This window comes from Anas platyrhynchos, chromosome 8, assembly GCF_047663525.1.
Source record: "Anas platyrhynchos isolate ZD024472 breed Pekin duck chromosome 8, IASCAAS_PekinDuck_T2T, whole genome shotgun sequence".
Classification (NCBI taxonomy): domain Eukaryota; kingdom Metazoa; phylum Chordata; class Aves; order Anseriformes; family Anatidae; genus Anas; species Anas platyrhynchos.
Genome location: NC_092594.1, coordinates 40,076,055 through 40,147,913, shown reverse-complemented (window position 1 = coordinate 40,147,913; position 71,859 = coordinate 40,076,055). Strand labels below are relative to the sequence as shown.

The following is a 71,859-nucleotide window of genomic DNA, read 5'->3' as shown; positions in this document are numbered from 1 at the left end:
AACACAAAACATTAGGACGCTCAACACCGTAACCCAAAAAATTAGGACGCTCGAAACTCTAACCCTGGAGAACCTAACCTGAAAAAAAAAAAAAAAAAAAAGGATCTTAACACACTAAGCCTAAATAACTGACCAAAAATAAAACCCTAGGACCCTAACCCTAAAAAACATAGCAACACTCCATCCCACACAAAACTCTAAAACCCTAACACGCTAACCCTGAAACCCTTAAAACCCTGTTAAAACTCCAACCCAGTTATACACCAGTTACCTCCCTTAAAGGATATAGAGGAGCTCTCTCAGATACGGCCGTCCTACTTCTCATGAACGCAGCCGGAGGTCGGTCTCATTCTGGTGCTCATGGTGGTGGAAGCAGGGGCAACGGTGGTACTGCTGGAGATACCACAGCCACCTGTGGTGGTTTTACCATGCTGGGCAGCTAAACCCCACAACCGCTCTCTCACTCCTCCTCCTTTAGATGAGGAGGGGGAGAAGTAAAGCAAAGAACAACTCACGGGTTGAGATAAGGATAATTTAATTAAAGGGAAATAATTATAATAGTTAAATTGTTTAGTTCATGGTAGTCTTTATTTAATTAAGGGGAAATAAAAAGGGAAAGGGGAAAAGGGAGGGGAAAAGGGAAAATAAAAAGAAGGGAGGAAAACAAACAAAATAAATGAAAGCTCTATGGAAGTGCAGAGGAAAGAAATTGCTCTCTACTTCCCACAAATGAGCGATGATTGACCACGTCCTTGATGCAAGGCCTCAACGCACGCAGCCGGTGTTCGAGAGGAGGGCCGACGTCTTCTCAACGAGAGCCCACCCCTCCCCTCTTCTTCCTGTTTCCACCTTTTATTGCTGAGTGTGACATCCCATGGTATGGAATATCCCTTTGATTGGTTTAGGTCAGCTGCCCTGGTGATGTTTCTCTCCTCACTTTTTGCCCATCCCCTAGGAGGGTTAGAGAAAGGCCCAATGCTGTGCCACTGCTGCTCAGCAGTAGACACAACACTGGTGTGATAACACTGCTGTTCCAGCTACAACTGCAGAGTACGGCACTGTATGGGCTGCTGCGGGGAAAGTTAACATTCCAGCCAGACCCAGTACACCACCGGAGGTGGACTGTTAGGATATGGAGATGGTAGGTTATCCAACGGCTCCCGTTTATTATCTTTTTATTTTTCCTGTTCTTCTTCTTCTTCAAAATTTCTTACCTGCTTTTAGTGTAAATATTAAGGCCGTAAAAGGACATGAAGTCCTCCTGATCGATAATCCTGCATAATCACTTTCTTCCCGGCAAAAAGGTTCCTTCGAATTAACATGTGTATTTAAGGCCTGACAAATACAGTCTTCAAAGGATCCAAAAACGGGCCCAAAGACATACGGTCTTAAAGGCTCCTTTGGCCATTCTATCACACAATACTGGACCATTTTTTATTTACTTTTTACGTTTCTGGGGCCTCTCTCGGTCCAGTTTCTAACCGTTATTCCTAATGGACTTTCTGGTGGTATGTCTGGTAATTTGCTCTCTTTCTTCTGGTCCCTGGTCTTTGGTTTTGTCTCACCCATCTAGGAATGTTACTGTGGCAATTCCCACAGCCCTTGGTTACCTTAATAAGAGTGCCTTAAAGAGGATTTAAGATCTATCACCCACCCACAAATCCTATAGGAATCCCTTCGGTCCTTCACCGGCCAAGTCCCTCGCGGAACACTGGAACAGTGGTAAAGAAGACCTCCACAATCGCTTCGGAACTAAATTCCATCTCAGTCACACTCTTACACACACAGGCAACCGAAACCCATCCAACAGAACAGTATAGGCTTTAAACACTTACGACTCCGTTGTCTTCATTCAGATCTTCACACGCAGAATTACGGGCAAAATATAGTGCTGCAGCCAGCAAGGGAGCTGAAAAAAAATCAAAACCTTAGCTTACCTTTATTCAGGTTCAAGATGCCATTAGTCCGGACCAGACTCGAACAGCAGCCACCAAATGCTGGGGCGCCTCTCCTAGATCAAATAAGAACTCAGGAACCAAAGCCCTCCCGGACATGCCCCCTGGTGTCATATACGACTGGGTGCCAAATTGGATTGCAATTAAATTTCACAATTTATTATATGAATAGAGGTAAACGAGCAGTTGCTCGCAAACAGATATACTGTGCCAGATGCCCTTCAGCAAGTGTCCAGAGGCAGACCAGATGTCTTCGCCAACACAGTCCAAACAATATATTAGTACACCTATGACCTGCCACGTTACCTGTCATCACTAACTGCCAGGCAGGACAGCTCCAGACCAAACACGTACACACACAGGCACGCCACAAACACTACAAACAACACACACAACACAAGGCACAAGAAAAAGTGACCCCCAGAGGAAAGCCCTATGGCAACAGCAAGTCAGATACAGGTGCTCTGCACCAGACCCTACGAGAGACTCAAATGTCACGACACGTGACTGGAAGCAACTGCCAGAACTGGGATGATGGAGGCCTAAAAAGCCTGCCTTCAAAACAAAAGACCAGAAGGATGGGGAGTAAAAACCCCATAAGACGACACTTAGGAATTCAATTCCCAAGCAAGAGCTCCTGATGCGGCCCAGATGACTTCTGCAAGAGTGAGGATGGAAACAGATGCAATCTCAAACCGAATATGATGCACAAGACCTGAAACAGATCTGTAGTTCAAGCAGCGACTGCAAGACAAGAAGTGCTTGGATCAGAATCATGATGACAAAACAAGCATTGAGGCCCTTCAGCACCACTACCAAGTCGCCTGCCTGGTCAGTCCGGTCTAAAAAGCCAGAAGGATATCAAGACCCAAGAAGCACAGAACAGACACTGCAGAAGCAACACCACAAGACAGACAAACTGAAGGAAACTGTCCCGCCTGGTGCACGCACTCACACTACAAAATAATCCTGCTGCTCCTATTAGCCTGGTGACCCAGCCACAAGCAGCTTGAACGTGACCCAGCCTCAACCACCCTCACAGTGGCATCAACTCTATTCAGCCAGCAGGCACCATGCTGCTCTGGCTCCCAGCTCCCATTAGCCACCCCACATATGCAAATACCAGGCGCCCCCCAACTTAGCTCTCATGTTGTTGGATGGTAAATTCCTTCCACCTCAAGAAATGCACAGGCACTGATTGTCATCTTAGTCAATTGCCAGGCTCATCAGCTGCAAAAACAGAGAAACAGCATTCACTAGGACGCCAGCCCCATTGCTCACCTTCTCCACAATGCTGACTACTACTGATGCAACATACGATTGTGCTCACGTGTTCCTCTCCGAGTCCAAGCTCCAACAGTGCAGCCAGTATCATCCACACCACCCGGGAAAACAAAGGGATTAAATGATCATTGCGTTCACAACAAGTCAGCCAACTGTGGTTTTGTTTTTTTGTTTGTTTCTTTGTTTTTTTTGTGTTTGTTTCCTGTAATTTTTTTAAATCAGTTTTACCTAAACAACATGCAGAGAGCAGACAAGAGACCTGGGTGTTTCTAGAAGCAACAATCCCCATGCTTTTGCTGCAGCTTTTAACATTGAAAGGACAACACGACCAGGCCAGTAACTGGAACTTTTTCAAATGGAATTACGTCAAACAGGTTCACCATCACTTGCAAAAACAGAGAACCAGCATTCACTAGCACGCCAGCCCTGACACCCACCTCTTGGACAACGCTCACTACTACTGATGCAACATGCTACTGTGCAATACCTCTCTGTTCCCAGCTCCTTCACCTCAGCTGCTCAGTAGCTCCACAGGACAAATGGGCCCGGGCGGCGCTGCGCCGAAATGGGCCCGGGCGGACTTATTCTGCAGAGAAGAAGGTGAGCCTGCTCACTCTCGAGGCACTACTGCACTTATGCGGTCAAGAGACATTACCCCACTGTTTCCCAAAAACAACTACCTGGAAACACCTAATAAACATACTTCTAATATGTCAATTCAAGGACATCAAGACTAGAAGGTTGCAAGGTCTAAACACTCGACAGACAGAAAACACACAGGCAAAAGCTCCAGAAATATAACAAACTGTCCCTAAACCTGAAAGAGACTACCCCTTACATGCCCACTGCTGCCATTTTCAGATACACGCTCACACAGGGAGCCTCCATCATACATTTCAACTAAACCCTGCTGCTTCACTTTGACAGCAAGGTTATGACTTTGATAAGATTTGACATAGATTTAAAGGCTCACAGAAAGCCCCGTAATTCTGCAAAAATCAGAAGGGACCCAGAACCACAAAGCAAACACACAAAGTAACATCACCATACTACCCGTTAAACTGCTATAACAACTACTCACCTGAGGAAGAGCTGCGTGCAATACAGGCACCTACTACTAGATTGCTTTACAGTGACAGATCCTACCAGTTACCAACTCAAAAAGATATGCGTACCGGTTTCTACTGGAAAACGCATCAGTCCATAGACTCTGACCCACCTAAAGAACCCTCCAAAAGACTGAAGGAAAAACAAAGCACTTACCCAAAAGTGCAGCCCAGGCAGAAGGAGCTCTCTGATGGCATACCTGCAACTCAGTTACCACTAGGTCTCACCTGAAACCTGAAGCCAATCACCTGGGAAAGTGCAGGGGGAAAGCATAAAAAAGCTGAAAGAGGAGCAGCAGCAGCTGTGATTTTATTAACTTCCTTATATGGCTTAGCCCCACAGCATTGAGAGTGCAGACAGGAGAACTGGGGTGTTTCTAGAAGCAATAATCCCCATGCTTCTGCTGCAGCTTTGAATACTGAAAGGACAATACTACCACGCAAGTAAATGAAGCTTTTTCAGCCGGATTTAGCTCAGACTTGTATTTACGCAGGAAGAAAACTCTAGGAGCAGAACAGATTATGCGCCAAAGAGGAATTCAATTCCATTCCACTCACAGGAAAAATCACTTACTTAAGTAGGCTAAATGAGAACCAAAAGGCTATGCTCACGGGTCAAAACACACTACAGGACACGGGGGCCAGGCCCTCTGCTGCATCCACTTAAAACCCATCCCTACACTCACCAAGGTGCAACCCCAACACAAAAAAAAACAGACACAGCATTTCAGCACCTGCTTTGTTCCGATTCTAAAGACTAACACCACAGCCCACGTTGCCTGGGACACCTGATAAACAGAAGAGAAAGCAGCCATACCCTTTTCAAGCCATCCCTGCACGTGTCGCTCCTTGATCACCTGCAACCTCTTCTCCAATCCTCAACCACTTCTCTAGAGAGCCTGCCATGGCACCTGCAAAGCAAGATGGATACCCTTCGCACTCACCTCGTGCTACTTGGCAGTTCTGCTCCAATCCAGCTCACAAACAGCCCGCCCTTCTCGTGCTGCTCTTCAGAGTGCAGCTTGGCCCCACTCAGCCTGTGTGAGACAAATGTGAAACAAAAAAGTATAGGCTGAAGCAGCATCCAAAGACACGGCACAGCTGGGACAGTTACTCTCAGCTGCTCCCTTACCTCAGCCCCCTCACCTGCCCTCAAGGAAGATGATTCCATCTGCTCTCTTAGGCCAGCTACAACACACCTCTGAAATATAAACAGGATTTTTACTGTATTTTGTGTAGTTAAGTAACTGCAGTGACAACTGCACCCCTGAAGTATCTGCTACATCTGTTCATCGCTCACCTTGCCAAAAGCAGCCCTGGTCATCAAGTCCCGTGTTGTACACTGTGTTTCACCTTAAACAAATTAAACAAAAGTTGCTTACCAAGTGCTGAACAGTTCCAGAAGGAACTCTTTCCTGTGACAGGTTCTTCCTAGGGTTTACACTCTAATGAGGACAGGAAAGAAATAAAAATAAACGTTTCAAAACCCCATATCTGTAAGCTTTCAAGATTCAACAGACCTCCTCAAGCACACCGTTCAAGCACTATGCACACAGCTGCTCACAAGCAGATATACTCTCCCAAATCCACAGCTGCCAACCACCAGACACGACTGTGCCAGCTGCCCTTCAGTACGTGCCCAGAGGCAGACCGGATGTCTTCGCCAACACAGTCCCATCAATGTATTAGTACACCCATGCACTGCCACATTAATCACTAACTGCCAGGCAGGACAGCTCCACACCAAACACGTACACACACAGGCATGCCACAAACACTACAAACAAAACACACAACACTAGGCACAAGAAACATTGACCCCCAAAAGGAAAGCCCTATGGCAACAGCAAGTCAGATACAGGTGCTCTGCACCAGACCCCAGGAGAGACTCAAATGTCACGACACGCGACTGGAAGCAATTGCCAGAACTGGGATGATGAAGGCCTAAAAAGCCTGCCTTCAAGACAAGAGACCAGAGGGATGGGGAGTGAAAACCCCCTAAGAAGACACTTAGGAAATCAGTTCCCAAGCAAGAGCTCCTGATGTGGCCCAGATGACTTCTGCAAGAGTGAGGATGGAAAGAGATGTGCATCATATTCGGTTTGAGATCGCAAGACCTCAAACAGATCGGCACTTCAAGCAGCGACTGCAAGACAAGAAGTGCTCGGATCAGAGCCATGAGGACAAAACAAGCATTGAGGCCCTTCAGCACCACTACCAAGTCGCCTGCCTGGTCAGTCCGGTCTAAAAAGCCAGAAGGATATCAAGACCCGAGACGCACAGAACAGACACTGCAGAAGCAACACCACAAGACAGACAAACTGAAGGAAACTGTCCCGCCTGGTGCACGCACTCACGCTACAAAATAATCCTGCCTCTTCTATTAGCCTGCTGACCCAGCCACAAGCAGCCTGAACGTGACCCAGCCTCAACAACCCTCACAGTAGCACCAAGTATATTCAGCCAGCTGGCTCCATGCTGCTCTGGCTCCCAGCTCCCATTAGCCACCCCACATATGCAAATACCAGGTGCCCCCCAACTTAGCTCTCAAGTTGCTGGATGGCAAAGTCCCACCGCCTCAAGAAATGCACGGGCACTGATTGTCATCTTAGTCAATTGCCAGGCTCATCATCAGCTGCAAAAACAGAGAAACAGCATTCACTAGGACGCCAGCCCCATTGCTCACCTTCTCCACAATGCTGACTACTACTGATGCAACATACGATTGTGCTCATGTGTTCCTCTCCGAGTCCAAGCTCCAACAGTGCAGCCAGTATCATCCACGCCACCTGGGAAAACAAAGGGATTAAATGATCATTGCGTTCACAACAAGTCAGCCAACTGCGGTTTTTTTGTTTGTTTGTTTGTTTTTTGTCTGTGTGTGTTTCCTGTATTTTTTTTAAATCAGTTTTACCTAAACAACGTGCAGAGAGCAGACAAGAGACCTGGGGTGTTTCTAGAAGCAACAATCCCTATGCTTTTGCTGCAGCTTTTAATATTGAAAGAACAGCACAACCATTCAAGAAACTGAAACTTTTTCAAATGGAATTATGTCAAACAGGTTCACCATCACTTGCAAAAACAGAGAACCAGCATTCACTAGCATGCCAGCCCTGATAGCTACCTCTTGGACAACGCTCACTGCTACTGATGCAAAATACAGTTGAGCAATACCCCTCTGTTACCAGCTCCTTTACCTCAGCTGCTCAGTAGCTCCACATGACAAATGGGCCCGGGCGGCGCCGCGCCGAAATGGGCCCGGGCGGCGCCGCGCCGAAATGGGCCCGGGCGGCGCCGCGCCGAAATGGGCCCGGGCGGCGCCGCGCCGAAATGGGCCCGGGCGGCGCCGCGCCGAAATGGGCCCGGGCGGCGCCGCGCCGAAATGGGCCCGGGCGGACTTATTCTGCAGAGAAGGTGAGCCTGCTCACTCTCTAGGCACTGCTGCACTTATGTGGTCAAGAAACTCTACGCCACAGTTTTCCAAAAATAATGTACCTTTTCTTTTTCTCCAGATCTTTTAATTACGTAGAAAGAAAAATCTAACAGCAGAACTGATTACACACCAAAAAAAAAACTAAATAAATTCCATACCACTCACAGGAAAAATCACTTACTTAAGTAGGTTACCTGAGAACCAAAAGGCTATGCTGATGGGTCAAAACACACTACAGGACACTGGGGCCAGGCCCTCCGCTGCACTGAATTAAAACCCATCCCGACACTCACCAAGGTGCAACCCCAACACAAAAAAACAGACACAGCATTTCAGCTTCAACACAGTTTTGGGAACTGATGGAAAGCATGCTTCATACTCAGCGAGGAGTGCTCAGGCTACACAAGACAGGGCTTCGAGCACCTCTTTGCCTACCAAAGAAGACGTCCATCAGCACCTGCTTTGTTCCGATACTAAACACTAACATCACAGCCCACGTTGCCTGGGACACCTGATAAACAGAAGAGGAAGCAGCCATACCCTTTTCAAGTCATCCCTGCACGTGTCGCTCCTTGATCATCTGCAACCTCTTCTCAAATCCTCAACCGCTTCTGTGGAGAGCCTGCCATGGCACCTGCAAAGCAAGATGGATACCCTTCGCACTCACCTCGTGCTACTTGGCAGTTCTGCTCCAATCCAGCTCACAACCAGCCCACCCTTCTCGTGCTGCTCCTCAGAGTGCAGCTTGGCCCCACTCAGCCTGTGCGACACACCTGCAAAAGAGAAACAAAAGCATAGGCTGAAGCAGCACCCAAAGCCACAGCACAGCTGGGACAGTTACTCTCAGCTGCTCCCTTACCTCGGCCCCCTCACCTACCCTCAAGGAAAATGCTTCCATCTGCTCTCTTAGGCCAGCTACAACACCTCTAAAATATAAACAGGATTTTTACTGTACTTTGTGTAGTTAAGTAACTGCATTGACAACTGCACCCCTAAAGTACCTGCTACATCTGTTCATCGCTCACCTTGCCAAAAGCAGCTATGGTCAAGTCCCGTGTTGTACACTGTGTTTCACCTTAAACAAATTAAACAAAAGTTGCTTACCAAGTGCTGAACAGTTCCAGAAGGAACTCTTTCCTGTGACAGGTTCTTCCTAGGGTTTACACTCTAATGAGGACAGGAAAGAAATAAAAATAAACGTTTCAAAACCCCATATCTGTAAGCTTTCAAGATTCAACAGACCTCCTCAAGCACACCGTTCAAGCACTATGCACACAGCTGCTCACAAGCAGATATACTCTCCCAAATCCACAGCTGCCAACCACCAGACACGACTGTGCCAGCTGCCTTTCAGTACGTGCCCAGAGGCAGACCGGATGTCTTCGCCAACACAGTCCCATCAATGTATTAGTACACCCATGCACTGCCACATTAATCACTAACTGCCAGGCAGGACAGCTCCACACCAAACACGTACACACACAGGCATGCCACAAACACTACAAACAAAACACACAACACTAGGCACAAGAAACATTGACCCCCAAAAGGAAAGCCCTATGGCAACAGCAAGTCAGATACAGGTGCTCTGCACCAGACCCCAGGAGAGACTCAAATGTCACGACACGCGACTGGAAGCAATTGCCAGAACTGGGATGATGAAGGCCTAAAAAGCCTGCCTTCAAGACAAGAGACCAGAGGGATGGGGAGTGAAAACCCCCTAAGAAGACACTTAGGAAATCAGTTCCCAAGCAAGAGCTCCTGATGTGGCCCAGATGACTTCTGCAAGAGTGAGGATGGAAAGAGATGTGCATCATATTCGGTTTGAGATCGCAAGACCTCAAACAGATCGGCACTTCAAGCAGCGACTGCAAGACAAGAAGTGCTCGGATCAGAGCCATGAGGACAAAACAAGCATTGAGGCCCTTCTGCACAGCTACCAAGTCGCCTGCCTGGTCAGTCCGGTCTAAAAAGCCAGGAGGATATCAAGACCCGAGAAGCACAGAACAGACACTGCAGAAGCAACACCACAAGACAGACAAACTGAAGGAAACTGTCCCGCCTGGTGCACGCACTCACGCTATAAAATAATCCTGCCTCTTCTATTAGCCTGCTGACCCAGCCACAAGCAGCCTGAACGTGACCCAGCCTCAACAACCCTCACAGTAGCACCAAGTATATTCAGCCAGCTGGCTCCATGCTGCTCTGGCTCCCAGCTCCCATTAACCACCCCACATATGCAAATACCAGGTGCCCCCCAACTTAGCTCTCAAGTTGCTGGATGGCAAAGTCCCACCGCCTCAAGAAATGCACGGGCACTGATTGTCATCTTAGTCAATTGCCAGGCTCATCATCAGCTGCAAAAACAGAGAAACAGCATTCACTAGGACGCCAGCCCCATTGCTCACCTTCTCCACAATGCTGACTACTACTGATGCAACATACGATTGTGCTCATGTGTTCCTCTCCGAGTCCAAGCTCCAACAGTGCAGCCAGTATCATCCACACCACCTGGGAAAACAAAGGGATTAAATGATCATTGCGTTCACAACAAGTCAGCCAACTGCGGTTTTTTTGTTTGTTTGTTTGTTTTTTGTCTGTGTGTGTTTCCTGTATTTTTTTTAAATCAGTTTTACCTAAACAACGTGCAGAGAGCAGACAAGAGACCTGGGGTGTTTCTAGAAGCAACAATCCCTATGCTTTTGCTGCAGCTTTTAATATTGAAAGAACAGCACAACCATTCAAGAAACTGAAACTTTTTCAAATGGAATTATGTCAAACAGGTTCACCATCACTTGCAAAAACAGAGAACCAGCATTCACTAGCATGCCAGCCCTGATAGCTACCTCTTGGACAACGCTCACTGCTACTGATGCAAAATACAGTTGAGCAATACCCCTCTGTTACCAGCTCCTTTACCTCAGCTGCTCAGTAGCTCCACATGACAAATGGGCCCGGGCGGCGCCGCGCCGAAATGGGCCCGGGCGGCGCCGCGCCGAAATGGGCCCGGGCGGCGCCGCGCCGAAATGGGCCCGGGCGGCGCCGCGCCGAAATGGGCCCGGGCGGCGCCGCGCCGAAATGGGCCCGGGCGGCGCCGCGCCGAAATGGGCCCGGGCGGACTTATTCTGCAGAGAAGGTGAGCCTGCTCACTCTCTAGGCACTGCTGCACTTATGTGGTCAAGAAACTCTACGCCACAGTTTTCCAAAAATAATGTACCTTTTCTTTTTCTCCAGATCTTTTAATTACGTAGAAAGAAAAATCTAACAGCAGAACTGATTACACACCAAAAAAAAAACTAAATAAATTCCATACCACTCACAGGAAAAATCACTTACTTAAGTAGGTTACCTGAGAACCAAAAGGCTATGCTGATGGGTCAAAACACACTACAGGACACTGGGGCCAGGCCCTCCGCTGCACTGAATTAAAACCCATCCCGACACTCACCAAGGTGCAACCCCAACACAAAAAAACAGACACAGCATTTCAGCTTCAACACAGTTTTGGGAACTGATGGAAAGCATGCTTCATACTCAGCGAGGAGTGCTCAGGCTACACAAGACAGGGCTTCGAGCACCTCTTTGCCTACCAAAGAAGACGTCCATCAGCACCTGCTTTGTTCCGATACTAAACACTAACATCACAGCCCACGTTGCCTGGGACACCTGATAAACAGAAGAGGAAGCAGCCATACCCTTTTCAAGTCATCCCTGCACGTGTCGCTCCTTGATCATCTGCAACCTCTTCTCAAATCCTCAACCGCTTCTGTGGAGAGCCTGCCATGGCACCTGCAAAGCAAGATGGATACCCTTCGCACTCACCTCGTGCTACTTGGCAGTTCTGCTCCAATCCAGCTCACAACCAGCCCACCCTTCTCGTGCTGCTCCTCAGAGTGCAGCTTGGCCCCACTCAGCCTGTGCGACACACCTGCAAAAGAGAAACAAAAGCATAGGCTGAAGCAGCACCCAAAGCCACAGCACAGCTGGGACAGTTACTCTCAGCTGCTCCCTTACCTCGGCCCCCTCACCTACCCTCAAGGAAGATGCTTCCATCTGCTCTCTTAGGCCAGCTACAACACCTCTAAAATATAAATAGGATTTTTACTGTACTTTGTGTAGTTAAGTAACTGCATTGACAACTGCACCCCTAAAGTACCTGCTACATCTGTTCATCGCTCACCTTGCCAAAAGCAGCTATGGTCAAGTCCCGTGTTGTACACTGTGTTTCACCTTAAACAAATTAAACAAAAGTTGCTTACCAAGTGCTGAACAGTTCCAGAAGGAACTCTTTCCTGTGACAGGTTCTTCCTAGGGTTTACACTCTAATGAGGACAGGAAAGAAATAAAAATAAACGTTTCAAAACCCCATATCTGTAAGCTTTCAAGATTCAACAGACCTCCTCAAGCACACCGTTCAAGCACTATGCACACAGCTGCTCACAAGCAGATATACTCTCCCAAATCCACAGCTGCCAACCACCAGACACGACTGTGCCAGCTGCCCTTCAGTACGTGCCCAGAGGCAGACCGGATGTCTTCGCCAACACAGTCCCATCAATGTATTAGTACACCCATGCACTGCCACATTAATCACTAACTGCCAGGCAGGACAGCTCCACACCAAACACGTACACACACAGGCACGCCACAAACACTACAAACGAAACACACAACACTAGGCGCAAGAAAAAGTGACCCCCAAAAGGAAAGCTCTAGGGCAACAGCAAGTCAGAACAGGTGCTCTGCACCAGACCCCAGGAGAGACTCAAATGTCACCACACGCGACTGGAAGCAACTGCCAGAACTGGGATGATGGAGGCCTAAAAAGCCTGCCTTCAAGACAAGAGACCAGAAGGATGGGGACTGAAAACCCCCTAAGAAGACGCTTAGGAAATCAATTCCCAAGCAAGAGCTCCTGATGCGGCCCAGATGACTTCTGCAAGAGTGAGGATGGAAACAGACGCGATCTCAAACCGAATATGATGCACAAGACCTGAAACAGATCTGCACTTTCGAGCACTTCTTGTCTTGCAGTCACTGCTTGATCAGAGCCATGAGGACAAAACAAGCATTGAGGCCCTTCTGCACAACTACCAAGTCGCCTGCCTGGTCAGTCCGGTCTAAAAAGCCAGGAGGATATCAAGACCCGAGAAGCACAGAACAGACACTGCAGAAGCAACACCACAAGACAGACAAACTGAAGGAAACTGTCCTGCCTGGCGCACGCACTCACGCTACAAAATAATCCCGCTTCTTCTATTAGCCTGGTGACCCAGCCACAAGCAGCTTGAACGTGACCCAGCCTCAACCACCCTCACAGTGACACCAAGTCTATTCAGCCAGCTGGCTCCATGCTGCTCTGGCTCCCAGCTCCCATTAGCCACCCCACATATGCAAATACCAGGTGCCCCCCAACTTAGCTCTCAGGTTGCTGGATGGCAAAGTCCCACCGCCTCAAGAAATGCACGGGCACTGATTGTCATCTTAGTCAATTGCCAGGCTCATCATCAGCTGCAAAAAACAGAGTACCAGCATTCACTAGCACGCCGGCCATGATGCCCACCTCCTCCACAATGCTGACTACTGCTGATGCAACATACGGTTCTGCTCACCTCTTCCTCTCCGAATCCAAGCTCCAACAGTGCAACCAGTATCATCCACACCACCTGTGAAAACAAAGGGATTAAATGATCGTTGCGTTCACAACAAGTCAGCCAATGGTGTTGGGTTTTTTTGTTATTATTTTGTGTGTGTGTGTGTGTGTGTGTGTGTTTCCTGTATTTATTTTTTAGTCTGCTTTAGCTCAACAGCATGCAGACTGCAGATAAGAAAACTGGGGTGTTTCTAGAAGCAATAATCCCCATGCTTTTGCTGCAGCTTTGAATATTAAAAAGACAACACGACCCAGCAAGTAACTGGAACTTTCTTAACTGGAATTAGCTCAAACTTTTATTCACATTGAAAGAAAAATCTAGGTGCAGAACACATTATACACCAACAAAATTAATTCCATTTCGTCCCCAGACAAAAATCACATACTCTCATCCCCTCCTGTACCTCAGCCGCCTGCCTACCCCACGTGGCACATGCTTCCATCTGTTCTCTTCACCCACTTATAGCGCCTCTAAAAGGCAAACTGGGATTTTACTCTATTGGATGTAGGAAAATAACTGCAGTGACAATCGCGCCCCAAAAACAACAGTTACCTCTGCTCATCACGCACCAGAGTCACTGCAGAGGCAGCTTGGGTCGAGAGGTCCTGCACTGCACACTGCATTTCAGCCTTAACACGGGAAAAACACAGGCAGAAGATAAACATTCAGCTGCCAGCAGTACCACCCATCCCTCAACAACATAAGCGACCCCAGCTTTACTTTTATCCTTTCAAAACAGCAGGCCACTTGCCTCTGGACCTGCAAATTAGGTCCAAGCTTGAAAGGAGCGGCCAGCATCATCCACACCACCGGGGAACACAAAAGGACAAAATGACCACTGTGCTTGCAAGCACCCACCTGCCACACTGCTCCTCTATCCCAAACAGTCTCACCTCGGACCCTCTGAGGGAAACACCTGAGAGTCTTCCCTTCGCTTCAGATAAGGGATGACCAGGCTGACAACACTCACCTTCCCGCAGAGCTTCGTGACATGAGGATTTCCTTTCCCTCTCCACAACTGCACAAAGCACCTGCAGAGGCAAGAGAAAAGCACACTCTAAAGCACCTCACAGCCACAGCGTACCTGCTGCAAGACCTCTCTCTTCCCGGCTCCGGTACTTCAGCTGCTCACCAGCTCTAACTCAGATTCTACGCTCACAGCGCCACAGCAAACTCTGCCCAGGCCACACAACACACACTACACAAGCTACATTGCCTAAGACACACAAAAGCTGGAACGTTCCCGCCCAACAATCAGTCGCATCGCACAGGAAGGATGCTGCACACTCCTAGAAACCAAACCTACCAGTCCTGAGCAGCTCCCCACTTCCTCCTGCCAACCACGCTCAGCACACACACTATTCACCCCTCAAAAAAAAAATAAAGTTAGAACATACACACACACACACACAAAAAAAAACCAACCAAGCTCCACAAATGCCAAAAAGACATGCGCACACAGCAGCCCTGGCAGGGGTAATCACAGACTTACCCTTTGCAGATGAAAAGGTGACTCTGATACAACTCTGCTCAGTCTCTTGGTAATGCTGCATCTACGCTGTCAAGCCACATGTAGCCGGTAATCAAGCTGGTTTTAGTCCTCTGCAGAATAAAACGAGTGGGTTTATACATCTAGAGATTAAAGTGCAGCTCAAAAACAGAGGAGTATCGCACCATCCTAAAAAACAATAAGCCACAAACCTCTACTAAACATTCCTCTATTAAGTAAATTCCAAGCACTTAAAAATTCTAGCAATCTATAGACTCCAGCCTGCCTAGAGAACCCTGCAACTGACTAAAGGAAAAACAAAGCACCTACCCCAAGGAGCAGCCCATGCAGAAGGAGCTCTCTAATGCCATGCCTGGGGCTCATATACCATTTGGCCCCGCCCAGCACCCAAACCCAATCACCTGGAAAAAGGGAGGGGCAAAGCACAAGGAAGTAGAAAGAAAGCAGGAGCAGAAGCAGCTGCTTTTTATTTTTTATTTTTTATTTTTTTTTAAGATCTGCTTTACTTGAAAAACATGCAGAGAGCAGACAGGTGACCTGTGGTGTTTCTAGAAGCAACAATCCCCATGCTTTTGCTGCAGCTTTTAACATTGAAAGGACAACACGACCAGGCCAGTAACTGGAACTTTTTCAAATGGAATTACGTCAAACAGGTTCATCATCACTTGCAAAAACAGAGAACCAGCATTCACTAGCACGCCAGCCCTGACACCCACCTCCTCCGCAATGCTGACTACTACTGATGCAACATGCTACTGTGCAATACCTCTCTGTTCCCAGCTCCTTTACCTCATCTGCTCACTACATTTACCTGAGAAGTGTGCCCGAACAGACTTATTCTGCAGAGATGAAGAAGGTGGCCCTGCTCACTCTCTTGGCACTACTGCACTTACGCACTCAAGGAACCATACCCCACGGTTTCCCAAAAACAATGTACCTGGCAACCCCTCATAAATGTACTTCTAATACGTAAATTCAAGGACATAAAGCCTAGAAGGTTGCAAGGTCTGAACACTCGACAGACAGAAAACACACAGGCAAAAGCTCCAGAAATATAACAAACTGTCCCTAAACTTGAAACAGACTACCCCTTACGTGCCCACTGCTGCCATTTTCAGACACATGCTCACACAGGGAGCTTCCATGATACATTTCAACTAAACCCTGCTCCATCACTTTAACAGCAAGGTTTTGACTTTGATAATATTTGACATACAGGCAAAGAATCACAGAAAGCCCCGTAATTCTGCAAAAATCAGAAGGGACCCAGAACCACAAAGCAAACACACAAAGTAACATCACCATACTATCCGTAAAACTGCCATAACAACTACTCACCTGAGGAAGAGCTGCGTGCAATACAGGCACCTACTACTAGATTGCTTTACAGTGACAGATCCTACCAGTTACCAACTCAAAAAGATATGCGTACCGGTTTCTACTGGAAAACGCATCAGTCCATAGACTCTGACCCACCTAATGAACCCTCCAAACAACTGAAGGAAAAACAAAGCACTTACCCAAAAGTGCAGCCCAGGCAGAAGGAGCTCTCTGATGGCACACCTGCAACTCAGTTACCACTAGGTCTCACCTGGAACCTGAAGCCAACCACCTGGGAAAGTGCTTGGGGAAAGCACAAAAAAAACAAAAAGAGAAGGAGCAACAGCTGTGGTTTATTTACTTATTTATAAGGCTTAGCTCAACAGCATACAGAGTGCAGACAGGAGAGCTAGGGTGTTTCTAGAAACAAAAATCCCCATGCTTTTGCTGTAGCTTTGAATATTAAAAGGACAATACAACTAAGTAAGCAATTGATTTCTTTTTCCATCTGGAATTACCTCGATCTTTCATTTACATAGAAAGAACAATCTAGGAGCAGAACAGATTACACACCAAAATAATTCTATTCCATTCCACTCACAGGAAAAAATCACTTCAGTAGGATATCTGAGAACCAAATGGCTATGTTGATGGGTCAAAACACATTACAGGACACTGGGGCCAGGCCCTCCGCGGCACCCACTTAAAACCCGTCCCTACACTCACCAAGGTGCAACCCCAACACAAAAAAACAGACACAGCATTTCAGCTTCAACAGCTTTGGGAACTGCTGGAAAGCAAGCTTCATCCTCAGCAAGGCGTGCTCAGGCTACACAGGACAGGGCTTCAGGCACCTCTTTGCTTACCAAAGAAGACTGCCATCAGCACCTGCTTTGTTCCGATTCTCAAGAGCTAACATCACAGCCCACATTGCCTGGGACATCTGATAAACAGAAGAGAAAGCAGCCATACCCTTTTCAAGCCATCCCTGCACATCCCTTCAAGACAAGAGACCAGAAGGATGGGGACTGAAAACCCCCTAAGAAGACGCTTAGGAAATCAATTCCCAAGCAAGAGCTCCTGATGCGGCCCAGATGACTTCTGCAAGAGTGAGGATGGAAACAGACGCGATCTCAAACCGAATATGATGCACAAGACCTGAAACAGATCTGCACTTTCGAGCACTTCTTGTCTTGCAGTCACTGCTTGATCAGAGCCATGAGGACAAAACAAGCATTGAGGCCCTTCTGCACAACTACCAAGTCGCCTGCCTGGTCAGTCCGGTCTAAAAAGCCAGGAGGATATCAAGACCCGAGAAGCACAGAACAGACACTGCAGAAGCAACACCACAAGACAGACAAACTGAAGGAAACTGTCCCGCCTGGCGCACGCACTCACGCTACAAAATAATCCTGCCTCTTCTATTAGCCTGCTGACCCAGCCACAAGCACCCTGAACGTGACCCAGCCTCAACCACCCTCACAGTGACACCAAGTCTATTCAGCCAGCTGGCTCAATGCTGCTCTGGCTCCCAGCTCCCATTAGCCACCCCACATATGCAAATACCAGGTGCCCCCCAACTTAGCTCTCAGGTTGCTGCATGGTAAAGTTTCTCTGCCTCAAGAAATGCACAGGCACTGATTGTCATCTTAGTCAATTACCAGGCTCATCATCAGCTGCAAAAACAGAGAAACAGCATTCGCTAGGACGCCAGCCCCATTGCTCACCTTCTCCACAATGCTGACTACTACTGATGCAACATACAATTGTGCTCATGTGTTCCTCTCCGAGTCCAAGCTCCAACAGTGCAACCAGTATCATCCACACCACCTGGGAAAACAAAGGAATTAAATGATCGATGTGTTCACAACAAGTCAGCCAATGGTGTTTTTTGTTATTGTTGTTGTTTTTTGTGTGTGTTTCCTGTATTTTTATTTTTAATCTGCCTTAGCTCAACAGCATGCAGAGTGCAGATAAGAAAACTGGGGTGTTTCTAGAAGCAATAATCCCCATGCTTTTGCTGCAGCTTTGAATATTGAAAGGATAATACAACTAAGTAAGCAACTGATTTCTTTTTCCATCTGGAATTAGCTCGAACTTTTATTTACATAGAAAGAAAAATTTGGAGCAGAACTGATTACACGCGAAAAGTCAATTGCATTCCACTCACAGGAAAAATCACTTACTTAAGTAGGCTACCTGAGAACCAAAAGGCTATGCTGATGGGTCAAAACACACTACAGGACACTGGGGCCAGGCCCTCCGCTGCACTGAATTAAAACCCATCCCTACACTCACCAAGGTGCAACCCCAACACAAAAAAACAGACACAGCATTTCAGCTTCAACACAGTTTTGGGAACTGATGGAAAGCATGCTTCATACTCAGCGAGGAGTGCTCAGGCTACACAAGACAGGGCTTCGAGCACCTCTTTGCCTACCAAAGAAGACCACCATCAGCACCTGCTTTGTTCCGATTCTAAACACTAACATCACAGCCCACATTGCCTGGGACACCTGATAAACAGAAGAGAAAGCAGCCATACCCTTTTCAAGCCATCCCTGCACGTGTCGCTCCTTGATCATCTGCAACCTCTTCTCAAATCCTCAACCGCTTCTGTGGAGAGCCTGCCATGGCACCTGCAAAGCAAGATGGATACCCTTCGCACTCACCTCGTGCTACTTGGCAGTTCTGCTCCAATCCAGCTCACAACCAGCCCACCCTTCTCGTGCTGCTCCTCAGAGTGCAGCTTGGCCCCACTCAGCCTGTGCGACACACCTGCAAAAGAGAAACAAAAGCATAGGCTGAAGCAGCACCCAAAGCCACAGCACAGCTGGGACAGTTACTCTCAGCTGCTCCCTTACCTCGGCCCCCTCACCTACCCTCAAGGAAGATGCTTCCATCTGCTCTCTTAGGCCAGCTACAACACCTCTAAAATATAAATAGGATTTTTACTGTACTTTGTGTAGTTAAGTAACTGCATTGACAACTGCACCCCTAAAGTACCTGCTACATCTGTTCATCGCTCACCTTGCCAAAAGCAGCTATGGTCAAGTCCCGTGTTGTACACTGTGTTTCACCTTAAACAAATTAAACAAAAGTTGCTTACCAAGTGCTGAACAGTTCCAGAAGGAACTCTTTCCTGTGACAGGTTCTTCCTAGGGTTTACACTCTAATGAGGACAGGAAAGAAATAAAAATAAACGTTTCAAAACCCCATATCTGTAAGCTTTCAAGATTCAACAGACCTCCTCAAGCACACCGTTCAAGCACTATGCACACAGCTGCTCACAAGCAGATATACTCTCCCAAATCCACAGCTGCCAACCACCAGACACGACTGTGCCAGCTGCCCTTCAGTACGTGCCCAGAGGCAGACCGGATGTCTTCGCCAACACAGTCCCATCAATGTATTAGTACACCCATGCACTGCCACATTAATCACTAACTGCCAGGCAGGACAGCTCCACACCAAACACGTACACACACAGGCATGCCACAAACACTACAAAACACACAACACTAGGCACAAGAAACATTGACCCCCAAAAGGAAAGCCCTATGGCAACAGCAAGTCAGATACAGGTGCTCTGCACCAGACCCCAGGAGAGACTCAAATGTCACGACACGCGACTGGAAGCAATTGCCAGAACTGGGATGATGAAGGCCTAAAAAGCCTGCCTTCAAGACAAGAGACCAGAGGGATGGGGAGTGAAAACCCCCTAAGAAGACACTTAGGAAATCAGTTCCCAAGCAAGAGCTCCTGATTTGGCCCAGATGACTTCTGCAAGAGTGAGGATGGAAAGAGATGTGCATCATATTCGGTTTGAGATCGCAAGACCTCAAACAGATCGGCACTTCAAGCAGCGACTGCAAGACAAGAAGTGCTCGGATCAGAGCCATGAGGACAAAACAAGCATTGAGGCCCTTCTGCACAGCTACCAAGTCGCCTGCCTGGTCAGTCCGGTCTAAAAAGCCAGGAGGATATCAAGACCCGAGAAGCACAGAACAGACACTGCAGAAGCAACACCACAAGACAGACAAACTGAAGGAAACTGTCCCGCCTGGTGCACGCACTCACGCTACAAAATAATCCTGCCTCTTCTATTAGCCTGCTGACCCAGCCACAAGCAGCCTGAACGTGACCCAGCCTCAACAACCCTCACAGTAGCACCAAGTATATTCAGCCAGCTGGCTCCATGCTGCTCTGGCTCCCAGCTCCCATTAACCACCCCACATATGCAAATACCAGGTGCCCCCCAACTTAGCTCTCAAGTTGCTGGATGGCAAAGTCCCACCGCCTCAAGAAATGCACGGGCACTGATTGTCATCTTAGTCAATTGCCAGGCTCATCATCAGCTGCAAAAACAGAGAAACAGCATTCACTAGGACGCCAGCCCCATTGCTCACCTTCTCCACAATGCTGACTACTACTGATGCAACATACGATTGTGCTCATGTGTTCCTCTCCGAGTCCAAGCTCCAACAGTGCAGCCAGTATCATCCACGCCACCTGGGAAAACAAAGGGATTAAATGATCATTGCGTTCACAACAAGTCAGCCAACTGCGGTTTTTTTGTTTGTTTGTTTGTTTTTTGTCTGTGTGTGTTTCCTGTATTTTTTTTAAATCAGTTTTACCTAAACAACGTGCAGAGAGCAGACAAGAGACCTGGGGTGTTTCTAGAAGCAACAATCCCTATGCTTTTGCTGCAGCTTTTAATATTGAAAGAACAGCACAACCATTCAAGAAACTGAAACTTTTTCAAATGGAATTATGTCAAACAGGTTCACCATCACTTGCAAAAACAGAGAACCAGCATTCACTAGCATGCCAGCCCTGATAGCTACCTCTTGGACAACGCTCACTGCTACTGATGCAAAATACAGTTGAGCAATACCCCTCTGTTACCAGCTCCTTTACCTCAGCTGCTCAGTAGCTCCACATGACAAATGGGCCCGGGCGGCGCCGCGCCGAAATGGGCCCGGGCGGCGCCGCGCCGAAATGGGCCCGGGCGGCGCCGCGCCGAAATGGGCCCGGGCGGCGCCGCGCCGAAATGGGCCCGGGCGGCGCCGCGCCGAAATGGGCCCGGGCGGCGCCGCGCCGAAATGGGCCCGGGCGGCGCCGCGCCGAAATGGGCCCGGGCGGCGCCGCGCCGAAATGGGCCCGGGCGGCGCCGCGCCGAAATGGGCCCGGGCGGCGCCGCGCCGAAATGGGCCCGGGCGGCGCCGCGCCGAAATGGGCCCGGGCGGCGCCGCGCCGAAATGGGCCCGGGCGGACTTATTCTGCAGAGAAGGTGAGCCTGCTCACTCTCTAGGCACTGCTGCACTTATGTGGTCAAGAAACTCTACGCCACAGTTTTCCAAAAATAATGTACCTTTTCTTTTTCTCCAGATCTTTTAATTACGTAGAAAGAAAAATCTAACAGCAGAACTGATTACACACCAAAAAAAAAACTAAATAAATTCCATACCACTCACAGGAAAAATCACTTACTTAAGTAGGCTACCTGAGAACCAAAAGGCTATGCTGATGGGTCAAAACACACTACAGGACACTGGGGCCAGGCCCTCCGCTGCACTGAATTAAAACCCATCCCTACACTCACCAAGGTGCAACCCCAACACAAAAAAACAGACACAGCATTTCAGCTTCAACACAGTTTTGGGAACTGATGGAAAGCATGCTTCATACTCAGCGAGGAGTCCTCAGGCTACACAAGACAGGGCTTCGAGCACCTCTTTGCCTACCAAAGAAGACCACCATCAGCACCTGCTTTGTTCCGATTCTAAACACTAACATCACAGCCCACATTGCCTGGGACACCTGATAAACAGAAGAGAAAGCAGCCATACCCTTTTCAAGCCATCCCTGCACGTGTCGCTCCTTGATCATCTGCAACCTCTTCTCCAAACCTCAACCGCTTCTGTGGAGAGCCTGCCATGGCACCTGCAAAGCAAGATGGATACCCTTCGCACTCACCTCGTGCTACTTGGCAGTTCTGCTCCAATCCAGCTCACAACCAGCCCACCCTTCTCGTGCTGCTCCTCAGAGTGCAGCTTGGCCCCACTCAGCCTGTGCGACACACCTGCAAAAGAGAAACAAAAGCATAGACTGAAGCAGCACCCAAAGCCACAGCACAGCTGGGACAGTTACTCTCAGCTGCTCCCTTACCTCGGCCCCCTCACCTGCCCTCAAGGAAGATGCTTCCATCTACTCTCTTAGGCCAGCTACAACACCCCTGAAATATAAACAGGATTTTTACTGTACTTTGTGTAGTTAAGTAACTGCAGTGACAACTGCACCCCTGAAGTACCTGCTACATCTGTTCATCGCTCACCTTGCCAAAAGCAGCTATGGTCAAGTCCCGTGTTGTACACTGTGTTTCACCTTAAACAAATTAAACAAAAGTTGCCTACTGAGTGCTGAACAGTTCCAGGAGGAGCTCTTTCCTGTGACAGGCTCCTCCTAGGGTTTACACTCTACTGGGGACAGGAAAGAAATAAAAATAAACGTTTCAAAACCCCATATCTGTAAGCTTTCAAGATTCAACAGACCTCCTCAAGCACACCGTTCAAGCACTATGCACACAGCTGCTCACAAGCAGATATACTCTCCCAAATCCACAGCTGCCAACCACCAGACACGACTGTGCCAGCTGCCCTTCAGTACGTGCCCAGAGGCAGACCGGATGTCTTCGCCAACACAGTCCCATCAATGTATTAGTACACCCATGCACTGCCACATTAATCACTAACTGCCAGGCAGGACAGCTCCACACCAAACACGTACACACACAGGCATGCCACAAACACTACAAACAAAACACACAACACTAGGCACAAGAAACATTGACCCCCAAAAGGAAAGCCCTATGGCAACAGCAAGTCAGATACAGGTGCTCTGCACCAGACCCCAGGAGAGACTCAAATGTCACGACACGCGACTGGAAGCAATTGCCAGAACTGGGATGATGAAGGCCTAAAAAGCCTGCCTTCAAGACAAGAGACCAGAGGGATGGGGAGTGAAAACCCCCTAAGAAGACACTTAGGAAATCAGTTCCCAAGCAAGAGCTCCTGATTTGGCCCAGATGACTTCTGCAAGAGTGAGGATGGAAAGAGATGTGCATCATATTCAGTTTGAGATCGCAAGACCTCAAACAGATCGGCACTTCAAGCAGCGACTGCAAGACAAGAAGTGCTCGGATCAGAGCCATGAGGACAAAACAAGCATTGAGGCCCTTCTGCACAGCTACCAAGTCGCCTGCCTGGTCAGTCCGGTCTAAAAAGCCAGGAGGATATCAAGACCCGAGAAGCACAGAACAGACACTGCAGAAGCAACACCACAAGACAGACAAACTGAAGGAAACTGTCCCGCCTGGTGCACGCACTCACGCTACAAAATAATCCTGCCTCTTCTATTAGCCTGCTGACCCAGCCACAAGCAGCCTGAACGTGACCCAGCCTCAACAACCCTCACAGTAGCACCAAGTATATTCAGCCAGCTGGCTCCATGCTGCTCTGGCTCCCAGCTCCCATTAGCCACCCCACATATGCAAATACCAGGTGCCCCCCAACTTAGCTCTCAAGTTGCTGGATGGCAAAGTCCCACCGCCTCAAGAAATGCACGGGCACTGATTGTCATCTTAGTCAATTGCCAGGCTCATCATCAGCTGCAAAAACAGAGAAACAGCATTCACTAGGACGCCAGCCCCATTGCTCACCTTCTCCACAATGCTGACTACTACTGATGCAACATACGATTGTGCTCATGTGTTCCTCTCCGAGTCCAAGCTCCAACAGTGCAGCCAGTATCATCCACACCACCTGGGAAAACAAAGGGATTAAATGATCATTGCGTTCACAACAAGTCAGCCAACTGCGGTTTTTTTGTTTGTTTGTTTGTTTTTTGTCTGTGTGTGTTTCCTGTATTTTTTTTAAATCAGTTTTACCTAAACAACGTGCAGAGAGCAGACAAGAGACCTGGGGTGTTTCTAGAAGCAACAATCCCTATGCTTTTGCTGCAGCTTTTAATATTGAAAGAACAGCACAACCATTCAAGAAACTGAAACTTTTTCAAATGGAATTATGTCAAACAGGTTCACCATCACTTGCAAAAACAGAGAACCAGCATTCACTAGCATGCCAGCCCTGATAGCTACCTCTTGGACAACGCTCACTGCTACTGATGCAAAATACAGTTGAGCAATACCCCTCTGTTACCAGCTCCTTTACCTCAGCTGCTCAGTAGCTCCACATGACAAATGGGCCCGGGCGGCGCCGCGCCGAAATGGGCCCGGGCGGCGCCGCGCCGAAATGGGCCCGGGCGGCGCCGCGCCGAAATGGGCCCGGGCGGCGCCGCGCCGAAATGGGCCCGGGCGGCGCCGCGCCGAAATGGGCCCGGGCGGCGCCGCGCCGAAATGGGCCCGGGCGGCGCCGCGCCGAAATGGGCCCGGGCGGCGCCGCGCCGAAATGGGCCCGGGCGGCGCCGCGCCGAAATGGGCCCGGGCGGCGCCGCGCCGAAATGGGCCCGGGCGGCGCCGCGCCGAAATGGGCCCGGGCGGCGCCGCGCCGAAATGGGCCCGGGCGGCGCCGCGCCGAAATGGGCCCGGGCGGCGCCGCGCCGAAATGGGCCCGGGCGGCGCCGCGCCGAAATGGGCCCGGGCGGCGCCGCGCCGAAATGGGCCCGGGCGGCGCCGCGCCGAAATGGGCCCGGGCGGCGCCGCGCCGAAATGGGCCCGGGCGGCGCCGCGCCGAAATGGGCCCGGGCGGCGCCGCGCCGAAATGGGCCCGGGCGGCGCCGCGCCGAAATGGGCCCGGGCGGCGCCGCGCCGAAATGGGCCCGGGCGGCGCCGCGCCGAAATGGGCCCGGGCGGCGCCGCGCCGAAATGGGCCCGGGCGGCGCCGCGCCGAAATGGGCCCGGGCGGCGCCGCGCCGAAATGGGCCCGGGCGGCGCCGCGCCGAAATGGGCCCGGGCGGCGCCGCGCCGAAATGGGCCCGGGCGGCGCCGCGCCGAAATGGGCCCGGGCGGCGCCGCGCCGAAATGGGCCCGGGCGGACTTATTCTGCAGAGAAGGTGAGCCTGCTCACTCTCTAGGCACTGCTGCACTTATGTGGTCAAGAAACTCTACGCCACAGTTTTCCAAAAATAATGTACCTTTTCTTTTTCTCCAGATCTTTTAATTACGTAGAAAGAAAAATCTAACAGCAGAACTGATTACACACCAAAAAAAAAACTAAATAAATTCCATACCACTCACAGGAAAAATCACTTACTTAAGTAGGCTACCTGAGAACCAAAAGGCTATGCTGATGGGTCAAAACACACTACAGGACACTGGGGCCAGGCCCTCCGCTGCACTGAATTAAAACCCATCCCTACACTCACCAAGGTGCAACCCCAACACAAAAAAACAGACACAGCATTTCAGCTTCAACACAGTTTTGGGAACTGATGGAAAGCATGCTTCATACTCAGCGAGGAGTGCTCAGGCTACACAAGACAGGGCTTCGAGCACCTCTTTGCCTACCAAAGAAGACGTCCATCAGCACCTGCTTTGTTCCGATACTAAACACTAACATCACAGCCCACGTTGCCTGGGACACCTGATAAACAGAAGAGGAAGCAGCCATACCCTTTTCAAGTCATCCCTGCACGTGTCGCTCCTTGATCATCTGCAACCTCTTCTCAAATCCTCAACCGCTTCTGTGGAGAGCCTGCCATGGCACCTGCAAAGCAAGATGGATACCCTTCGCACTCACCTCGTGCTACTTGGCAGTTCTGCTCCAATCCAGCTCACAACCAGCCCACCCTTCTCGTGCTGCTCCTCAGAGTGCAGCTTGGCCCCACTCAGCCTGTGCGACACACCTGCAAAAGAGAAACAAAAGCATAGGCTGAAGCAGCACCCAAAGCCACAGCACAGCTGGGACAGTTACTCTCAGCTGCTCCCTTACCTCGGCCCCCTCACCTACCCTCAAGGAAGATGCTTCCATCTGCTCTCTTAGGCCAGCTACAACACCTCTAAAATATAAACAGGATTTTTACTGTACTTTGTGTAGTTAAGTAACTGCATTGACAACTGCACCCCTAAAGTACCTGCTACATCTGTTCATCGCTCACCTTGCCAAAAGCAGCTATGGTCAAGTCCCGTGTTGTACACTGTGTTTCACCTTAAACAAATTAAACAAAAGTTGCTTACCAAGTGCTGAACAGTTCCAGAAGGAACTCTTTCCTGTGACAGGTTCTTCCTAGGGTTTACACTCTAATGAGGACAGGAAAGAAATAAAAATAAACGTTTCAAAACCCCATATCTGTAAGCTTTCAAGATTCAACAGACCTCCTCAAGCACACCGTTCAAGCACTATGCACACAGCTGCTCACAAGCAGATATACTCTCCCAAATCCACAGCTGCCAACCACCAGACACGACTGTGCCAGCTGCCCTTCAGTACGTGCCCAGAGGCAGACCGGATGTCTTCGCCAACACAGTCCCATCAATGTATTAGTACACCCATGCACTGCCACATTAATCACTAACTGCCAGGCAGGACAGCTCCACACCAAACACGTACACACACAGGCATGCCACAAACACTACAAAACACACAACACTAGGCACAAGAAACATTGACCCCCAAAAGGAAAGCCCTATGGCAACAGCAAGTCAGATACAGGTGCTCTGCACCAGACCCCAGGAGAGACTCAAATGTCACGACACGCGACTGGAAGCAATTGCCAGAACTGGGATGATGAAGGCCTAAAAAGCCTGCCTTCAAGACAAGAGACCAGAGGGATGGGGAGTGAAAACCCCCTAAGAAGACACTTAGGAAATCAGTTCCCAAGCAAGAGCTCCTGATGTGGCCCAGATGACTTCTGCAAGAGTGAGGATGGAAAGAGATGTGCATCATATTCGGTTTGAGATCGCAAGACCTCAAACAGATCGGCACTTCAAGCAGCGACTGCAAGACAAGAAGTGCTCGGATCAGAGCCATGAGGACAAAACAAGCATTGAGGCCCTTCTGCACAGCTACCAAGTCGCCTGCCTGGTCAGTCCGGTCTAAAAAGCCAGGAGGATATCAAGACCCGAGAAGCACAGAACAGACACTGCAGAAGCAACACCACAAGACAGACAAACTGAAGGAAACTGTCCCGCCTGGTGCACGCACTCACGCTACAAAATAATCCTGCCTCTTCTATTAGCCTGCTGACCCAGCCACAAGCAGCCTGAACGTGACCCAGCCTCAACAACCCTCACAGTAGCACCAAGTATATTCAGCCAGCTGGCTCCATGCTGCTCTGGCTCCCAGCTCCCATTAGCCACCCCACATATGCAAATACCAGGTGCCCCCCAACTTAGCTCTCAAGTTGCTGGATGGCAAAGTCCCACCGCCTCAAGAAATGCACGGGCACTGATTGTCATCTTAGTCAATTGCCAGGCTCATCATCAGCTGCAAAAACAGAGAAACAGCATTCACTAGGACGCCAGCCCCATTGCTCACCTTCTCCACAATGCTGACTACTACTGATGCAACATACGATTGTGCTCATGTGTTCCTCTCCGAGTCCAAGCTCCAACAGTGCAGCCAGTATCATCCACACCACCTGGGAAAACAAAGGGATTAAATGATCATTGCGTTCACAACAAGTCAGCCAACTGCGGTTTTTTTGTTTGTTTGTTTGTTTTTTGTCTGTGTGTGTTTCCTGTATTTTTTTTAAATCAGTTTTACCTAAACAACGTGCAGAGAGCAGACAAGAGACCTGGGGTGTTTCTAGAAGCAACAATCCCTATGCTTTTGCTGCAGCTTTTAATATTGAAAGAACAGCACAACCATTCAAGAAACTGAAACTTTTTCAAATGGAATTATGTCAAACAGGTTCACCATCACTTGCAAAAACAGAGAACCAGCATTCACTAGCATGCCAGCCCTGATAGCTACCTCTTGGACAACGCTCACTGCTACTGATGCAAAATACAGTTGAGCAATACCCCTCTGTTACCAGCTCCTTTACCTCAGCTGCTCAGTAGCTCCACATGACAAATGGGCCCGGGCGGCGCCGCGCCGAAATGGGCCCGGGCGGCGCCGCGCCGAAATGGGCCCGGGCGGCGCCGCGCCGAAATGGGCCCGGGCGGCGCCGCGCCGAAATGGGCCCGGGCGGCGCCGCGCCGAAATGGGCCCGGGCGGCGCCGCGCCGAAATGGGCCCGGGCGGCGCCGCGCCGAAATGGGCCCGGGCGGCGCCGCGCCGAAATGGGCCCGGGCGGCGCCGCGCCGAAATGGGCCCGGGCGGCGCCGCGCCGAAATGGGCCCCGGCGGCGCCGCGCCGAAATGGGCCCCGGCGGCGCCGCGCCGAAATGGGCCCCGGCGGCGCCGCGCCGAAATGGGCCCCGGCGGCGCCGCGCCGAAATGGGCCCCGGCGGCGCCGCGCCGAAATGGGCCCCGGCGGCGCCGCGCCGAAATGGGCCCCGGCGGCGCCGCGCCGAAATGGGCCCCGGCGGCGCCGCGCCGAAATGGGCCCCGGCGGCGCCGCGCCGAAATGGGCCCCGGCGGCGCCGCGCCGAAATGGGCCCCGGCGGCGCCGCGCCGAAATGGGCCCGGGCGGCGCCGCGCCGAAATGGGCCCGGGCAGACTTATTCTGCAGAGAAGGTGAGCCTGCTCACTCTCTAGGCACTGCTGCACTTATGTGGTCAAGAAACTCTACGCCACAGTTTTCCAAAAATAATGTACCTTTTCTTTTTCTCCAGATCTTTTAATTACGTAGAAAGAAAAATCTAACAGCAGAACTGATTACACACCAAAAAAAAAACTAAATAAATTCCATACCACTCACAGGAAAAATCACTTACTTAAGTAGGCTACCTGAGAACCAAAAGGCTATGCTGATGGGTCAAAACACACTACAGGACACTGGGGCCAGGCCCTCCGCTGCACTGAATTAAAACCCATCCCTACACTCACCAAGGTGCAACCCCAACACAAAAAAACAGACACAGCATTTCAGCTTCAACACAGTTTTGGGAACTGCTGGAAAGCATGCTTCATACTCAGCGAGGAGTGCTCAGGCTACACAAGACAGGGCTTCGAGCACCTCTTTGCCTACCAAAGAAGACCACCATCAGCACCTGCTTTGTTCCGATTCTAAACGCTAACATCACACCCCACATTGCCTGGGACACCTGATAAACAGAAGAGAAAGCAGCCATACCCTTTTCAAGCCATCCCTGCACGTGTCGCTCCTTGATCATCTGCAACCTCTTCTCCAAACCTCAACCGCTTCTGTGGAGAGCCTGCCATGGCACCTGCAAAGCAAGATGGATACCCTTCGCACTCACCTCGTGCTACTTGGCAGTTCTGCTCCAATCCAGCTCACAACCAGCCCACCCTTCTCGTGCTGCTCCTCAGAGTGCAGCTTGGCCCCACTCAGCCTGTGCGACACACCTGCAAAAGAGAAACAAAAGCATAGACTGAAGCAGCACCCAAAGCCACAGCACAGCTGGGACAGTTACTCTCAGCTGCTCCCTTACCTCGGCCCCCTCACCTGCCCTCAAGGAAGATGCTTCCATCTACTCTCTTAGGCCAGCTACAACACCCCTGAAATATAAACAGGATTTTTACTGTACTTTGTGTAGTTAAGTAACTGCAGTGACAACTGCACCCCTGAAGTACCTGCTACATCTGTTCATCGCTCACCTTGCCAAAAGCAGCTATGGTCAAGTCCCGTGTTGTACACTGTGTTTCACCTTAAACAAATTAAACAAAAGTTGCCTACTGAGTGCTGAACAGTTCCAGAAGGAGCTCTTTCCTGTGACAGGCTCCTCCTAGCGTTTACACTCTACTGGGGACAGGAAAGAAATAAAAATAAACATTTCAAAACCCCATATCTGTAAGCTTTCAAGATTCAACAGACCTCCTCAAGCACACCGTTCAAGCACTATGCACACAGCTGCTCACAAGCAGATATACTCTCCCAAATCCACAGCTGCCAACCACCAGACACGACTGTGCCAGCTGCCCTTCAGTACGTGCCCAGAGGCAGACCGGATGTCTTCGCCAACACAGTCCCATCAATGTATTAGTACACCCATGCACTGCCACATTAATCACTAACTGCCAGGCAGGACAGCTCCAGACCAAACACGTACACACACAGGCACGCCACAAACACTACAAACGAAACACACAACACTAGGCGCAAGAAAAAGTGACCCCCAAAAGGAAAGCTCTAGGGCAACAGCAAGTCAGAACAGGTGCTCTGCACCAGACCCCAGGAGAGACTCAAATGTCACCACACGCGACTGGAAGCAACTGCCAGAACTGGGATGATGGAGGCCTAAAAAGCCTGCCTTCAAGACAAGAGACCAGAAGGATGGGGACTGAAAACCCCCTAAGAAGACGCTTAGGAAATCAATTCCCAAGCAAGAGCTCCTGATGCGGCCCAGATGACTTCTGCAAGAGTGAGGATGGAAACAGACGCGATCTCAAACCGAATATGATGCACAAGACCTGAAACAGATCTGCACTTTCGAGCACTTCTTGTCTTGCAGTCACTGCTTGATCAGAGCCATGAGGACAAAACAAGCATTGAGGCCCTTCTGCACAACTACCAAGTCGCCTGCCTGGTCAGTCCGGTCTAAAAAGCCAGGAGGATATCAAGACCCGAGAAGCACAGAACAGACACTGCAGAAGCAACACCACAAGACAGACAAACTGAAGGAAACTGTCCTGCCTGGCGCACGCACTCACGCTACAAAATAATCCCGCTTCTTCTATTAGCCTGGTGACCCAGCCACAAGCAGCTTGAACGTGACCCAGCCTCAACCACCCTCACAGTGACACCAAGTCTATTCAGCCAGCTGGCTCAATGCTGCTCTGGCTCCCAGCTCCCATTAGCCACCCCACATATGCAAATACCAGGTGCCCCCCAACTTAGCTCTCAGGTTGCTGGATGGCAAAGTCCCACCGCCTCAAGAAATGCACGGGCACTGATTGTCATCTTAGTCAATTGCCAGGCTCATCATCAGCTGCAAAAAACAGAGTACCAGCATTCACTAGCACGCCGGCCATGATGCCCACCTCCTCCACAATGCTGACTACTGCTGATGCAACATACGGTTCTGCTCACCTCTTCCTCTCCGAATCCAAGCTCCAACAGTGCAACCAGTATCATCCACACCACCTGTGAAAACAAAGGGATTAAATGATCGTTGCGTTCACAACAAGTCAGCCAATGGTGTTGGGTTTTTTTGTTATTATTTTTTGTGTGTGTGTGTGTGTGTGTGTGTGTTTCCTGTATTTATTTTTTAGTCTGCTTTAGCTCAACAGCATGCAGACTGCAGATAAGAAAACTGGGGTGTTTCTAGAAGCAATAATCCCCATGCTTTTGCTGCAGCTTTGAATATTAAAAAGACAACACGACCCAGCAAGTAACTGGAACTTTCTTAACTGGAATTAGCTCAAACTTTTATTCACATTGAAAGAAAAATCTAGGTGCAGAACACATTATACACCAACAAAATTAATTCCATTTCGTCCCCAGACAAAAATCACATACTCTCATCCCCTCCTGTACCTCAGCCGCCTGCCTACCCCACGTGGCACATGCTTCCATCTGTTCTCTTCACCCACTTATAGCGCCTCTAAAAGGCAAACTGGAACTGTACTCTATTGGATGTAGGAAAATAACTGCAGTGACAATCGCGCCCCAAAAACAACAGCTACCTCTGCTCATCACGCACCAGAGTCACTGCAGAGGCAGCTTGGGTCGAGAGGTCCTGCACTGCACACTGCATTTCAGCCTTAACAAGGGAAAAACACAGGCAGAAGATAAACATTCAGCTGCCAGCAGTACCACCCATTCCTCAACAACATAAGCGACCCCAGCTTTACTTTTATCCTTTCAAAACAGCAGGCCACTTGCCTCTGGACCTGCAAATTAGGTCCAAGCTTGAAAGGAGCGGCCAGCATCATCCACACCACCGGGGAACACAAAAGGACAAAATGACCACTGTGCTTGCAAGCACCCACCTGCCACACTGCTCCTCTATCCCAAACAGTCTCACCTCGGACCCTCTGAGGGAAACACCTGAGAGTCTTCCCTTCGCTTCAGATAAGGGATGACCAGGCTGACAACACTCACCTTCCCGCAGAGCTTCGTGACATGAGGATTTCCTTTCCCTCTCCACAACTGCACAAAGCACCTGCAGAGGCAAGAGAAAAGCACACTCTAAAGCACCTCACAGCCACAGCGTACCTGCTGCAAGACCTCTCTCTTCCCGGCTCCGGTACTTCAGCTGCTCACCAGCTCTAACTCAGATTCTACGCTCACAGCGCCACAGCAAACTCTGCCCAGGCCACACAACACACACTACACAAGCTACATTGCCTAAGACACACAAAAGCTGGAACGTTCCCGCCCAACAATCAGTCGCATCGCACAGGAAGGATGCTGCACACTCCTAGAAACCAAACCTACCAGTCCTGAGCAGCTCCCCACTTCCTCCTGCCAACCACGCTCAGCACACACACTATTCACCCCTCAAAAAAAAAATAAAGTTAGAACATACACACACACACACACAAAAAAAAAACAACCAAGCTCCACAAATGCCAAAAAGACATGCGCACACAGCAGCCCTGGCAGGGGTAATCACAGACTTACCCTTTGCAGATGAAAAGGTGACTCTGATACAACTCTGCTCAGTCTCTTGGTAATGCTGCATCTACGCTGTCAAGCCACATGTAGCCGGTAATCAAGCTGGTTTTAGTCCTCTGCAGAATAAAACGAGTGGGTTTATACATCTAGAGATTAAAGTGCATCTCAAAAACAGAGGAGTATCGCACCATCCTAAAAAACAATAAGCCACAAACCTCTACTAAACATTCCTCTATTAAGTAAATTCCAAGCACTTAAAAATTCTAGCAATCTATAGACTCCAGCCTGCCTAGAGAACCCTGCAACTGACTAAAGGAAAAACAAAGCACCTACCCCAAGGAGCAGCCCATGCAGAAGGAGCTCTCTAATGCCATGCCTGGGGCTCATATACCATTTGGCCCCGCCCAGCACCCAAACCCAATCACCTGGAAAAAGGGAGGGGCAAAGCACAAGGAAGTAGAAAGAAAGCAGGAGCAGAAGCAGCTGCTTTTTATTTTTTATTTTTTATTTTTTTTTAAGATCTGCTTTACTTGAAAAACATGCAGAGAGCAGACAGGTGACCTGTGGTGTTTCTAGAAGCAACAATCCCCATGCTTTTGCTGCAGCTTTTAACATTGAAAGGACAACACGACCAGGCCAGTAACTGGAACTTTTTCAAATGGAATTACGTCAAACAGGTTCATCATCACTTGCAAAAACAGAGAACCAGCATTCACTAGCACACCAGCCCTGACACCCACCTCCTCCGCAACGCTGACTACTACTGATGCAACATGCTACGGTGCAATACCTCTCTGTTCCCAGCTCCTTTACCTCATCTGCTCACTACATTTACCTGAGAAGTGTGCCCGAACAGACTTATTCTGCAGAGATGAAGAAGGTGGCCCTGCTCACTCTCTTGGCACTACTGCACTTACGCACTCAAGGAACCATACCCCACGGTTTCCCAAAAACAACGTACCTGGCAACCCCTCATAAATGTACTTCTAATACGTAAATTCAAGGACATCAAGACTAGAAGGTTGCAAGGTCTGAACACTCGACAGACAGAAAACACACAGGCAAAAGCTCCAGAAATATAACAAACTGTCCCTAAACTTGAAACAGACTACCCCTTACGTGCCCACTGCTGCCATTTTCAGACACATGCTCACACAGGGAGCTTCCATGATACATTTCAACTAAACCCTGCTGCATCACTTTAACAGCAAGGTTTTGACTTTGATAATATTTGACATACAGGCAAAGACTCACAGAAAGCCCCGTAATTCTGCAAAAATCAGAAGGGACCCAGAACCACAAAGCAAACACACAAAGTAACATCACCATACTATCCGTAAAACTGCCATAACAACTACTCACCTGAGGAAGAGCTGCGTGCAATACAGGCACCTACTACTACATTGCTTTACAGTGACAGATCCTACCAGTTACCAACTCAAAAAGATATGCGTACCGGTTTCTACTTGAAAACGCATCAGTCCATAGACTCTGACCCACCTAAAGAACCCTGCAACTGACTGGTTGGAGAGCTGCCAGGCAGAGAAGGACCTGGGAGTGATGGTGGACAGTCGGCTGAATATGAGCCAGCAGTGTGCTCAGGTGGCCAAGAAGGCCAACGGCATCCTGGCTTGTATCAGAAACACTGTGACCAGCAGGGCTAGGGAGGTGATCGTCCCCCTGTACTCGGCTCTGGTGAGGCCGCACCTCGAGTACTGTGTTCAGTTTTGGGCCCCTCGCTACAAGAAGGACATCGAGGTGCTTGAGCGGGTCCAAAGAAGGGCGACGAAGCTGGTGAGGGGCCTGGAGAGCAAGTCCTATGAGGAGCGGCTGAAGGAGCTGGGCTTGTTCAGCCTAGAGGCTCAGGGGTGACCTTATTGCTCTGTATAAGTACATTAAAGGAGGCTGTAGAGAGGTGGGGGTTGGCCTGTTCTCCCATGTGCCTGGTGACAGGACGAGGGGGAATGGGCTAAAGTTACGCCAGGGGAGTTTTAGGTTAGATGTTAGGAAGAATTTCTTTACTGAAAGGGTTGTTAGGCACTGGAACGGGCTGCCCAGGGAGGTGGTGGAGTCACCATCCCTGGAAGTCTTCAAAAGACGTTTAGATGTAGAGCTTAGGGATATGGTTTAGTGGGGACTGTTAGTGTTAGGTTAGAGGTTGGACTCGATGATCTTGAGGTCTCTTCCAACCTAGAAATTCTGTGATTCTGTGAAGGAAAAACAAAGCGCTTACCCCAAAAAGCAGCCCAGGCAGAATGAGCTCTCTGATGGCATACCTGTAACAGGCAGGGTAGGCGAGGTGGTGGGGTGGCGATGTATGTGAAGCAGGGGCTGGACTGTGTGGAACTTCAGGTCGGCGATGGCAAAGTTGAGAGCCTCTGGGTAAGGATCAAGGGACGAACGAATAAAGGGGATGTCGTTGTGGGAGTCTATTACAGACCGCCTGGCCAGGACGATAGCGCCGATAAATTATTCTTTACAGAACTAAGAGAGGCCTCGAGATTAACTCCCCTTGTCCTTATGGGGGACTTCAACTTGCCAGACATTAACTGGGAGTGCCACACGGCTGACACGAGCAAGTCCAGGAGGTTCATGAAGCACCTAGATGATAACTTCTTGGTGCAGGTGCTAACGGAGCCAACTAGGAAAGGTGCCCTCCTAGACCTGTTGCTAGAAAACAGAGAGGGTCTGGTGGGAGATGTGGTGATTGGTGGCCGCCTCGGTCATAGTGACCATGAAGTGGTTGAGTTCAAAATTTACGGTGACAGAAGGAAAAGTGCCACCAAAACCTCATCCCTAGATATAGGAAAGGCGGACTTCAGGCTGCTCGGGGAACTAGTCAGCAAGGTCCCCTGGGAAGCTGCTCTTGAAGGCCTTGATGTCCACCAGTGCTGGTCATTCTTTAAGCGATGCCTCCTAGAAGCACAAGAACAGGCAGTTCCTAAATATCGCAAGTCAGGCAGGCGGGGCAGGAGGCTGTGGCTGACCAGGAACATTCTTATGGAGATTAGGCGGAAACAGAGAGTGTTTCGCTACTGGAAGGAGGGCCAGGTGACATGGAAAGAATACAGGGATGCTGTTCGTGTTCGTAGGAAGAAAATTCATGTGGCTAAAGCACACCTAGAGTTGAAGCTGGCTGTGTCTGTTAGAGAAAATAAAAAGGGTTTTTTTTTAGATATGTGAATGGAAAAAGGAGAACTAAAGAATACATAGGGCCGCTCCTTGATAGGGAAGGTCTTCTCACAGACGATGACATAGGCAAAGCAGAGATGCTTAACGCCTTCTTTGCCTCTGTCTTCAATGCCGATGATGGGCTTCGGGACCCAGGGTGCCCTGAGCTGGAGGACCGGGACGGTGGGGATGACAAACTCCCAACCGACCCTGAACGTGTGCGGGATTTGCTACTCCACCTGGATCCCTACAAGTCCATGGGTCCGGATGGGATTCATCCCCGGGTGCTGAAAGAGCTGGCGGACGTCATCGCGGAACCTCTCTCAATTATTTTTCAACGATCCTGGGAGTCTGTAGAGGTCCCGGTAGACTGGAAGCTAGCAAATGTTGTGCCGATTTTCAAGAAGGGTCAGAAAGAAGACCCTAGCAATTACAGGCCTGTCAGTCTCACGTCAGTGCCTGGTAAAATCATGGAGAAGATGGTTCTCGAACGTATTGAGGCGCACCTGGGGGACAAAGCAGTCATTGGTCCCAGCCAGCATGGGTTTGTGAAGGGTAGGTCCTGCCTAACTAACCTGATTTCCTTTTATGATAAGATCACCCGTATGGTGGACCAAGGGAAACCAGCTGATGTGATTTTTTTGGACTTCAGCAAGGCTTTTGACACGGTTTCCCATAGGATCCTACTGGACAAAATGTCCAGCATACAGCTAAATAAAAACATCATACGGTGGGTGAGCAATTGGCTAACGGGCAGGGCCCAAAGGGTTATGGTGAATGGGGCTGCGTCAGGCTGGCGGGCGGTCACTAGTGGGGTCCCTCAAGGCTCCATTTTAGGGCCGGTACTTTTCAATATTTTTATAAACGATCTGGATGTAGGAATAGAAGCTATTTTGAGCAAGTTTGCCGATGACACCAAACTTGGAGGAGTTGTGGACTAAAATGAGGGTGGAAAGGCCTTGCAGAGGGATCTGGATAGGTTGGAGAGCTGGGTGATCGCCAACCGCATGAAGTTCAATAAGAGCAAGTGCCGGGTCCTGCACCTGGGATGGGGAAACCCTGGCTGCACATACAGACTGGGCGATGAGACGCTGGAGAGCAGCCTAGAAGAGAGGGATCTGGGGGTCGTGGTAGACAGCAAGTTGAATATGAGCCGGCAGTGTGCCCTGGCAGCCAGGAGGGCCAACCGTGTCCTGGGGTGCATCAAGCACGGCATCGCTAGTAGGTCGAGGGAGGTGATTGTCCCGCTCTACTCTGCGCTGGTGTGGCCTCACCTCGAGTACTGTGTGCAGTTCTGGGCACCACAGTATAAAAAGGACATGAAACTGTTGGAGAGTGTCCAGAGGAGGGCTACGAAGATGGTGAAAGGCCTGGAGGGGAAGACGTACGAGGAATGGCTGAGGGCACTGGGCCTGTTCAGCCTGGAGAAGAGGAGGCTGAGGGGAGACCTCATCGCAGTCTACAACTTCCTCGTAAGGGGGTGTCGAGAGGCAGGAGACCTTTTCTCCATTAACACCAGCGACAGGACCCGCGGGAACAGGGTTAAGCTGAGGCAGGGGAAGTTTAGGCTTGACATCAGGAGGAAGTTCTTCACAGAGAGAGTGGTTGCACACTGGAACAGGCTCCCCAGGGAAGTGGTCACTGCATCGAGCCTGACTGAATTTAAGAAGAGATTGGACTGTGCACAAAGCACCTGCAGAGGCAAGAGAAAAGCACGCTCTAAAGCACCTCACAGCCACAGCGTACCTGCTGCAAGACCTCTCTCTTCCCGGCTCCGGTACTTCAGCTGCTCACCAGCTCTAACTCAGATTCTACGCTCACAGCGCCACAGCAAACTCTGCCCAGGCCACACAACACACACTACACAAGCTACATTGCTTAAGACATATGAGCTGGAACGTTCCCACCCAACAACCAGTCGCATTGCACAGGAGGGCTGCTGCACACTCCTAGAAACCAAACCTACCAGTCCTGAGCAGCTCCCCACCTCCTCCTTCTAACCACGCTCAGCAAACACACTATTTACTGCTCAGAAAAACAGAAACTTAAAACATACACACAAAAAAAACAACTGAGCTCCACAAATGCCAAAAAGACATGCACACACAGCAGCCTCGGCAGGGGCAATCACAGACTTACCCTTTTGCAGAGGAAAGAGCAGACTCTGATACAACCCTGCTCAGTCTCTTGGTAATGCTGCATCTACACTGTCAAGCCACGTGTAGCATGTAATCAAGCTGGTGAAACTCTCCAGGGGACTAAAACAAGTGTTTTTATATGTGTAGAGATTAAAATATGGCTCAAAAACAGGAGCATATGTGACCATCCCAAAAACCAGTGAGCCAGCAGCCTCTACTAAATATCCCTCTATTTCAAGCACCTAAAAATCTAGAATTCCAAGCACTTAGAAATATAGAACTCCACAAACTGCAGCCTGCCTAGAGAACCTTGCAACTGACTGAAGGAAACACAAAGCACTGACCCCAAAGAGCAGCCCAGGCAGAAGGAGCTCTCTGATGCCGTGCCTGGGGCTCATATACCTTTTGTCCCCGCCCAAAACCCAAAGCAAATCACCTGGGAAAGACGAAGGGCAAAGCATAAGAGAGTAGGAAGAGAGCACGAGAAGCAAATGGTTTTTTTTTCTTTATTTTTTAAAATCAGTTTTATCTCAAAGCATGCAAAAAGCAGACAAGATATCTGTGGTGATTCTAGAAGCAAAAATCCCCTTTTGCTTTCTCTGCAGGTTTTAATATTGAATTGAAAATATCACCAAGCTAGTAACTGAAACTTTTTGAACTAGAATTCGTTTAAACAGACTCATCCCCATCTGAAAACACAGAGAACCAGCATTCACCAGCATGCCAGCCCTAATACCACCTCCTGCACAACGTTCACTACTACTAAGGCAACATATCATTGTGCAATGCCTCTCTGTTCCCAGCTCCTTTACCTCACCTGCTCAGTAGCTCCACCTGAGAAATAGGCCCGGGCGGCACCACGCCGAAATGGGCCCAGGCAGACTTATTCTGCAGAGATGAAGAAGGTGAGCCTGCTCACTCTCTTGGCACTACTGCACTTACGCGGTCAAGAAACCGTGGCCCACGGTTTCCCAAAACCAGTGTACCTGGCAACCCCTCATAAACATACTTCTAATATGTCATTTCAAGAACATCAAGACTAGAAGGCTGCAAGGTCTAAAGACTCGACAGACAGAAAACCCACAGGCAAAAGCTCCAGAAATATAACAACCTGTCCCTAAACTTGAAACAGACTACCCCTTACATGCCCACTGCTGCCATTTTCAGAAACATGCTCAAACAGGGAGCTTCCATGATACATTTCAACTAAACCCTGCTCCATCACTTTAACAGCAAGGCTTTGACTTTGATAAGATTTGACATAAAGGCAAAGTCTCACAAAAAGCCCTGTAATTCTGCAAAAATCAGAAGGGACCCAGAACCACAAAGCAAACACACAAAGTAACATCACCATACTACCCATTAAACTGCTATAACTACTCACCTGAGGAACAGCTGCGTGCAATACAGGCACATACTACTAGATTGCTTTACAATGACAGACCCTACCCTTTTTACAATGACAAATCCTACCAGTTATCACTTCAAAAATATATGCGTACCGGTTTCTACTTGAAAACGCATCAGTCCATAGACTCTGACCCACCTAAAGAACCCTCCAAACAACTGAAGGAAAAACAAAGCACTTACCCCAAAGAGCAGCCCAGGCAGAAGGAGCTCTCTCATGGCATACCTGCAACTCAGTTACCATTAGGTCCCACCTGGAACCTGAAGCCAATCACCTGGGAAAGTGCAGGGGGAAAGCACAAAAAAAGCAGAAAGAGGAGGAGCAGCAGCTGTGGTTTCTTTATTCATTTATATGGCTTAGCTCAACAGCATGCAGAGTGCAGACAGGAGAACTGGGGTGTTTCTAGAAACAAAAATCCCCATGCTTTTACTGCTGCTTTGGATATTAAAAGGACAACATGACCAAGCAAGTAGCTGATTTTTTTTTTCCCATCTGGAATTAGCTCAAGCTTTTATTTACATATAAAGAAAAGTCTAGGAGCAGAACTGATTACAGGCAAAAAAAAGAATTCAATTCCATTCCACTTGCAGGAAAAATCACTTACTTCAGTAAGCTATCTGAGAACCAAAAGGCTATGCTGATGGGTTAAAACACACTACAGAACACTGGGGCCAGGCCCTCTGCTGCACTGAATTAAAACCCATCCCTACACTCACCAAGGTGCAAGCTCAACCCAAACACAGACACAGCATTTCAGCTTCAACACAGTTTTGAGAACTGCTGGAAAGCAAGCTTCATACTCAGCGAGGCATGCTGAGGCTACACAGGACGGGGCTTCGGGCACCTCTTTGCCTACCGAAGAAGACCACCATCAGCACCTGCTTTGTTCCTATTCTCAAGAACTAACATCACAGCCCACATTGCCTGGGAGACCTAATAAACAGAAGAGGAAGCAGCCATACCCTTTTCAAGCCATCCCTGCACGTGTCGCTCCTTGATCATCTGCAACCTCTTCTCCAATCCTCAACCGCTTCTGTGGAGAGCCTGCCATGGCACCTGCAAAGCAAGATGGATACCCTTCGCACTCACCTCGTGCTACTTGGCAGTTCTGCTCCAATCCAGCTCACAAACAGCCCGCCCTTCTCGTGCTGCTCTTCAGAGTGCAGCTTAGCCCCTCTGAGCCTGTGTGAGACAAATGTGAAACAAAAAAGCATAGGCTGAAGCAGCATCCAAAGCCACAGCACAGCTGGGACAGTTACTCTCAGCTGCTCCCTTACCTCGGCCCCCTCACCTGCCCTCAAGGAAGATGCTTCCATCTGCTCTCTTAGGCCAGCTACAACACCCCTGAAATATAAACAGGATTTTTACTGTACTTTGTGTAGTTCAGTAACTGCAGTGACAACTGCACCCCTAAAGTACCTGCTACATCTGTTCATCGCTCACCTTGCCAAAAGCAGCTATGGTCAAGTCCCGTGTTGTACACTGTGTTTCACCTTAAACAAATTAAACAAAAGTTGCTTACTGAGTGCTGAACAGTTCCAGAAGGAGCTCTTTCCTGTGACAGGCTCCTCCTAGCGTTTACACTCTACTGGGGACAGGAAAGAAATAAAAATAAACATTTCAAAACCCCGTATCTGTAAGCTTTCAAGATTCAACAGACCTCCTCAAGCACACCGTTCAAGCACTATGCACACAGCTGCTCACAAGCAGATATACTCTCCCAAATCCACAGCTGCCAACCACCAGACACGACTGTGCCAGCTGCCCTTCAGTACGTGCCCAGAGGCAGACCGGATGTCTTCGCCAACACAGTCCCATCAATGTATTAGTACACCCATGCACTGCCACATTAATCACTAACTGCCAGGCAGGACAGCTCCAGACCAAACACGTACACACACACAGGCACGCCACAAACACTACAAACAAAACACACAACACAAGGCACAAGAAAAAGTGACCCCCAAAAAGAAAGCCCTACAGCAACAGCACGTCAGAACAGGTGCTCTGCACCAGACCCCAGGAGAGACTCAAATGTCACAACATGCAACTGGAAGCAACTGCCAGAACTGGGATGACGGAGGCCTAAAAAGCCTGCCTTCAAGACAAGAGACCAGAAGGATGGGGACTGAAAACCCCCTAAGACAACTCTCAGGAAATCAATTCCCAAGCAAAGGCTCCTGATGCGGCCCAGATGACTTCTGCAAGAGTGAGGATGGAAACAGACGCGATCTCCAACCGAATATGATGCACAAGACCTGAAACAGATCAGCACTTCAAGCAGCAACTGCAAGACAAGAAGTGCTCGGATCAGAGCCATGAGGACAAAACAAGAGACCAGAAGGATGGGGACTGAAAACCCCCTAAGAAGACACTTAGGAATTCGATTCCCAAGCAAGAGCTCCTGATGCGGCCCAGATGACTTCTGCAAGAGTGAGGATGGAAACAGACGCGATCTCAAACCGAATATGATGCACAAGACCTGAAACAGATCTGCACTTTCAAGCACTTCTTGTCTTGCAGTCACTGCTTGATCAGAGCCATGAGGACAAAACAAGCATTGAGGCCCTTCTGCACAGCTACCAAGTCGCCTGCCTGGTCAGTCCGGTCTAAAAAGCCAGAAGGATATCAAGACCCAAGAAGCACAGAACAGACACTGCAGAAGCAACACCACAAGACAGACAAACTGAAGGAAACTGTCCCGCCTGGTGCACGCACTCACACTACAAAATAATCCTGCCTCTTCTATTAGCCTGCTGACCCAGCCACAAGCACCCTGAACGTGACCCAGCCTCAACCACCCTCACAGTGACACCAAGTCTATTCAGCCAGCTGGCTCCATGCTGCTCTGGCTCCCAGCTCCCATTAGCCACCCCACATATGCAAATACCAGGTGCCCCCCAACTTAGCTCTCAGGTTGCTGCATGGTAAAGTTTCTCTGCCTCAAGAAATGCACGGGCACTGATTGTCATCTTAGTCAATTGCCAGGCTCATCATCAGCTGCAAAAACAGAGAAACAGCATTCACTAGGACGCCAGCCCCATTGCTCACCTTCTCCACAATGCTGACTACTACTGATGCAACATACGATTGTGCTCATGTGTTCCTCTCCGAGTCCAAGCTCCAACAGTGCAGCCAGTATCATCCACACCACCCGGGAAAACAAAGGAATTAAATGATCGATGTGTTCACAACAAGTCAGCCAATGGTGTTTTTTGTTATTGTTGTTGTTTTTTGTGTGTGTTTCCTGTATTTTTATTTTTAATCTGCCTTAGCTCAACAGCATGCAGAGTGCAGATAAGAAAACTGGGGTGTTTCTAGAAGCAATAATCCCCATGCTTTTGCTGCAGCTTTGAATATTGAAAGGATAATACAACTAAGTAAGCAACTGATTTCTTTTTCCATCTGGAATTAGCTTGAACTTTTATTTACATAGAAAGAAAAATTTGGAGCAGAACTGATTACACGCGAAAAGAAAAGTCAATTGCATTCCACTCACAGGAAAAATCACTTACTTAAGTAGGCTACCTGAGAACCAAAAGGCTATGCTGATGGGTCAAAACACACTACAGGACACTGGGGCCAGGCCCTCCGCTGCACTGAATTAAAACCCATCCCTACACTCACCAAGGTGCAACCCCAACACAAAAAAACAGACACAGCATTTCAGCTTCAACACAGTTTTGGGAACTGATGGAAAGCATGCTTCATACTCAGCGAGGAGTGCTCAGGCTACACAAGACAGGGCTTCGAGCACCTCTTTACCTACCAAAGAAGACCACCATCAGCACCTGCTTTGTTCCGATTCTAAACACTAACATCACAGCCCACATTGCCTGGGACACCTGATAAACAGAAGAGAAAGCAGCCATACCCTTTTCAAGCCATCCCTGCACGTGTCGCTCCTTGATCATCTGCAACCTCTTCTCAAATCCTCAACCGCTTCTGTGGAGAGCCTGCCATGGCACCTGCAAAGCAAGATGGATACCCTTCGCACTCACCTCGTGCTACTTGGCAGTTCTGCTCCAATCCAGCTCACAAACAGCCCGCCCTTCTCGTGCTGCTCTTCAGAGTGCAGCTTGGCCCCTCTGAGCCTGTGTGAGACAAATGTGAAACAAAAAAGCATAGGCTGAAGCAGCATCCAAAGCCACAGCACAGCTGGGACAGTTACTCTCAGCTGCTCCCTTACCTCGGCCCCCTCACCTGCCCTCAAGGAAGATGCTTCCATCTGCTCTCTTAGGCCAGCTACAACACCCCTGAAATATAAACAGGATTTTTACTGTACTTTGTGTAGTTCAGTAACTGCAGTGACAACTGCACCCCTAAAGTACCTGCTACATCTGTTCATCGCTCACCTTGCCAAAAGCAGCTATGGTCAAGTCCCGTGTTGTACACTGTGTTTCACCTTAAACAAATTAAACAAAAGTTGCTTACTGAGTGCTGAACAGTTCCAGAAGGAACTCTTTCCTGTGACAGGCTCCTCCTAGCGTTTACACTCTACTGGGGACAGGAAAGAAATAAAAATAAACATTTCAAAACCCCATATCTGTAAGCTTTCAAGATTCAACAGACCTCCTCAAGCACACCGTTCAAGCACTATGCACACAGCTGCTCACAAGCAGATATACTCTCCCAAATCCACAGCTGCCAACCACCAGACATGACTGTGCCAGCTGCCCTTCAGTACGTGCCCAGAGGCAGACCGGATGTCTTCGCCAACACAGTCCCATCAATGTATTAGTACACCCATGCACTGCCACATTAATCACTAACTGCCAGGCAGGACAGCTCCAGACCAAACACGTACACACACACAGGCACGCCACAAACACTACAAACAAAACACACAACACAAGGCACAAGAAAAAGTGACCCCCAAAAAGAAAGCCCTACAGCAACAGCATGTCAGAACAGGTGCTCTGCACCAGACCCCAGGAGAGACTCAAATGTCACAACATGCAACTGGAAGCAACTGCCAGAACTGGGATGACGGAGGCCTAAAAAGCCTGCCTTCAAGACAAGAGACCAGAAGGATGGGGACTGAAAACCCCCTAAGACAACTCTCAGGAAATCAATTCCCAAGCAAAGGCTCCTGATGCGGCCCAGATGACTTCTGCAAGAGTGAGGATGGAAACAGACGCGATCTCCAACCGAATATGATGCACAAGACCTGAAACAGATCTGCACTTTCAAGCACTTCTTGTCTTGCAGTCGCTGCTTGATCAGAGCCATGAGGACAAAACAAGCATTGAGGCCCTTCTGCACAGCTACCAAGTCGCCTGCCTGGTCAGTCCGGTCTAAAAAGCCAGAAGGATATCAAGACCCAAGAAGCACAGAACACACACTGCAGAAGCAACACCACAAGACAGACAAACTGAAGGAAACTGTCCCGCCTGGTGCACGCACTCACACTACAAAATAATCCTGCCTCTTCTATTAGCCTGCTGACCCAGCCACAAGCACCCTGAACGTGACCCAGCCTCAACCACCCTCACAGTGACACCAAGTCTGTTCAGCCAGCAGGCTCAATGCTGCTCTGGCTCCCAGCTCCCATTAGCCACCCCACATATGCAAATACCAGGTGCCCCTCAACTTAGCTCTCAGGTTGCTGGATGGTAAAGTCCCTCCGCCTCAAGAAACACACAGGCACTGATTGTCATCTTAGTCAACTGCCAGGCTCATCATCAGCTGCAAAAACAGAGTAACAGCATTCACTAGGACACCGGCTCCATTGCTCTCTTTCTCCACAATGCTGACTACTGCTGATGCAACATACGGTTCTGCTCACCTGTTCTTCTCCGAAACCAAGCTCCAACAGTGCAGCCAATATCATCCACTCCACCTGGGAAAACAAAGGGATTAAATGATCGTTGCGTTCACAAGTGACCCAATGGTGTTTTTTTTCTGTTATTGTTTTTTACGTGTGTTTCCTGTTTCTTTTTTTTTTTTTTTTGAAATCTGCTTTAGCTCAACAGCATGCAGACTGCAGACAAGAGAACTGGGGTGTTTCTAGAAGCAACAATCCCCATGCTTTTGCTGCAGCTTATAACATTGAAAGGACAACACAACCCAGCAAGTAACTGGAACTTTCTTAACTGGAATTAGCTCAAACTTTTATTTGCATTGAAAGAAAATCTAGGAGCAGAACAGATTATACACCAACAAAATCAATTCCATTCCACCCAAAGGAAAAAGCACATATTCTCATCCCCTCCTGTACCTCAGCCGCTTGCCTGCCCCACGTGGCACATGCTTCCATCTGTTCTCTTCACCCACTTATAGCGCCTCCAAAAGGCAAACTGGAACTGTACTCTATTGGATGTAGGAAAATAACTGCAGTGACAACCGCACCCCAAAAACAACAGCTACCTCTGCTCATCACGCACCAGAGTCACTGCAGAGGCAGCTGGTTGACACATCCTGCACTGCACACTGCATTTCAGCCTTAACAAGGGAAAAACACAGGCGGAAGATAAACATTCAGCTGCCAGCAGTAGCACCCATTCCTCAACAACATAAGCAACCCCATCTTTACTTTTATCCTTTCAAAAGAGCACGCCACTTGCCTCTGGACCTGCAAATTAGGTCCAAGTTTGAAAGGAGCGGCCAGCATCATCCACACCACCTGGGAACACAAAAGGATACAATGACCACGGTGCTTGCAAGCACCCACCTGCCACACTGCTCCTCTATCCCAAACAGCCTCACCTCGGACCCTCACAGGGAAACACCTGAGCGTCTTCCCTTCGCTTCGGATAAGGGATGACCAGGCTGACAACACTCACCTTCCCTCAGTACTTCGTGACATGAGGATTTCCCTTCCCTCTCCACAACTGCACAAAGCACCTGCAGAGACAAGAGAAATGCACACTCTGAGGCACCTCACAGCCACAGCGTACCTGCTGCAAGACCTCTCTCTTCCCGGCTCCGGTACTTCAGCTGCTCACCAGCTCTAACTCAGATTCTTCGCCCACAGCACCACTGCAAACTCTGCCCAGGCCACACAACACACACTACACAAGCTGCATTGCCCAGCACACACAAGCTGGAAAGTTCCCGCCCAACAATCAGTCGCATCGCACAGGAAGGATGCTGCACACTCCTAGAAACCAAACCTACCAGTCCTGAGCAGCTCCCCGCTTCCTCCTGCCAACCACGCTCAGCACACAAACTATTCACCCCTCAAAAAAAAAAAGAAGTTAGAACATGCACACACACAAAGAAAAACAACTGAGCTCCACAAATGCCAAAAAGACATGCACACACAGCAACCCCGGCAGGGGTAATCACAGACTTACCCTTTGCAGATAAAAAAGGTGACTCTGATACAACTCTGCTCAGTCTCTTGGTATCGCTGCATCTACACTGTCACGCCACAGTTACCAAGCAATCAAGCTGGTTTTAGTCCTCTGGAGAATTACACGAGTGGGTTTATACATATAGAGAATAAAATATAGCTCAAAAACAGAAGAGTATCCCACCATCCCAAAAAACAGTGAGCCAGCAGCCCCTACTAAACATCCCGCTACTGAGTGAATTCCAAGCACTTAAAATCCAGAAATCCATAGGCTCCAGTCTGCCTAGAGAACCCTGCAACTGACTGAAGGAAACACAAAGCACTTACCCCAAGGAGCAGCCCATGCAGAAGGAGCTCTCTAATGCCATGCCTGGGGCTCATATACCATTTGGCCCCGCCCAGCACCCAAACCCAATCACCTGGAAAAAGGGAGGGGCAAAGCACAAGGAAGTAGAAAAAAAGCAGGAACAGAAGCAGATGTTTTTTATTATTTTCTTTGTTTGTTTGGTTGGTTTTTTTAAGATCTGCTTTACCTGAAAAACATGCAGAGAGCATACAAGAGACCTGGGGTGTTTCTAGAAACAACAATCCCCATGCTTTTGCTACAGCTTTTAACATTGAAAGGACAACACGACCAGGCCAGTAACAGGAAATCTTTCAAATGGAATTAGCTCAAACAGGTTCATCATCACTTGCACATAGAGAGAACCAGAATTCACAAGCATGACAGCCCTGACACCCACCTCCTCCGCAACGCTGACTACTACTGATGCAACATGCTACTGTGCAATACCTCTCTGTTCCCAGCTCCTTCACCTCACCTGCTCACTACATTTACCTGAGAAATAGGCCCGGGTGGCACCGCGCTGAAATGGGCCCGGGCGGCGCCGCGCCAAAATGGGCCCGGGCGGACTTATTCTGCAGAGAAGAAGAAGGTGAGCCTGCTCACTCTCTTGGCACTACTGCACTTACGCGGTCAAGAAACATTATCCCACTGTTTCCCAAAAACAACTACCTGGAAACACCTAATAAACATACTTCTAATATGTCAATTCAAGGACATCAAGACTAGAAGGCTGCAAGGTCTAAACACTCGACAGACAGAAAACACACAGGCAAAAGCTCCAGGAATATAACAAACTGTCCCTAAAACTGAAACAGACTACCCCTTACGTGCCCACTGCTGCCATTTTCTGATACACGCTCACACAGGGAGCCTCCATCATACATTTCAACTAAACCCTGCTCCATCACTTTAACAGCAAGGTTTTGACTTTGATAATATTTGACATACAGGCAAAGAATCACAGAAAGCCCCGTAATTCTGCAAAAATCAGAAGGGACCCAGAACCACAAAGCAAACACACAAAGTAACATCACCATACTATCCGTAAAACTGCCATAACAACTACTCACCTGAGGAAGAGCTGCGTGCAATACAGGCACCTACTACTAGATTGCTTTACAAAGACAGATCCTACCAGTTTTCACCTCAAAAACATAGGAGTACCAGTTTCTGCTTCAAAATGCATCAGTCCATAGACTCTGAACCACCTAAAGAACCCTCCAAACAACTGAAGGAAAAACAAAGCACTTACCCAAAAGTGCAGCCCAGGCAGAAGGAGCTCTCTCATGGCATACCTGCAACTCAGTTACCATTAGGTCCCACCTGGAACCTGAAGCCAATCACATGGGAAAGTGCAGGGGGAAAGAATAAAAAAAAGCAGAAAGAGGAGCAGCAGCAGCTGTGGTTTTATTAACTTCCTTATATGGCTTAGCTCAACAGCATGCAGAGTGCAGACAGGAGAACTGGGGTGTTTCTAGAAGCAATAATCCCCATGCTTTTGTTGCAGCTTTGAATACTGAAAGGACAATACTACCACGCAAGTAAATGAAGCTTTTTCAGCCAGATTTAGCTCAGACTTTTATTTACGCAGGAAGAAAACTCTAGGAGCAGAACAGATTATGCGCCAAAGAAGAATTCAATTCCATTCCACTTGCAGGAAAAATCAGTTACTTCAGTAGGCTATAGGAAAACCAAAGGTCTATGCTCACGGGTCAAAACACAATACAAGACACTGAGGCGAGGCCCTCCGCTGCACTGAATTAAAACCCATCCCGACACTCACCAAGGTGCAAACCCGACCCAAACACAGACACAGCATTTCAGCTTCAACACAGTTTTCAGAACTGCTGGAAATCAAGCTGCATACTCAGCGAGGCGTGCTCAGGCTACACAAGACAGGGCTTCGGGCACCTCTTCGCCTACCAAAGAAGACCACCATCAGCACCTGCTTTGTTCCGATTCTAAACACTAACATCACAGCCCACGTTGCCTGGGACACCTGATAAACAGAAGAGAAAGCAGCCATACCCTTTTCAAGCCATCCCTGCACGTGTCGCTCCTTGATCATCTGCAACCTCTTCTCCAATCCTCAACCACTTCTCTAGAGAGCCTGCCATGGCACCTGCAAAGCAAGATGGATACCCTTCGCACTCACCTCGTGCTACTTGGCAGTTCTGCTCCGATCCAGCTCACAACCAACCCGCCCTTCTCGTGCTGCTCTCCAGAGTGCAGCTTGGCCCCACTCAGCCTGTGCAAGACAAATGTGAAACAAAAAAGCATAGGCTGAAGCAGCATCCAAAGCCACAGCACAGCTGGGACAGTTACTCTCATCTGCTCCTTTACCTCGGCCCCCTCATCTGCCCTCAAGGAAGATGATTCCATCTGCTCTCTTAGGCCAGCTACAACACACCTCTGAAATATAAACAGGATTTTTACTGTACTTTGTGTAGTTAAGTAACTGCAGTGACAACTGCACCCCTGAAGTATCTGCTACATCTGTTCATCGCTCACCTTGCCAAAAGCAGCCCTGGTCATCAAGTCCCATGTTGTACACTGTGTTTCAGCTTTAACAACTGAAAACAGACACAAGATAATCATTCAGCTGCCAGCATTAGCACCCATCCCTCCACAACAAAAGGGATCCCATTTACAACGTTATCGTTTCGAAACAGCAGCCCCCTTGCCTCAGCACCTCAGAAGTAGATCAAGCCAGTCACTGAGTTGCCTATGGAGTGCTGAACAGTTCCAGAAGGAGCTCTTTCCTGTGACAGGTTCCTCCAAAGGTTTACGCTCTACTGGGGACAGGAAAGAAATAAAAATAAAAAATTCAAAACCCCATATCTGTAAGCTTTCAAGATTTGACAGACCTCCTCAAGCACACCGTTCAAGTGCTATGCGAGCAGTTGCTCGCAAGCAGCTCAACTCTCCCCCCTCCAGTCTGCCAAACACCACAGAGATGACTGTGCCAGCTGCCCTTCAGTACGTGCCCAGAGGCAGACTGGATATCTTTACCAAAACAGTCCAGACAATGTATTAGTACACCCATGCACTGCCACGTTACCTGTCATCACTAACTGCCAGGCAGGACAGCTCCAGACCAAACACGTACACACACGCAGGCACGCCACAAACACTACAAACAAAACACACAACACAAGGCACAAGGAAAAGTGACCCCCAAAAAGAAAGCCCTACAGCAACAGCAAGTCAGAACAGGTGCTCTGCACCAGACCCCAGGAGAGACTCAAATGTCACAACATGCAACTGGAAGCAACTGCCAGAACTGGGATGACGGAGGCCTAAAAAGCCTGCCTTCAAGACAAGAGACCAGAAGGATGGGGACTGAAAACCCCCTAAGACAACTCTCAGGAAATCAATTCCCAAGCAAGAGCTCCTGATACGGCCCAGATGACTTCTGCAAGAGTGACGATGGAAACAGACGTGTTCTCAAACCGAATATGATGCACAAGACCTGAAATAGGCCTGCTCTTTAAGCAGCGACTGCAAGACAAGAAGTGCTCAGATCAGAGTCATGATGACAAAATAAGCGTTGAGGCCCTTCAGAACAGACGTTGTAGAAGCAACACTACAAGACAGACAAACTGAAGGAAACTGTCCTGCCTGGCGCACGCACTCACACTACAAAATAATCCTGCCTCTTCTATTAGCCTGCTGACCCAGCCACAAGCAGCCTGAACGTGACCCAGCCTCAACCACCCTCACAGCAGCACCAAGTATATTCAGCCAGCTGGCTCCATGCTGCTCTGGCTCCCAGCTCCCATTAGCAACCCCACATATGCAAATACAGGGCGCCCCACAACTTAGCTCTCAGGTCACTGCATGGTAAAGTCCCACCGCATCAAGAAATGCACAGGCACAGATTGTCATCTTAGTCAATTGAAGGCTCATCATCAGCTGCAAAAACAGAGAAACAGCATTCACTAGCACGCCGGCCATGATGCCCACCTCCTCCACAATGCTGACTACTGCTGATGCAACATACGGTTCTGCTCACCTCTTCCTCTCCGAATCCAAGCTCCAACAGTGCAGCCAGTATCATCCACTCCACCTGGGAAAACAAAGGGATTAAATGATCATTGCGTTCACAACACATCACCCATTGGTAGAATTTTATTGTTGTTTCTGTGTGTGTGTGTGTTTCTTTCTTTCTTTTTTTTTTTTTTTTGAAATCTGCTTTAGCTCAACAGCATGCAGAGTGCAGACAAGAGAACTGGGGTGTTTCTAGAAGCAACAATCCCCATGCTTTTGCTGCAGCTTTTAATATTAAATGGACAATATGACCCTGCAATTAACTGGAATTTTCTTAACTGCAAATAACTCAAACATTTTTTTTATTTTTATTTTTTTTTTACATAGAAAGAAAGATCTAGGAGCAGAAGAGATCATACGCCAAAACAATCAAACACCAAACAACCTTCCCTTCGCTTCGGATAAGCGATGACCAGGCTGACAACACTCACCTTCCCTCAGTACTTTGTGACATGAGGATTTCCTTTCCCTCTCCACAACTGCACATAGTAACTGCAAAGAGAAGAAAAACGCACACTCTGAGGCACCTCACAGCCACAGCGTACCTGCTGCAAGACCTCTCTCTTCCCAGCTCTGGTACTTCAGCTGCTCACCAGCTCTAACTGAGATTGTTCACTCACAGCACCACAGCAAGCTGCACCCGGGCCGCACAACACACACTACACAAGCTACATTGCCCAGCACACACAAGCTGGTACATTCCCACCCAACAATCAGTCGCATCGCACAGGAAGGCTGCTGCACACTCCTAGAAACCAAACCTACCAGTCCTGAGCAGCTCCCCACTTCCTCCTGCCAACCACGCTCAGCACACACACTATTCACCCCTCAAAAAAAAAAAGAAGTTAGAACATGCACACACACAAAGAAAAACAACTGAGCTCCACAAATGCCAAAAAGACATGCACACACAGCAACCCCGGCAGGGGTAATCACAGACTTACCCTTTGCAGATAAAAAAGGTGACTCTGATACAACTCTGCTCAGTCTCTTGGTAATGCTGCATCTACGCTGTCAAGCCACATGTAGCCGGTAATCAAGCTGGTTTTAGTCCTCTGCAGAATAAAACGAGTGGGTTTATATGTCTAGAGATTAAAGTGCAGCTCAAAAACAGAGGAGTATCGCACCATCCTAAGAAACAATAAGCCACAAACCTCTACTAAACATCCCTCTCCTAAGTGAATTCCAAGCACTTAAAAATTCTAGCAATCTATAGACTCCAGCCTGCCTAGAGAACCCTGCAACTGACTGAAGGAAAAACAAAGCACTTACCCCAAGGAGCAGCCCAGGCAGAAGGAGCTCTCTGATAGCATGCCTGGGGCTCATATACCATTTGGCCCCGCCCAGCACCCAAACCCAATCACCTGGAAAAAGGGAGGGGCAAAGCACAAGGAAGTAGAAAGAAAGCAGCAGCAGAAGCAGCTGTTTTTTATTATTTTCATTGTGTTTTTTTTTTTTAAGATCTGCTTTACTGGAAAAACATGCAGAGAGCAGACAGGAGACCTAGGGTGTTTCTAGAAGCAACAATCCCCATGCTTTTGCTACAGCTTTTAACATTGAAAGGACAACACGACCAGGCCAGTAACAGGAAATCTTTCAAATGGAATTAGCTCAAACAGGTTCATCATCACTTGCAAAAACAGAGAACGAACATTCACTAGCATGCCAGCACTGATACCCACCTCCTGCATGTAATACACAATAAATGTTTGTTCATTGTCTTTTGTAAAAACAAGGAGTTCTGTTTGAGGAACGGGAGTTGTGAAAACTCCCTGCTGAAGTAAGGAGCTATATAATGCTTAGCTAGACACTATGAAAATTCCTTTGCTTAATGTAACAAAAAAGAGAACCCTCTCCCCTTCTCTCCTTCTGCATCTCAGTAGCCTCTTTTGTTCAAAAAAACACTGCTGCAAAGTTCATGTAACCATCTCCTGATAAGTTGCTAACCTAGTGTATCAACATCTTGCCTTCCTGTCTCATGCTGGGCCAACATGACCAAATAAAGAAAGAAGTTGAACCACAACGTTGAGGAAGACTACGGCCTTCATCTTCACGACCACCAGAGGGACAGAGACGACCCCCTAGCAACAGTGTGCGCAGTCGCAGAATATACCAGGATGTGCTGCGTAATCCTGAAATCACCAAGATATAAAAAGGGACCCTAGGGGGGGTGAGGCGCGCGCCGTTGGCAGAGCCGAGACTCCCCGGCTGCCCAGCGCTGTTTTGCTTGCTGTTGCTTACTCAATAAATTCCTTTCTATTATTAATGCAATGCTCTCTGAAAATTAATTAAGGGGGCAACTTATATCACTGCACAACGCTGACTACTACTGATGCAACATACCATTGTGCAATATCTCTCTGTTCCCAGCTCCTTTACCTCACCTGCTCAGTAGCTCCACCTGAGAAATGGGCCCGGGCGGCGCCGCGCCAAAATGGGCCCGGGCGGCGCCGCGCCGAAATGGGCCCGGGCGGCGCCGCGCCGAAATGGGCCCAAACAGACTTTATCTTCAGAGATGAAGAAGGTGACCCTGCTCAGTCTCTTGGCAGTACTGCACTTATGCGGTCAAGAAACTGTAGCCCACAGTTTCCCAAAAACAACGTACCTGGCAACCCCTCATAAACATAACTCAAATAAGTGAATTCCATGCACATAAAGCAAGAAGGCTTGATGGTCTAAAGACTCAGACAGCAAGCACACAGGCAAAAGCTCCAGGAATATAACAAACCGCCCCTAAACCTGAAAAAGACCACCACTTATATGCCCACTGCTGCCATTTTCAGATACATGCTCACACAGGCAGCCTCCATCATACATTTCTCCTAAACCCTGCTCCATCACTTTGCCACAAAGGTTGTGATATTGATAATATTTGACATACGGGAAAAGAATCACAGAAAGCCCTGTAATTCTGCAAAAATCAGAAGGGACCCAGAACCACAAAGGAAACACACAAAGTAACATCACCATACTACCCGTTAAACTGCTATAACTACTCACCTGAGGAACAGCTGCGTGCAATAAAGGCACCTACTACTAGATTGCTTTACAATGACAGATCCTACCCTTTACAATGACAAATCCTACCAGTTGCCACCTCAAAAAGATATGCGTACCAGTTTCTACTTGAAAACGCATCAGTCCATAGACTCTGACCCACCTAAAGAACCCTCCAAACAACTGAAGGAAAAACAAAGCACTTACCCAAAAGTGCAACCCAGGCAGAAGGAGCTCTCTCATGGCATACCTGCAACTCAGTTACCATTAGGTCCCACCTGGAACCTGAAGCCAATCACCTGGGAAAGTGCAGGGGGAAAGCACAAAAAAAAAGCAGAAAGAGGAGCAGCAGCAGCTGTGGTTTATTTACTTATTTATATGGCTTAGCTCAACAGCATGCAGAGTGCAGACAGGAGAACTGGGGTGTTTCTAGAAGCAATAATCCCCATGCTTTTACTGCTGCTTTGGATACTAAAAGGACAAAATGACCAAGCAAGTAGCTGAATTTTTTTTCCCATCTGGAATTAGCTCAAGCTTTTATTTACATAGAAAGAGAAGTCTAGGAGCAGAATTGATTACATGCCAAAAAAAGTATTCAATTCCATTCCACTTGCAGGAAAAATCACTTACTTAAATAGGCTACCTGAGAACCAAAAGGCTAAGCTGATGGGTCAAAACACACTACAGAACACTCGGGCTAGGCCCTTCGCTACACTAAATTAAAACCCATCCCTACACTCACCAAGGTGCAACCCCAACACAAAAAAACAAACAGACGCAGCATTTCAGCATCAACACTGTTTTAGGAACTGCTGGAAAGCATGCTTCACCCTCAGAGAGGCGTGCTCAAGCTACACAGAACAGGGCTTCGGGCACCTCTTTGCCTACCAAAGAAGACGTCCATCAGCACCTGCTTTGTTCCGATTCTAAAGACTAACACCACAGCCCACATTGCCTGGGACACCTGATAAACAGAAGAGAAAGCAGCCATACCCTTTTCAAGCCATCCCTGCATGTGTCGCTCCTTGATCATCTGCAACCTCTTCTCCAATCCTCAACCGCTTCTGTGGAGAGCCTGCCATGGCACCTGTAAAGCAAGAAGGATACCCTTCGCACTCACCTCGTGCTACTTGGCAGTTCTGCTCCGATCCAGCTCACAACCAGCCCGCCCTTCTCGTGCTGCTCTTCAGAGTGCAGCTTGGCCCCACTCAGCCTGTATGAGACAAATGTGAAACAAAAAGAAAAGCATAGGCTGAAGCAGCATCCAAAGCCACAGCACAGCTGGGACAGTTACTCTCATCTGCTGCCTTACCTCCGTGCCCTGCCCTCCCCTCGAGGCAGATGCTTCCATCTGCTCTCTTAGGCCAGCTACAACACCCCTGAAATATAAACAGGATTTTTACTGTACTTTGTGTAGTTCAGTAACTGCAGTGACAACTGCACCCCTAAATTACCTTCTATATCTGTTCATCACTCACCTTGCCAAAAGCAGCTCTGGTCGTCAAGTCCCGTGTCGTACACTGTGTTTCAGCTTTAACAAATGAAAACAGGCACAAGAGAATCAATCATTCAGCTGCCAGCATTAGCACCCATCCCTCAACAACACAAAAGGGACCCCATTTACAATACTATCGTTTCAAAACAGCAGCCTCCTTGCCTCAGCACCTCAGAAGTAGATCAAGCCAGTCACCCAGTTGCCTATGGAGTGCTGAACAGTTCCAGAAGGAGCTCTTTCCTGTGACAGGTTCCTCCAAAGGTTTACGCTCTACTGGGGACAGGAAAGAAATAAAAATAAAAAATTCAAAACCCCATATCTGTAAGCTTTCAAGATTCGACAGACCTCCTCAAGCACACCGTTCAAGTGCTATGCGAGCAGTTGCTCGCAAGCAGCTCAACTCTCCCCCCTCCAGTCTGCCAAACACCACAGAGATGACTGTGCCAGCTGCCCTTCAGTACGTGCCCAGAGGCAGACTGGATATCTTTACCAAAACAGTCCAGACAATGTATTAGTACACCCATGCACTGCCACGTTACCTGTCATCACTAACTGCCAGGCAGGACAGCTCCAGACCAAACACGTACACACACACAGGCACGCCACAAACACTACAAACAAAACACACAACACAAGGCACAAGGAAAAGTGACCCCCAAAAAGAAAGCCCTACAGCAACAGCAAGTCAGAACAGGTGCTCTGCACCAGACCCCAGGAGAGACTCAAATGTCACAACATGCAACTGGAAGCAACTGCCAGAACTGGGATGACGGAGGCCTAAAAAGCCTGCCTTCAAGACAAGAGACCAGAAGGATGGGGACTGAAAACCCCCTAAGACAACTCTCAGGAAATCAATTCCCAAGCAAGAGCTCCTGATACGGCCCAGATGACTTCTGCAAGAGTGACGATGGAAACAGACGTGTTCTCAAACCGAATATGATGCACAAGACCTGAAACAGATCTGCACCCATGCTTTTGCCGCACTTTTTTTTAACATTAAAAGGACAATACTTGCTGGGTCGTAACTAGAACATTCCTAACTGGAACTGGCTCAAACTTTTATTTACAATGAATGAAAGATCTAGGAGCAAAACAGACTATACACCAAAACAATCAATTCCATTCCACCCCCAGGAAAAAATCACATACTCTCATCCCCTCCTGTACCTCAGCCGCTTGCCTGCCCCACGTGGCACATGCTTCCATCTCTTCTCTTTACCCACTTATAGCGCCTCTAAAAGGCAAACTGGAATTTTACGCTATTGGATGTAGGAAAATAACTTCAGTGACAACCACACCCCCAAAATTAACAGCTACCTCTGCTCATCACGCACCAGAGTCACTGCAGAGGCAGCTGGTTGACACATCCTGCACTGCACACTGCATTTCAGCCTGAACAAAAGAAAAACACAGGCAGAAGATAAACATTCAGCTGCCAGCAGTAGCACCCATCCCTCAACAACATAAGCGACCCCAGCTTTACTTTTATCCTTTCAAAACAGCAGGCCACTTGCCTATGGACCTGCAAATTAGGTCCAAGCTTGAAAGGAGCGGCCAGCATCATCCACACCACCGGGGAACACAAAAGGACAAAAGAACCACTGTGCTTGCAAGCGCCCACCTGCCACGTTGCTCCTCTATCCCAGACAGACTCACTTCAGACCCTCTGAGGGAAACACCTGAGTGTCTTCCCTTCGCTTCAGATAAGGGATGACCAGGCTGACAACACTCACCTTCCCTCACTGCTCCGCGACACGAGGATTTCCCTTTCCTGTCCACGACCGCACAAAGCACCTGCAAAAAAACAACAAAACAAAACAAAACAAAAGACAGAAAAGCACACTCTGAGGCACCTCACAGCCACAGCGTACCTGCTCCAAGACCTCTCTCTTCCCAGCTCCGGTACTTCAGCTGCTCACCAGCTCTAACTGAGATTCTTCGCCCACTGCACCACAGCAAACTCTGCCCAGGCCACACAACACACACTACACAAGCTACATTGCTTAAGACACACGAAAGCTGGAACGTTCCAGCCCAACAATTAGTCACGTCGCACAGGAAGGATGCCGCATACTCCTAGAAACCAAACCTTCCAGTCCTGAGCAGCTCCCCACCTCCTCATTCTAACCACACTCAGCAAACACACTGTTTGACCCTCAAAAAAAAAAAAAAAGAACATGCACACACACAAAGAAAAACAACCGAGCTCCACAAATGCCAAAAAGACATGCACACACACAAGCCTCGGCAGGGGTAATCAAACTTACCCTTTGCAGATGAAAGAGGTGACTCTGATACAACTCTGCTCAGTCTCTTGGTAATGCTGCATCTACGCTGCCAAGCCATATGTAGCATTCAATCAAGCTGGTTTTAGTCCTCTGGAGAGTTACACAAGTGGGTTTATACATCTAGAGATTAAAATATAGCTCAAAAACAGAAGAGTATCCCACCATCCCAAAAAAACAGTGAGCCAGCAGCCCCTACTAAACATCCCGCTACTGAGTGAATTCCAAGCACTTAAAATCCAGAAATCCATAGGCTCTAGTCTGCCTAGAGAACCCTGCAACTGACTGAAGGAAAAACAAAGCACTTACCCCACAGAGCAGCCCAAGCAGAAGGAGCTCTCTGCTAGCATGCCTGGGGCTCATACAGCATTCAGCCCCGCCCAGCACCCAAACCCAATCACCTGGGAAAGGGGAGGGGCAAAGCACAAGGAAGTAGGAAGAGAGCAAAAGAAGCAGCTGTGGTTTTTTTTTTCCTTTTTTTTTTTTTTAAGATCTGGTTTATCTCAAAAACATTCCGAGAGCAGACAAGAGACCTGTGGTGTTTCTAGAAGCAAAACTCCCCTTTTGCTTTTGCTGCAGCTTTTAACGTTGAACTGATAACGTCACCAAGCAAGTAACTGAAACTTCTTCAACTGGAATTAGTTTAAACACGCTCAGCGTCATCTGCAAACACAGAGAACCAGCATTCACTAGCCCTAACCCTAACCCCTAACCCTAACCCCAACCCTCACCCTAAACTCTAACCCTAGCCCCAGCCCTAGTCCCCGAGAACTGCATTTCCCGGTATGCTCTGGGCGCTCAACATGGCCTCCCGGAAGTTCGGAGTCCCAGAACTACATTTCCCGGCATGCTCTGGGCAATCAACGCGGCCTACCGGAAGCCTTGTGACGGAAAACTACACCTACCAGCATTCCCTGCACAGCCGGCACGGCCAATCAGAGGCCGAGTTGTCGAGAACTCCATTTAACAGCACTCCCTGGAACCCTAGCCCTTACCGCCCTTACACAAAAAAGCCGCAAGCCCTAACCCTAAAAATCCTCGAAACCCCTACAGACCTAACCCAAACTAAACCCCTGAAGACCTATGCCTAAAAGCCCTAACCCAAACACTTAAGACGCTCACAGCGCCCAAGCCCACAAAATTAAGACGCTCAAATCCCAAACCCAACCCAAAATATTAAGATGCTCAAAACCCTAACCCAGGAGAACCTAACCTGAAAAAAAAAAATAATAAGAAGATCTTAAAACCCTAACCGTAAATAACTGACCAAAAATAAAACCCTAAGAACCTAACCCTAAAAAAACTATCAACACTACAACCCAAAAAACTCCAAAACCCTGACACGCTAACCCTGAAACCCTTAAAACCCTAACCCTCAAATCCCTAAAATCCTAACCGTTAAAACTCCAACCCTAAAACTAAAAACCTTAAAATCCTAAACATAAACCCTGAGAACGCTTACCCTGAAACCCAACCCTAGGGCCCTATCCCTGAAGCCTTAAAACCGCAAATCAATCTTTGGGAAATAACATAGGCTCAGGAGAGGATCTCAGTACAGTAGCATTTGTATTTGAGATTACAATGGCGGTTGTCCCGCAAGCAGGAGGGCACCTACCGATTCCATACACAGTTTATATACTTTTTTTTTTCCCTCCCAAGGACCAGGACCCTCCTGTTTCCCCATTAACTGTGCAATCCAGGTTTATACTCTACCTGGTGCTTCACCAAAAACACACAGCTGCTGGCCTGTTACAAGTCACATTTCTTTTGAGGCTTTTACTCTTTGAGGTGGTAATGTTTCTTACACCGTGATTTCCACTTAATTGTTGTAAGGATTCTGGTTGTCTGCATTTTACAAGGTTGTCTGTTGTAATAAATGACTAAGTCCCAAATAGGATTACAATCAAAGTTTACAATTTATTAAATGAATAGAGGTAAGCAAACAGCACTGGGTGCGCCGGGAGTCTCTGCTCCACCGAGATGCACACAAGTCACAGCAGGCGGCTGGTTTTTATGCTCCTGGGCTAATACATATTCATTACTACTTCTAGAAAAGGCAGGGTTATTATAACTAGTTCCTGGAATCCGAACCCGCCCACTGGCGCATGTGTTATCAGTCTCTGGTGGTCCCTCTGCGGGTCTCTCGTACTGAAGACTCATAGTCTTCCTCCCAGGCTTTTCCCTTGTCCTTCTCCTTTGTCCATCTTGGCTGGATGTCAGAGACTTGCATAGTGCCCCATGCAATAGTCATAACAGTTAGCAGTTATTCTGAAACCCCTTTGTTCTCTTGTCCCCTATTAACCCGAATTGCTGGACCATTCCTCTGCAAGATGAGAAGAGGCAAAGAGAGCAGGAGGAACAGCAGCCCTGTTTTTGGTCTGGCTTAGTTCAACAGGGGGCAGCACAAGCAACCAGGCTGTTTCTCTTCAAAGACTTGCCTTAGCATTGGTGAAGGAAACTGACCGGGCCGACAACCCTCTTACCTTTTTGCACCACTCCACACCATGGGGACTTCATCTCTCCAAGGCTGCACGAGGGAAGGGCGGAAACAAGAAAAAAAGCACATCCTGAGGCACCTCATAACCACAGCCTACCTACTGCAATACTTGTGTCTCTCTTCCCAGCTGCTTCATCTCTGTGGCTCTCCATCTCCAAACCACATTCTTTTTAACTGCCATGCAGAGTGGCAGTCCTCCGGGCGCCATAGAGCAGCACCATATTTTTTTTTTTTATTAGTATTTTTTAATTTCAAAATAGCAGTCCGCTTCCCTCTGGAGATGGACAGTAGGTCCAGCCAGTCACCGAGTTGCCAACACAGAGCTTCACAGTTCCAGAAGGCGCTCTTTCCTTTCACCGATTCCTTATAAATGTTATCTACCACTGGCAAAAGCAATAAACAGACTGCAAACATGCACTGCCATCTTTGACAAACTTTATGTTTTCAATTTTATTATTTCAAAGAGAGCAGTCCACTTGCCTCTCCATCTGTGAAGTAGATCAAACCAGTCACTACGTTGCCGAACAAGAACTTGACGGTTCCAGAAAGCGCTGTTACCTTTGACCGGTTCCTCCTAATGTTTACCTACTGCTGGTTTATACATTTAGAGATTAAAATATAGCTCAAAAACAGAAGAGTATCCCACCATCCCAAAAAACAGTGAGCCAGAAACCTCTATTAAACATCCCTCTCCTAAGTGAATTCCAAGCACTTAAAAATTCTAGAAATCTATAAACTCCAGCCTGCCTAGAGAACCCTGCAACTGACTAAAGGAAAAACAAAGCACTTACCCCAAGGAGCAGCCCAGGCAGAAGGAGCTCTCTGATAGCATGCCTGGGGCTCATATAGCATTCAGCCCCGCCCAGCACCCAAACCCAATCACCTGGAAAAGGGGAGGGGCAAAGCACAAGGAAGTAGAAAGAAAGCAGGAGCAGCAGCAGCAGTTTTTTATTATTTTCTTTCTTTGTTTGTTTGTTTTGTTTTTTTTTTTTTGTTTTTGTTTTTTTTAAGATCTGCTTTACTTGAAAAACATGCAGAGAGCAGACAGGTGACCTGTGGTGTTTCTAGAAGCAACAATCCCCATGCTTTTGCTGCAGCTTTTAACATTGAAAGGACGACACGACCAGGCCAGTAACTGGAACTTTTTCAAATGGAATTACGTCAAACAGGTTCATCATCACTTGCAAAAACAGAGAACCAGCATTCACTAGCACGCCAGCCCTGACACCCACCTCCTCCGCAACGCTGACTACTACTGATGCAACATGCTACGGTGCAATACCTCTCTGTTCCCAGCTCCTTTACCTCATCTGCTCACTACATTTACCTGAGAAGTGTGCCCGAACAGACTTATTCTGCAGAGATGAAGAAGGTGGCCCTGCTCACTCTCTTGGCACTACTGCACTTATGCACTCAAGGAACCATACCCCACGGTTTCCCAAAAACAACGTACCTGGCAACCCCTCATAAACGTACTTCTAATACGTAAATTCAAGGACATAAAGCCTAGAAGGCTTTATGGTCTAAAGACTCGACAGACAGAAAACACACAGGCAAAAGCTCCAGAAATATAACAAACTGTCCCTAAACTTGAAACAGACTACCCCTTACGTGCCCACTGCTGCCATTTTCAGACACATGCTCACACAGGGAGCTTCCATGATACATTTCAACTAAACCCTGCTCCATCACTTTAACAGCAAGGTTGTAACTTTGATAATATTTGACATACAGGCAAAGACTCACAGAAAGCCCCGTAATTCGGCAAAAATCAGAAGGGACCCAGAACCACAAAGCAAACACACAAAGTAACATCACCATACCATCCGTAAAACTGCCATAACAACTACTCACCTGAGGAAGAGCTGCGTGCAATACAGGCACCTACTACTAGATTGCTTTACAGTGACAGATCCTACCAGTTACCAACTCAAAAAGATATGCGTACCGGTTTCTACTGGAAAACGCATCAGTCCATAGACTCTGACCCACCTAAAGAACCCTGCAACTGACTGAAGGAAAAACAAAGCGCTTACCCCAAAAAGCAGCCCAGGCAGAATGAGCTCTGTCATGGAATACCTGCAACTCAGTTACCACTAGGTCCCACCTGGAACCTGAAGCCAATCACCTGGGAAAGTGCAAGGGGGAAAGCACAAAAAAAAAAAAAAAAAATCAGAAAGGAGCAGTAGCTGTGGTTTCTTTATTCATTTATATGGCTTAGCTCAACAGCATGCAGAGTGCAGACAGGAGAGCTAGGGTGTTTCTAGAAACAAAAATCCCCATGCTTTTGCTGCAGCTTTGAATATTAAAAGGACAAACTGACCAAGAAAGTAACTGATTTTTTTTTCCATCTGGAATTAGCTCGATCTTTTATTTACATAAAAAGAAAAATCTAGGAGCAGAACTGTGGGTAGTTAGGGTCTGGTGGCCGGAAGATGTCGCAATGTACGGAAAGGTGGAGCCCCTCCCTTGACGGACAGCAGTGTGTGGTCTGTGATGTAAGCAAGCGGAAGTGACGCTATGGGCCTCGGGTATATAAGCCCATGTGACTCGACAATAAATGCCATTTGCCATCCACCACATTGGTGTCTGTGAGCCGATGGACCGAGCGGCCTAGGGTTGGTCGCCGTGCCGTTCCTGAACCAGGTCGCCACTGCCCCCTGAAGGCAACACAGAACTGATTGCACACCAAAAAAAAAAAAAAAAAAAATCCATTCCACTTGCAGGCAAAATCACTTACTTCAGTAAGCTACCTGTGGTGTAAATGCCTGAAGTAACTAGGAAAATAAAACTAACATTCATACTTTTAAGGAAAAGGTACAGCATTGAAGAGGCTTTCAGGGTAGGGCATAACTGCATTATCTGAGCATTCCCTAGGCTCCCAACCTTAGATGCTATCGCGCTGGGGAAACTTGGTGTGCTAGCTCTAAGGAACACCACGGAGCGTAGAGTGGAGTGGAGACACCACGGCTAGGCTCTGTAATCAGGTGGGGCCTCGATTGTTCTTGTGCACAAAGCTGCACTTTTTGCCACCCTAAGCCAAAGACCTGTCATGTTTTGACAAATGCTGTACCCTAGTGTACTTTTTGCTCATTATAATATCATTATAATACCAAAACACACCTCCATCCCAAAAGCTACCCGCCTCCAAGGTGCGACCACCCCTCACTGAGCATGCGCTCTGAATTTCTCGGAGCCTATTACTTTAAACGGAGACGGGAAAACTTTACACCAATCATAACTAAGATATGCTTGACTAGAGCCACTCAAGCTCCACCTAAAAGATAGAAAATAATATAAATTGGCCCAAGAGAGAGGGGATGTTAGGGAAGATACCATCGTCAGGGGAGATACCATCCCGAGGACATACAACATCCTTAGGACCTCCTGACTCCTGGGATCAGTCGACGGGCTGAGCCTCTCTTGCCCCCCCATTGGGACGCCTTTGGGTGAGATCTGAATATTTGCTTATAAATCTCCATAGAGTCTTTGATCCTTTTAACGCGTTTATTTCTAGGCTGCGCACCTGTAACACCTGTAACACCTATAACACCTGTGTATTTCATGCATACTAGCTTGCTTTTGCAGATAGTCACTATCACCGGCAATCCAAAAGAACCTGATTACCTGTTGCTGTAATAAACCATACTTGATTGCATTGTGATAGCTCTCATTAATGCAACTAGGGTGAGGGTGGTTATCCGTGATAGTTCAGTGTTCTGAATCTAACCAGACCCCCAGAAGGTTAATGCATTGTTGGTGAATGTCTGAACGGACCCCCAGGTGGTTAATACGTTTTTGGTGAATGTCTGAGCGGACCCCCAGGCGGTTATTACGTTTTTGGTGAATGTCCGAACGGACCCCCAGTTTTGGTGAATGTCCGACTGGTTCAGTACTCTGAATCCAACCGGGCCCGTAACGGTTAATCAGCTACACCCCTTTAACGCGACACTACCTGAGAACCAAAAGGCTATGCTGATGGGTCAAAACACACTACAGGACACTGGGGCCAGGCCCTCCGCTGCACCCACTTAAAACCCATCCCTACACTCACCAAGGTGCAACCCCAACACAAAAAAACAAACAGACGCAGCATTTCAGCACCTGCTTTGTTCCGATTCTAAAGACTAACACCACAGCCCACATTGCCTGGGACACCTGATAAACAGAAGAGAAAGCAGCCATACCCTTTTCAAGCCATCCCTGCACGTGTCGCTCCTTGATCATCTGCAACCTCTTCTCCAATCCTCAACCACTTCTCTAGAGAGCCTGCCATGGCACCTGTAAAGCAAGATGGATACCCTTCGCACTCACCTCGTGCTACTTGGCAGTTCTGCTCCGATCCAGCTCACAACCAGCCCGCCCTTCTCGTGCTGCTCTTCAGAGTGCAGCTTGGCCCCACTCAGCCTGTATGAGACAAATGTGAAACAAAAAGAAAAGCATAGGCTGAAGCAGCATCCAAAGCCACAGCACAGCTGGGACAGTTACTCTCATCTGCTGCCTTACCTCCGTGCCCTGCCCTCCCCTCCCCTCGAGGCAGATGCTTCCATCTGCTCTCTTAGGCCAGCTACAACACCCCTGAAATATAAACAGGATTTTTACTGTACTTTGTGTAGTTCAGTAACTGCAGTGACAACTGCACCCCTAAATTACCTTCTATATCTGTTCATCACTCACCTTGCCAAAAGCAGCTCTGGTCGTCAAGTCCCGTGTCGTACACTGTGTTTCAGCTTTAACAAATGAAAACAGGCACAAGAGAATCAATCATTCAGCTGCCAGCATTAGCACCCATCCCTCAACAACACAAAAGGGACCCCATTTACAATACTATCGTTTCAAAACAGCAGCCTCCTTGCCTCAGCACCTCAGAAGTAGATCAAGCCAGTCACCCAGTTGCCTCCCGAGTGCTGAACAGTTCCAGAAGGAGCTCTTTCCTGTGACAGGTTCCTCCAAAGGTTTACGCTCTACTGGGGACAGGAAAGAAATAAAAATAAAAAATTCAAAACCCCATATCTGTAAGCTTTCAAGATTCGACAGACCTCCTCAAGCACACCGTTCAAGTGCTATGCGAGCAGTTGCTCGCAAGCAGCTCAACTCTCCCCCCTCCAGTCTGCCAAACACCACAGAGATGACTGTGCCAGCTGCCCTTCAGTACGTGCCCAGAGGCAGACTGGATATCTTTACCAAAACAGTCCAGACAATGTATTAGTACACCCATGCACTGCCACGTTACCTGTCATCACTAACTGCCAGGCAGGACAGCTCCAGACCAAACACGTACACACACACAGGCACGCCACAAACACTACAAACAAAACACACAACACAAGGCACAAGAAAAAGTGACCCCCAAAAAGAAAGCCCTACAGCAACAGCACGTCAGAACAGGTGCTCTGCACCAGACCCCAGGAGAGACTCAAATGTCACAACATGCAACTGGAAGCAACTGCCAGAACTGGGATGACGGAGGCCTAAAAAGCCTGCCTTCAAGACAAGAGACCAGAAGGATGGGGACTGAAAACCCCCTAAGAAGACACTTAGGAAATCAATTCCCAAGCAAGAGCTCCTGATGCGGCCCAGATGACTTCTGCAAGAGTGAGGATGGAAACAGACGCGATCTCCAACCGAATATGATGCACAAGACCTGAAACAGATCTGCACCCATGCTTTTGCCGCACTTTTTTTTAACATTAAAAGGACAATACTTGCTGGGTCGTAACTAGAACATTCCTAACTGGAACTGGCTCAAACTTTTATTTACAATGAATGAAAGATCTAGGAGCAAAACAGACTATACACCAAAACAATCAATTCCATTCCACCCCCAGGAAAAAATCACATACTCTCATCCCCTCCTGTACCTCAGCCGCTTGCCTGCCCCACGTGGCACATGCTTCCATCTCTTCTCTTTACCCACTTATAGCGCCTCTAAAAGGCAAACTGGAATTTTACGCTATTGGATGTAGGAAAATAACTTCAGTGACAACCACACCCCCAAAATTAACAGCTACCTCTGCTCATCACGCACCAGAGTCACTGCAGAGGCAGCTGGTTGACACATCCTGCACTGCACACTGCATTTCAGCCTGAACAAAAGAAAAACACAGGCAGAAGATAAACATTCAGCTGCCAGCAGTAGCACCCATCCCTCAACAACATAAGCGACCCCAGCTTTACTTTTATCCTTTCAAAACAGCACTCCACTTGCCTCTGGACCTGCAAATTAGGTCCAAGCTTGAAAGGAGCGGCCAGCATCATCCACACCACCGGGGAACACAAAAGGACAAAAGAACCACTGTGCTTGCAAGCGCCCACCTGCCACGCTGCTCCTCTATCCCAGACAGACTCACCTCGGACCCTCTGAGGGAAACACCTGAGTGTCTTCCCTTCGCTTCAGGTAAGGGATGACCAGGCTGACAACACTCACCCTCCCTCACTGCTCCGCGACACGAGGATTTCCCTTTCCTGTCCACGACCGCACAAAGCACCTGCAAAAAAACAACAAAACAAAACAAAACAAAAGACAGAAAAGCACACTCTGAGGCACCTCACAGCCACAGCGTACCTGCTCCAAGACCTCTCTCTTCCCAGCTCTGGTACTTCAGCTGCTCACCAGCTCTAACTCAGATTCTTCGCCCACTGCACCACAGCAAACTCTGCCCAGGCCACACAACACACACTACACAAGCTACATTGCTTAAGACACACGAAAGCTGGAACGTTCCAGCCCAACAATTAGTCACGTCGCACAGGAAGGATGCCGCATACTCCTAGAAACCAAACCTTCCAGTCCTGAGCAGCTCCCCACCTCCTCATTCTAACCACACTCAGCAAACACACTGTTTGACCCTCAAAAAAAAAAAAAAAAGAACATGCACACACACAAAGAAAAACAACCGAGCTCCACAAATGCCAAAAAGACATGCACACACACAAGCCTCGGCAGGGGTAATCAAACTTACCCTTTGCAGATGAAAGAGGTGACTCTGATACAACTCTGCTCAGTCTCTTGGTAATGCTGCATCTACGCTGCCAAGCCATATGTAGCATTCAATCAAGCTGGTTTTAGTCCTCTGGAGAGTTACACAAGTGGGTTTATACATCTAGAGATTAAAATATAGCTCAAAAACAGAAGAGTATCCCACCATCCCAAAAAAACAGTGAGCCAGCAGCCCCTACTAAACATCCCGCTACTGAGTGAATTCCAAGCACTTAAAATCCAGAAATCCATAGGCTCCAGTCTGCCTAGAGAACCCTGCAACTGACTGAAGGAAAACCAAAGCACTTACCCCAAAGAGCAGCCCAAGCAGAAGGAGCTCTCTGCTAGCATGCCTGGGGCTCATATAGCATTCAGCCCCGCCCAGCACCCAAACCCAATCACCCGGGAAAGGGGAGGGGCAAAGCACAAGGAAGTAGGAAGAGAGCAAAAGAAGCAGCTGTGGTTTTTTTTTTTCCTTTTTTTTTAAGATCTGGTTTATCTCAAAAACATTCCGAGAGCAGACAAGAGACCTGTGGTGTTTCTAGAAGCAAAACTCCCCTTTTGCTTTTGCTGCAGCTTTTAATGTTGAACGGATAACGTCACCAAGCAAGTAACTGAAACTTCTTCAACTGGAATTAGTTTAAACACGCTCACCGTCATCTGCAAACACAGAGAACCAGCATTCACTAGCCCTAACCCTAACCCCTAACCCTAACCCCAACCCTCACCCTAAACTCTAACCCTAGCCCCAGCCCTCGTCCCCGAGAACTGCATTTCCCGGTATGCTCTGGGCACCCAACATGGCCTCCCGGAAGTCCGGAGTCCCAGAACTACATTTCCCGGTATGCTCTGGGCGCTCAACATGGCCTCCCGGAAGTTCGGAGTCCCAGAACTACATTTCCCGGTATGCTCTGGGCGCTCAACATGGCCTCCCGGACGTCCGGAGTCCCAGAACTACATTTCCCGGCATGCTCTGGGCAATCAACGCGGCCTACCGGAAGCCTTGTGACGGAAAACTACACCTACCAGCATTCCCTGCACAGCCGGCACGGCCAATCAGAGGCCGAGTTGTCGAGAACTGCATTTAACAGCACTCCCTGGAACCCTAGCCCTTACCGCCCTTACACAAAGAAGCCGCAAGCCCTAACCCTAGAAATCCTCGAAACCCCTACAGACCTAACCGAAACTATCCACCACACTAAACCCCTGAAGACCTATGCCTAAAAGCCCTAACCCAAACACTTAAGACGCTCAAATCCCACACCCACAAAATTAAGATGCTCAAATCCCAAACCCAAAAAAATAGGACGCTCAAATCCCAAACCCCCTTCCGAAAAAGAAAATAAGAAAAATAAATCAAACAAAACAAAAACAACAAAAGGGGTAGACCTGGTGGCATCTGCCCTATAACCCTGCAAAAATCATGAGGGACATAGAACAACAAAGCAAACACACAAAGTAACATTGACATCCTATCCATAAAAGTGCTATAACAATTAATCACCTCCAAAGAGCTTCTTGCAATAAATGCACGTACTACTAGATTGGTTTCCTCTAAAATATCGTACAAGACTCTGACCCACGAAAAGAACCCTGCATGTAGCTAACAGAAGAATAAACAAAGCACCGACCCCAAAGAGCAGCCCACGCAGGAGGAGCTCTCTGATAGAATGCCTAGGGCTCGTATAACATTTGGCCCCGCCCAGCACCCAAACCCAATCACCTGGGAAAGAGGAGGGGGCAAAAAACAAGAAAGAGAGCAGGAGCAGCAGCTGTGTTCTTTTATTTATTTTTTTATTAATTTGTCACCTATCCCTAGTTTACAGCATGCGGAGTGCAGACAAAAGAACTGCGGTGTTTCTAGAAGCAAAATTTACCGTATTTTTGACTCAGCTTTGAACATAGAAAGGACAATACAACCAAGAAAGTAAATGAAATATTTTCAACGGGAATTAGCACGAACCTTTCATTTACATATGAAGAAAAATCTAGGAGCGTAGGAAATTACACATCAAAAAAAAAAAAAAGACGTAATAAGCAACGCGCATGCGCGGCCCCCGGCCGCCTGCAGTACTTGTTTTCCACCAGCAGGGGGCGGCAGAGGGCGCCCGCGGGCGTCACCGCGCATGCGCGCCCCCGGCCGCCTGCAGTACACGTTTTCCACCAGCAGGGGGCGGCAGAGGTCGCATGCGGGGAAAGCACAAAAAAGCAAAAAGAGGAGCAGCAGCAGCTCTGGTTTATTTACTTATTTATAAGGCTTAGCTCAACAGCATGCAGAGTGCAGACAGGAGAACTGGGGTGTTTCTAGAAGCAAAAATCCCCTTTTGCTTTTGCTGCAGCTTTTAACGTTGAACTGATAACGTCACCAAGCAAGTAACTGAAACTTCTTCAACTGGAATTAGTTTAAACACGCTCACCGTCATCTGCAAACACAGAGAACCAGCATTCACTAGCCCTAACCCCTAACCCTAACCCCAACCCTCACCCTAAACTCTAACCCTAGCTCCAGCCCTAGTCCCCGAGAACTGCATTTCCCGGTATGCTCTGGGCGCTCAACATGGCCTCCCGGAAGTTCGGAGTCCCAGAACTACATTTCCCGGCATGCTCTGGGCAATCAACGCGGCCTACCGGAAGCCTTGTGACGGAAAACTACACCTACCAGCATTCCCTGCACAGCCGGCACGGCCAATCAGAGGCCGAGTTGTCGAGAACTGCATTTAACAGCACTCCCTGGAACCCTAGCCCTTACCGCCCTTACACAAAAAAGCCGCAAGCCCTAACCCTAAAAATCCTCGAAACCCCTACAGACCTGACCCAAACTAAACCCCTGAAGACCTATGCCTAAAAGCCCTAACCCAAACACTTAAGACGCTCACAGCGCCCAAGCCCACAAAATTAAGACGCTCAAATCCCAAACCCAACCCAAAATATTAAGATGCTCAAAACCCTAACCCAGGAGAACCTAACCTGAAAAAAAAAAATAATAAGAAGATCTTAAAACCCTAACCGTAAATAACTGACCAAAAATAAAACCCTAAGAACCTAACCCTAAAAAAACTATCAACACTACAACCCAAAAAACTCCAAAACCCTGACACGCTAACCCTGAAACCCTTAAAACCCTAACCCTCAAATCCCTAAAATCCTAACCGTTAAAACTCCAACCCTAAAACTAAAAACCTTAAAATCCTAAACATAAACCCTGAGAACGCTTACCCTGAAACCCAACCCTAGGGCCCTATCCCTGAAGCCTTAAAACCGCGAATCAATCTTTGGGAAATAACATAGGCTCAGGAGAGGATCTCAGTACAGTAGCATTTGTATTTGAGATTACAATGGCGGGTGTCCCGCAAGCAGGAGGGCACCTACCGATTCCATACACAGTTTATATACTTTTTTTTTTCCCTCCCAAGGACCAGGACCCTCCCGTTTCCCCATTAACTGTGCAATCCAGGTTTATACTCTACCTGGTGCTTCACCGAAAACACACAGCTGCTGGCCTGTTACAAGTCACATTTCTTTTGAGGCTTTTACTCTTTGAGGTGGTAATGTTTCTTACACCGTGATTTCCACTTAATTGTTGTAAGGATTCTGGTTGTCTGCATTTTACAAGGTTGTCTGTTGTAATAAATGACTAAGTCCCAAATAGGATTACAATCAAAGTTTACAATTTATTAAATGAATAGAGGTAAGCAAACAGCACTGGGTGCGCCGGGAGTCTCTGCTCCACCGAGACGCACACAAGTCACAGCAGGCGGCTGGTTTTTATGCTCCTGGGCTAATACATATTCATTACTACTTCTAGAAAAGGCAGGGTTATTATAACTAGTTCCTGGAATCCCAACCCGCCCACTGGCGCATGTGTTATCAGTCTCTGGTGGTCCCTCTGCGGGTCTCTCGTACTGAAGGCTCATAGTCTTCCTCCCAGGCTTTTCCCTTGTCCTTCTCCTTTGTCCATCTTGGCTGGATGTCAGAGACTTGCATAGTGCCCCATGCAATAGTCATAACAGTTAGCAGTTATTCTGAAACCCCTTTGTTCTCTTGTCCCCTATTAACCCGAATTGCTGGACCATTCCTCTGCAAGATGAGAAGAGGCAAAGAGAGCAGGAGGAACAGCAGCCCTGTTTTTGGTCTGGCTTAGTTCAACAGGGGGCAGCACAAGCAACCAGGCTGTTTCTCTTCAAAGACTTGCCTTAGCATTGGTGAAGGAAACTGACCGGGCCGACAACCCTCTTACCTTTTTGCACCACTCCACACCATGGGGACTTCATCTCTCCAAGGCTGCACGA

General features: G+C 48.5%; 6 long non-coding RNA genes across 13 annotated transcripts; all 6 read right to left on the bottom strand.

The window, feature by feature from the left end:
- Positions 1-518: 518 nt before the first annotated feature.
- LOC140003118 (uncharacterized) lies at positions 519-7,135 on the bottom strand. 2 transcript variants are annotated; one of them, XR_011811104.1, is made up of 8 exons: positions 7,069-7,135; positions 5,646-6,980; positions 5,492-5,546; positions 5,163-5,256; positions 4,503-4,594; positions 3,274-3,825; positions 1,836-3,185; positions 519-951 (listed from the first exon to the last, which is right to left on the bottom strand). It is a non-coding gene; the product is annotated as an uncharacterized lncRNA (long non-coding RNA). The 2 variants fall into 2 exon arrangements; XR_011811103.1 differs by having other exon boundaries at positions 5,163-5,546.
- A 1,181-nt stretch (positions 7,136-8,316) lies between these two features.
- On the bottom strand, positions 8,317-17,933 carry LOC140003113 (uncharacterized). Of its 5 annotated transcripts, none has more exons than XR_011811092.1 (13): positions 16,463-17,933; positions 14,925-15,034; positions 14,153-14,463; positions 13,985-14,061; positions 13,391-13,444; positions 11,959-13,289; positions 11,811-11,859; positions 11,650-11,706; positions 11,474-11,567; positions 10,224-10,289; positions 8,656-10,135; positions 8,495-8,551; positions 8,317-8,412 (listed from the first exon to the last, which is right to left on the bottom strand). It is a non-coding gene; the product is annotated as an uncharacterized lncRNA (long non-coding RNA). The 5 variants fall into 5 exon arrangements; XR_011811093.1 differs by having other exon boundaries at positions 12,038-13,289; XR_011811094.1 differs by having other exon boundaries at positions 14,002-14,061.
- Positions 17,934-18,439: 506 nt separating this feature from the next.
- Positions 18,440-20,775, bottom strand: LOC140003114 (uncharacterized). Its single transcript, XR_011811097.1, has 5 exons — positions 20,709-20,775; positions 19,293-20,620; positions 19,145-19,193; positions 18,984-19,040; positions 18,440-18,901 (listed from the first exon to the last, which is right to left on the bottom strand). It is a non-coding gene; the product is annotated as an uncharacterized lncRNA (long non-coding RNA).
- A 1,777-nt stretch (positions 20,776-22,552) lies between these two features.
- Positions 22,553-29,762, bottom strand: LOC140003034 (uncharacterized). Of its 2 annotated transcripts, none has more exons than XR_011810964.1 (8): positions 29,461-29,762; positions 27,795-27,860; positions 26,379-27,706; positions 26,231-26,279; positions 26,070-26,126; positions 25,894-25,987; positions 24,020-24,085; positions 22,553-23,931 (listed from the first exon to the last, which is right to left on the bottom strand). It is a non-coding gene; the product is annotated as an uncharacterized lncRNA (long non-coding RNA). The 2 variants fall into 2 exon arrangements; XR_011810965.1 differs by having other exon boundaries at positions 26,458-27,706; positions 29,461-29,760.
- Positions 29,763-40,594: 10,832 nt separating this feature from the next.
- Positions 40,595-58,236, bottom strand: LOC140003032 (uncharacterized). 2 transcript variants are annotated; one of them, XR_011810962.1, is made up of 5 exons: positions 58,077-58,236; positions 57,543-57,603; positions 55,793-56,079; positions 42,713-43,592; positions 40,595-42,624 (listed from the first exon to the last, which is right to left on the bottom strand). It is a non-coding gene; the product is annotated as an uncharacterized lncRNA (long non-coding RNA). The 2 variants fall into 2 exon arrangements; XR_011810961.1 differs by having other exon boundaries at positions 55,793-56,082; positions 58,077-58,235.
- Positions 58,237-59,822: 1,586 nt separating this feature from the next.
- On the bottom strand, positions 59,823-68,252 carry LOC140003033 (uncharacterized). The gene is made up of 5 exons (XR_011810963.1): positions 67,881-68,252; positions 65,456-67,664; positions 65,269-65,321; positions 64,779-64,872; positions 59,823-62,719 (listed from the first exon to the last, which is right to left on the bottom strand). It is a non-coding gene; the product is annotated as an uncharacterized lncRNA (long non-coding RNA).
- Positions 68,253-71,859: the final 3,607 nt, after the last annotated feature.